This window comes from Phoenix dactylifera, chromosome 12, assembly GCF_009389715.1.
Source record: "Phoenix dactylifera cultivar Barhee BC4 chromosome 12, palm_55x_up_171113_PBpolish2nd_filt_p, whole genome shotgun sequence".
Lineage (NCBI taxonomy): Eukaryota > Viridiplantae > Streptophyta > Magnoliopsida > Arecales > Arecaceae > Phoenix > Phoenix dactylifera.
The window spans coordinates 13,986,033-14,058,121 of record NC_052403.1 but is presented as its reverse complement, the minus strand read 5'-3'; the positions used below and the strand labels follow the sequence as shown (position 1 = coordinate 14,058,121).

The window sequence follows — 72,089 nt, the reverse complement described above, 5'->3', positions numbered from 1 at the left end:
CCCGTCGGTTGGCCACCGGTGACGACGGCCGGCGGCGGCGTGGGCCACCGTGGCTGCCGTCGGGTGGGGGGGGGAAGCCGAGCCACCATCACGGTGGCCTTTCCGTGGAAGAAATGGAGGAAGGGGGAGGGGACAGTGTCGGTTTTGGGGGAAGAAGAAGAAGAAGGAGAAGAACTTTTCTTCTCTTCCTCTCTTGGTCGGCCACCATCGCCGGTGACAGTAACAGTAGCGGGCCCGGCGACGGTTCCGACCAGTGGTGGCTGAGGGTTGGGCAGTGGCCATTGTTGCCCTTGAATCAAAAAGATTTGAGGAAGGGAGATGTATTCCCAACCATGAAAAGAGAGGGATCATCCCTTTCTTTTGGTTTCTTCATCGGGACCGGCCATCATCGCCGGCGTGGGCAGCGGCCACGGCCGGCGACGACATAGGCCGGTGGTACAAGGGTGGGAGTCGGGCCACCCCGACTGCCCTAGATTTGGAGGGATTGAGATGTTTGGGGACCTGGTGATGGACCTCATAGTAGATATGAATTATGGTTTAGAATATTTAAATATTAAATGATTTAGTTTGTGATTTGTAATTGATGTTGTAGAGGAAGAGTCGGCGGAGCCAGGAGGTTTCGATCAGGGGACTCAGCACCCAGCGCGTAGGTTGTGATTCGGACCGTGTTTGAGTCAGTCTACAATTTCGGTAAGAATCCTTGTACGCCAATCCCTACATGATATACATATTTTTGCACTATATATGTTTGATATGCTATGATCCAGACAAAGCAAAAATAGTTTTATATTTAATTATATTTTGATCGTGTTGGCTTGTGGTTGGTAGTGTGATGGATGCTTTGTATGTGTATAACTTATACCTGCATAATTGAATTATGGATGTGGTGGTATTGACTAACCATGTTATAGTGATTGCCCTGTCACGGGCCGGAAACGTGATCATGGTTAGCTAGGCCGGAAATAAAGTAAATAAAAGGGACTGATGTGTGGATGTGAAATTTGATTAAATGAACATTGACTTTGGGCCGTCTCGTTATTATGAGTTTGCCCGTCACAGGCTCTAAGTGTGACACTATTGGTTTGCCCGTCACAGGCTCTAAGTGTGACAATGTTGGTTTGCCCGTCACAGGCTCTAAGTGTGACACTATTTGGTTGCCCGTCACAGGCTCTAAGTGTGACAATGTTGGTTTGCCCGTCACAGGCTCTAAGTGTTGACAATGTTGGTTTGCCCGTCACAGGCTCTAAGTGTGACACTATTGGTTGCCCTGTCACGGGCTGGAAACGTGACCGGGATTTGGCCCAAAGTCGGAAAGATAATTGATCCGGATCAAGTTAATATAGAATGGAAAGAAAAAGCTTTGAAAATATTAATGAAGATTAATGAGCTGTCGTATGCTATATCATTCTTGCGTGGTTGGACTTTCATTGATATTTGACGTGCATACTTATATTGATTATTTGAGCCTTTTGATAGTCAGTTTATGATTTCATGAAATGTGCATCGATTTATCGTGGCTTTCAAATTCATATTATTATTGTGTTGGTATGGATGTGTAGGGATTCTTACAAGGGCTGTAAAGCTCACCCCTCTCTTCTTCTTTTTCTTTACCAGAGTTGCAGGATGCATAGATTTGGATGGGATGGGCGCAGAGTGCGAGTACCAGAGTTATTAGTTAGTTAGTTTGTTTATCCTTCTTTGATGTCGATGAACATTTGAAGACTTTGTAATTGAACCAATTTGTTTATTTGGACATGTTGGATTTGTCTATTTGAATTATTAAATTAGTTGTGGATTTATTGGAATTTTTGTTAATCATAGGCCTTGCATGATCTTTAGGGCACTGCTCTAGGGCTCATGCGGCCGGTCGCGTACCGGACCCGGGTGCTGGGTTCGGGGCGTGACAATTAGTTACTTGTTTTGAAAGAGAAAAATCCATAAAAAGTTTGCAATCTATGTTAGAATTACATAGAACCATACGGCTGATGAAGAAATCAACTAAGTACTACCATGCTCAGCTCAACACATCATGAGGAGCTACAAGGCTGATTGCAAGTTTTGCATAAAGATACAAATTTAATTTTCCATCCTTATTAGCTACCAACTAATTTACATTATGTATTTTATGTAAGTAATTATGAAGCAACTCCCACTGGAAAAATGAATGCTTCAAGAACTACATTTGTCACACAGCTCGTGCACACTACTGACTTGAAGTTTAAAAACAACAGCCAATATATGTCTATTTTCATACAGAACTGTAATCCAATACAATAAATTACATGGGGCATGAATCAGTAACTGTTGTGGAAATGTACACAATTTTCCTGTTGTAGATTTTGAAACCCTATAGTCCCATCCTCTCAAATATCAAATACCAGGTACCCTCCAGCCATGACTATTGATCTCCAACAATGCTAGATGAACCAAATGATGAGCAAGTACTGTGGGATCAAGATGGACAAATAAGTCTGTGCTTTCGCCTATATTACAATGAGTTCCATTTTTTGAATACAAATTGATCACTTTGTGCTTATTTTTTCTTCTCTATACAGTGTAAATACATCAGAAAAACAAAGGATCTAGAGGCCTCTGGCATGGTTATACAGGGACTTGTTTAGACTGCAGGCAGAGCCCTCAAGAAGCTCAAGCTCTTCCTCGCATATCAGGATGGTATCCAGAGGGTGTCCATGTCTGATGAAGCCTTGCTTGCTTCCTGATAATCCTTCCAGTTCACGTATTCATAGAAAAATTCTGGCCATTGTCATCAAAGAGCCTCTTCTCAGCAACTGCAACAGCCTTTCAGGTCATTTCAGTCCTGCCCATTTTGATGCAATATAATGTCAACTGAATATCAAGCATGAGAGCAGTTAGCATAGCATGTTTGGAGAAGATAAAAAGTAGAAGAAAATACTACTATGAAACAAAGGATATCCGCCATGGTAGAGTAGGCCAAGATCCACCATTACGATATGACAAAGGCCTCAAAATTATGCTTTTTACTAGACAAAACATCTCAACCCCAGTGCTCCGAAACCTAATACCTGAAAATGCTGTTCACAGAATTTTATATCCATCTATGTATAAAATAAAACATTTTATGTATGTTTCCTAAAATATTGTCATTTGATGTTAATTTGCAATCTTTCAGTAGTTATATTGAGGACAGATGTTGACCCTGTTGGTAGCATCTTGGAAATATTCTTCAGTCTTGTAATGATATATTGTTAGTTCAGCATCCGTCTATTTAGCTTCTGTTCGAGGTGGTACATGCATGAATATTTTACGTTACACAGCATTTTTCTATGTGTGGATGTACTGTATTTATATCTTTGAAAATCTTGAGAACTCACAAATTTTGGTGATCTTTGATTCAGAAAATAGGTGTTCTTAGCCTGTCTTTTATCTTGTTTTCAAGTGTCTTCTAACTTCTATATGCAATTTGCACTTTCTGCTCTTTCTAGTAATTTCAATGCTCAAATTACTCATCATTTTAAATTCTCTCTCTCTCTCTCTCTCTCTTTCAATTTATATGATGGAAGAATGAGGTTCTCTAAATGTAGTAGTGTAAGAAAGATGCCAGAGGTGCAGTTCTGGCGGGGTTGAAAAGTCTCACATCCATCCTATTCATTTCTTGCTCAAATTGAAGTTCTCAAACGTCATGTAGTAAGAACTAGGTGGATAATATGGTGCTGCTTCTAGTGCATCTGCTTGCCTCCACTGAGGCTCTCAAATGTGCTTGCTGAATGATACATTTTTTTGAAAAAAAAAAAAAAGGGCATCCCAGTGGCTCCTGCTACTTCAAAGTTTGCAAAGGGTCGAATGTACGCAATCTTAACCTCACGAACAGAACGACTGTTTCCATATTTCAAACTTATGATACCCACATTAAAATGGAGCTACTTTACCACATTAAAATGGAGCTACTGTTGCGCCAAAACTTACCCTCTAAATGATACATAGTGAGAGGTACAATTATTTTCAGTATATATAACATCAAGCCTTTGAAAGGTTGGCAGTGCAAGCATCGTAAAAAGATGCTTCAAATTATTTTTCTATGTCTATCAACTTGTACAATCATAAAGGCCTTTGTAAATGGACAAGGTCATGGCAAGCAATATGATTTTTTTTTTCATAAATCTTTTAGCTTCTTGCGAGTTGCTTTCCAAGTGTCTCCTTAGAAAGCATATAAACTGGTTTTTGATGTACACAGGTTAATGTTGGAACAAAACTATAACTTCGTGTTTTCATTAAAAAATCAAGATTTACATATGCTCTGGAGGTTTTAGTAGAGATAGGAAAATGCTTGATGAATTCAAATATGGGACAAATTCAAAGGGCAGTTGATATATCATTAGCTATTTCACTAACATTTCCACCACAAGAAAAATAAAATATTTGGCTAAAATGACATCAATTAAGCTTGAAAGTTCTATATCATGATGATGAAAAAGAGTAAATTGCATCAGCTATTCCTTAGTATGTTTCTTTTTCAACTTCCGCAAGCATTGACCATAGCAATATGATTGACCACAGTTCTACATGTTCATTAATATATTTTTGATATGATACATGATTATAAATATATCTAAACATCCCTTTTCCTTAAAGAAAAGAAATAGAAATACACCTGTTAAACTGGAAGTGTGTATTTGCTCCAATAGGAGATCACAGCCCCTTATACCTCTTTCCCATGAACCGACAAATGTATTGCATGTACCATATTCTACTAATTTTATATCATTAAGATAGATCGATCTAAGTAGAGTGAAAAAAAGCCTGTTTTGAAATGGATTGCATCTAGATCTACCCCATGTACATGCTCTGTAGAGTTGGTATGGGCAGTACATGTACCCTTTCGAAGGAAGATTGAACCATGTGAGCTCCCAAGCTGAAAAGAAGGCATTATTTCTATCACACTTTGCTAGTACTAATAAAGCTGGATTAATTTGGCATATATACATGTCTAGCTTTAATTTGTGTGAAACCCACATGATTGTTTATTCAAAATTATTGGATCTAGCCAATCCACAGTTACCGAGATCTAGATTTTTAGATCAAATGAATCCATGCAATTTCCAAATTTGGGCTTTGCTCGAACTAAATCTAAATTGCAGTTAGAATAGATTGCACTGTTGAATATTAAACCTGGTGCGGACCCATGCAAAACCCGGATTATGAACCGGGTCCAGTTATGTTACTGTCAGGTTTAAACGGGTGCGGTCCGGGTCGAAACTAAGCTCAACCCTGTACATTAGCCATCTCCTGAATGAAATAATTGAATATCTGCATCCTTGGAAACTCTTCACATGAAAAGAATGAGGTCAGAGTAAGAGAAACAGAAACATAATTGAGACGGGAATCACGATGTGGATTGTGTCTATTAATAGCTAGCTTTCCCTAACACATTCTTTCCATATCATTAGAATTCAGTCTGTTCCTTCTCCACAGTCATAACTTAGAGCTTTGGTATGATAAATATGGTATTATTAGTTCTTTGTTATGTAGTTTACTGCTGAAGATTATTTCTTGGTTCCATTTCCATGGTGAAGTTTGATTTGAAGCTTTATTCCTTCTCTTTCTGGTTTTTTTACTTTTGATGTGTAGGAAAAATTAAGTCTAAAATATTTTTTTTTCATGGTCTATGAAATATGAATTTTGTTTAATGGATAAGGGTTGTGATATTGAGGCTTTCTCTAGGGAGAAAACATTTTGGAGCTCTTTTCCCAACCAAGTGCTTCACTGTGAGACTTCAAAAGAGGTCATCATCATGGTAAGTTTAGTTTTTCTTTGTTATCTGTCAAGAGTCAAGCCTTGAAAGCAGCATAATTTGTCCTTAGTTCATGAAAATCTTCTTCATAAAATATTTGAGTGCTGGTGTTGTCTTGGATGTTTTAACAAGGTTGCAACATGATTGATCTTTTTTAAGATCCGGCGCAAAACCAGATCTAAAAGTCACAACCTCTGATGCATGGTTTGATCTTGTTCGATTTCAATAATTTGAAGTCATCAAACAATTAGTTGAAATAAATATACAATGAAAAAAGTGCTCAGGATCTAAAAATTTAGATGCCAACAAGTCCTAAAAATGGTAAAATTCAGTATTTAAGCCGATCTCAAATAATTGCGATCAGGCTTTGTCATCATCATCACAGTTAGCTCAGGATTAAACACAAAGACGAACTTGTGAAATTTGAGATTAGGCATGAGAAGTATGTAAATTTAAATTTGAGAATTGAATGTGAAGTATGTAAATTTATTATGGTCTACTATTTCCTGGCAGGCAAGGATGGATACAAGAATGACATGGTGCTTTATGATCCTATTCATTTCATTGACAGATGTCGATGCAAGGCATAAGGTTGAGTCCATGACAGTGAATGAAGGTGAGTAAGGTTAAATCTAGTTCTCTTCCCCATGTCACCTTATATCCAGGAGTCTCGGTTCAAACTCTGACAAACGAATGTGAATTGTGTAGCTATACAATCTAGTACTTCCTGCATTCTAAAGCAAAGTAACTTACCAAAATCTTTAGTGGAAACCTAATTAACCCTAGTTAATTTGATATTGAGGATTTCTAAGTACAATATCTTTGAAGAGCACATTAGCATAAAATGAACAATAATACTTCCCATCAATTTTTGTTGGAAGAAAATTACATAATCATCTATGAATGCTAATCTTTTGTCTTGACAAGTCACAATGCTACACTGCTTATATATGTGAATGCACTGTTGGCTGATGATGATGGCTAACACTGTTAATTGTGTATCATGCTTAGAAACTTTAGGAAAAGCTGCGAAAATCTCAAGCACCATGAAATTGTTTGAAGAAATTGGCATACTTTCAAGTGAAGTATGTCACATTCTGCCTGATGATTTAGAAGCTAAGGTACAACAGCCTGCTCATATGCTTGATATGCTTGCAAGGACCTTTCCAATGTGGTTTCTTATTCTATAAACCTTTATGCTTGTATCTTTGAAGTGTCTAGAGACATCAAGGACTTTTCTTCATCAAACTAATTTGATGTTCCAAGGACCATTCCATGAAGAAAGCCACTGCAACAACTCAGAGTTGTGCATCGACGAAGACAGGTCTCTAATTGGAATTGATATTTTTACGGAGGAAAAGATCCTTATGAAGGTAAAATTTAAATTAAAAAGCCAAATTTCTACATAACCCATCATGCATTATTATATGATCTTAAGTTTTCTTGTTGCTAAAAATCTCATTCCTGGCTTTTCTTTTATTTTTTTTAAGAATAATGGTGTGAGTGCCACCATCTCAAGTCAAACTTGAGATCTCTAGCTTCCTGACACAATAATTACGGAGAGGAGTGCCAACCAACTTAGACAAGTTCATTGGGCAATTTTATCCATGATGTTTGATGTCATGAACATAATTTTATGCTTTTTCTATTAGCTAGGGAAATTAATTTGACAAAAGAACATTATGTTTATGCTTTCACATAGAAGGTTGTGAGAGTATGCTTAAATTAGAAGAGGTAAATGAATATTAGACCCGGAGGGGGGGGGTGTCAAACTTGAGATCTCTAGCTTCCTGACACAATAATTACGGAGAGGAGTGCCAACCAACTTAGACAAGTTCATTGGGCAATTTTATCCATGATGTTTGATGTCATGAACATAATTTTATGCTTTTTCTATTAGCTAGGGAAAATTAATTTGACAAAAGAACATTATGTTTATGCTTTCACATAGAAGGTTGTGAGAGTATGCTTAAATTAGAAGAGGTAAATGAATATTAGAACCGGGGGGGGGGGGGGGTTGTTGAGTTCAACTAGTAGGTTGTCTTGTGTCCACCATTGCTATTTTAAAGATATATATTGCCTTTGTCTTAATTTAGGTAAGCTACTTTTTATACCTTAGTTGCAAAGAATATTGTTTTTTTTTGGTACAATACAAAGAAATTGTTAATAGTTAATGGGTGACTTATGAAAAGACTGAAATAAGTGAAAAGTTAAATCAAATAAAATATTAAAATAAAATTTTCATTTCTTATCTACCTACTATATAAAAAAATAAATACTCATTTATGGGCTTACAAACTTTACAATCAATAATATCAAAATTTTGTTCAGTTCTGTATATAGATAATGTAATGTTTTATTATTTGTATAAAAAGTATAATGTTGATATGCATCTAAATCTATATTATATTAAAAAATTAAGGAGAATTGAAAATTTTAAGTTTTCTCTGAAAGATTCTGTATCAACTTTTGTCCTCAAAATGCCATTAGAATTTTTCTTTTTTCCAAAATTACCAGTCTCTCTCCAATTAAATTTTTACAATGTTGGAAATCCAACTACTACAAATAAATGTCCAGTTTAATTTCTAGGATAGCATATTACCTCTATGTTTCTTTTATTTATCGATCACTTGATCCATTCATTTATCTTACCAGAAATCAATTAAAATATGAAAGATCATTTAACATTTAAGATATTAAATTTTTAACTGTTAGGTTAATTAGTTTAGAATTTTCCATTACCATAGGTCATAGTTTCTTTTAAATCACTCTCGTAAAAATTAATTTAATATAATCTTTTGGCTTAAATAGTTTTATTTTTTATTTTAAATTTGCTTTTATTTTAATTTTTATATTTCTATTTTATTTTTTGTTAAATGCATGATGCAAACTCGATTGCTATATTTTGTGTGATAGTTAATACCAAGTTTTACTAATATCTTCTAATTAAAACTCTTAATTTGACATTGTGAAGAATCTGCCTTCTCACTTTAATCTTTTCTAAAGAAGTATATATAAAGAACATGGGTGGTATGACTTTCGATTACCTTAAATACCAACATGCCTAAACCGATATACTGATAAAGTGTCAGGGTGGATCATATGTATATAAAGTCACAACTATATCTACACAAAATAAATCCGAATAGAATAGATTAATAAGATTCTCTTATTATACATTGTAAGATGTACCTTTTTTTCATTATGTTCTCTATTATACTTCTTGCATTGATATATCTAGTTTGCAAATGTATTTTTGTAAAAATAATTGTTGGGTAAAAATGTTAGAATGTTTATAAATTACTCATATACTATATATCTAGAAAGGAGCAAATACAATAGAATCACATTTTATTTGATGCTCACTATACTTGCCTTTTTATTTGTTATTAGATGCTTGAAGAGAAAGGATGTGTTGCATGCCGTAGGTTTGTCAAGGAGCTAATGACAAAGTTAAAACAGCCTAAAGCAAGGGTAACTCATAAGTTGGCTGATCAGATATATATTTGTATTATTCCAATTATTCTTCTTGTTTCATCTTATCTAGAAAATTATTTTTCAGACGAGGATGGAGGAGGTTCTTATCGAGTATTGTGAAGAAGTAGAGGAAAATGAGCAATTAGTAAGTGCAAGCTCTCTCTAGACACCAAATAATTTATTAACTGAAGATTAGATCTTCTGCAAATTATTTAGAATAGCATAACATATTGAGTAATATTATTATGAAAATCTTATTAATTTGTTTGCAGTGCAAGGAAACAGTTTATAAATATGCCCCTCGAGTTCTATCTAAACTTGAGAAGACGAAGCCCTCTGACTTGTGCCGAAAGATGGGCATATGTAATGAGGAGATGACCATGTGAAGCCTATCTTACATCAAATTGAAATGTCATTCTAGCTATCATTTTGCCTTCATTCGAAATAATCAACAAGGAGATACTACTTCTTGGAACTTTTGAATAACATGTGTCATCGATACACATTAATTATCTTTGCTTCCATGTGTGTAATCGCAATTACGATATTGTTTACAAATGTATTACATGTGTTTCACTTATTTAAAAGACTCATCCTATCATTCTTTGAACATATGTTTTGTCTTTCTTTAAGTTTAGTTAAATTTGAAAAGGAGAATTAATTCCGAGATCAAGATATTTTTGTTACTAATCATTCCAAAAATCCAGAAATTGGAAAGCATACATGCATAAAATCCGATTGCTTATGAGAGCCAACCATGGAGGCTTTTGCTCAAAAATTAGTGCCAGTTACCATCTCCTTCAAGCATGCTTTCAAGACAGGGTTGGCTGCAATGGCTTTGGCTATTTAGCAAGAACATAATGCATGAGTCTTTTGGGAGAAGAAATCATCTGCTTTGCGGTAGTTTTCACAATGCTCGCTTCTTTGCTGCTTTTTGGGTAGGCATGGCCCCAACAAAGGAGTGAGCTAGATTACAAATTTCCAAATCTCTCTATTGGCCAATACGCTAGGATTCTAACCATCCCTTATCTAAAGTATAAAGTTCAAGAACTTGTGCTTGGTATCTATTCGTGGGCACTCATTGTATGCTTTTGTTTTTCTCTTCTCCTTAACTCTCTTGGGCTTTTGTGTTTGATTGGGGAGACAATGATATTATGACTATTAGAAAACAAGGCCACCCCCCAGCCACAAAAAAAAAAAAGAGGAAAAACATAAGGCTATAAAATGAATATAAAATGAATGAGGCAAAGATACGACCTATTACAATAGTTAAGCATGACAAGGCCCGGGACAAGTACTTTTGAAATTATTGTGCATTTAACGAGACTGACATAATTTTCTTATGGGAATATCATGTGGATGATGAAAATATAATTTATTTTCAGATAAAATATTATTATTAAATATGTGGATGAAACTATTGAAAGAAATACCCCAGTGCCTTTGGAAAAATTAACTCACCCAAGTAAATGCATCTATCTATCTAGTTGAACAAATTAAAATATTAATCAACATCCCAAATTGTGAACATTTCCCAACAATTTTAAGGAATAACTTTGTCCTTTAATTAAGTGGCTAGGAGCTCTTTTGCCCACCACCCATATACGTTAACTCTCACTTCGATTGTCTATAGAGAGAGGAGTGTGCCAGAAAAGCTTGCTAACAAGCAAAAAATAAACGAGCCCAATGGCTATGCTAGGTAGATGCACGAGTGTGCCACCAGCATTTGATTAGCCAGAAATAGATTAATCACGGGAAGAAAATGAGAGTAGCATGGGTCTAGCCTTCAAGAATTTTTGTTACCGCGACACCACTTATTGTGAAAGAAGATGGATAGGTCGGATAGGGTGTAGCCAGAGTTATAGCTGAAGAAATCTGTTGTTGCTGCTACTTCTAAAGTAGAATCCTGTTGATAATCTAAGAGCAAGATAAAGTAAAAGAAATTAAAGATAAATTGGATTATTGATGTATCCAAGAGTTTCTTTCTCAACATTTCTGATATTTATAAGTGGCTCCTCATAACGGGGTAAGATAGATACTATAACTCCTTTTAGACACTTATCCTTGCTATTATTTGCTAAATAGCCTATTACTATTGTATATGATAACTAGTGCTACCCCTCCTCTCACATCATGTGCAATAAGAAGATAGGTATAACTATCCCACTTCTCTCATATTATGAATAGTGAAAAGTGGTGTAACTACCCTCTTTAGATTTTGCTCTTGTAGAACCTCGTCATAGGCTGATAACCCTTACTCCTCTTAACTCTGTACTATAATCATTTGGCCTGCACTCTTGGTATTTCGGTCTGCACCTCTCTTGCTATGTCGGTCTTTAGATTACAATTGGTCTGAATATAGTGCAAGCACCTACACTCTATAACGTATTTTCTAAAATTTTATAAAATGCTTATTTTCCTAAAATTTTTCTAATAAATACTATTTTTTTATTTTCTACTTTTCCTGTTCTCCTTAATAAGCTATGGAGGTTCCCTAATGCTACTATAAATCCTTACTGAACAAAGCCACTCATTATCTAATAATTCTATACTTGCCCCTCTTGCACCATGATAACTGATAAGTCTCTTGCTTTAGACACAAATAACAATTATTTCTATCTATTCTTCCACCCAGTTAGTCACCAAATTTCACCCAATAATAGCCCTAAAATTGGACTAGGGAAAGCTACAAGCTTATCCTAACATGACCTGCTCAGATGACATTTCTCTTTATTTCTGACAACACTTCTTATAATCTTGTTAGCAATTTTTGAAGACTTGCTATAGAAACAAATATTGATTGCCTGGATTGTTCCTATCAAACTCTTTCTTCAAAATAAGATAGCTGATTACTATGAGATTTGCTCCTTGAGAGGAGTGCTATTTTGGAGAGACATAGGATACACAAATGAGATATTTCATTATGACCCTATCAAATTCACCCAACAGGAGAGGATATCTTGTTCGATAGCTTCTGATGAACCCAAGAATACACCATTAATTACCTTCAAATATCGGAGCACCTCTGACTATAAGACCTTATTCACAAGTGCTGAAAGAAGATGAACATAATTAAATATAAATATGAATTTCATAAGTCACTAAATGTTACATGGCTTAACCAGAGTCAAAGGAATAACTTAAGGAGGGTTAGAGGACTAACTCTAATTTTTATTAAGTAGAGTTAAATGTCTAACTCTAGTTTGGATCTTATCAAATGCCAAAGGACTAACCCTAGCATGAAATTGATTCAACTAGAGTCAGAGGACTAACTATAGATGCATCAAAAAAAGAGTTACTAATTGGGGCCGCGGGACCAGTAACCAACCATATCTTAGTTTCAAAGTATAAATTTAGCAGACTACGATTTGATACTTTAAATGATCCAAATTTAATATGGACTGGACTTGATTTGATCTAATCGAGGTTTACTTAAAATTTCATTGATCTTTTTGGGACCCCAATTGGATTTGGCCAATCTTGGGATTTGACCCTCTTTTAGGTCTAACCCATGCTTAATCAAGCGCATACAATCTTAGATTTTAAATTTGAATCTTTTCACCTTTGGGTTTCAGATATAAATTTCTCGACTGTGTTTGTACCCATTTTCATGGATGCAAGTTTAGGGTGATAAGTCTAGTTAGAATTTTGATTTTCATGTGTACATAGATCTAACTCTCTTTCGCTTAAATCGTATGCTTTGAAGATTAAGTTGGGAATATGCCCCTATTGATTAGTTTTAACCTTTACAATTTGGTTTAAGCTTTATAAAAATCTTTTTTCTATAAAAAGCTATTTTTTATTTTTTTAAAAAAAATTCAACGAAATATAAAATATTTTTTTTTATTGATCATATATTTCTCTCTCCTCTTTCTGATTATCCAATGAGCCCGTAGTGGTAGGTAAGTTCGATGGACTAGCTTCATTGTGACGTCCGGATATGTCATCCGACTTAATGGCAAACTAGTTTTTTTTTTTTTTTGGATTTATTGGCTTATAGGTAAAGCTGAGCCGAGTTTGAGCTCAAAAAATATTAAATTTTATATAAACTCTACTCGGAATCCAAATAGAGCTTAAGCCCGAAGTCCGGCCCAGATGAACTCCACTTATAGATATAATTACTAGCATTATGTTTGTGCAATGCGATTTTAAGCTATTGGCAGGACAAAACTGGATGCATTGGAAATTTGAGAAATATTCACACACCATCAAGACTCGCTTCGATTTTTTTTAAAAAAATAAGAAATCAAAAATTGGTGTCAGAATCTTGCGGTGGAGGGGAAATCCCAAGTGTTTCCATCATATAAAAAGAAAGATGTAATAACAGACAAAAACTTCACCATTTTACCCCACTATATATTTAACAATTATGAATGTTTTAATAGAGATAGAGATAAGGCCATAAGAAATTAACATCCTCTTAAGTATTGGATACAAAAGTAATCATGTGGGCCCGTTTAGTTGGGCCCAGCTGGATTTCTGGATTGGGATCCACGGGCATCTGACGTGGATTTCATTAATAATAGGTATCTGGTCACCATTCAGTGAACATAAGTGCACTACGGTCCAATCTATCATGTCCACTTGTCCAGAGAGATGACAAGCTATTAGGTTTTGTTTTTTTTTCATTTTTCTTCTGTTTTAGTGTCATGTTGCCTGGGAAAAAACAGGAAAAACAAAATCCCCCATTTGGATGAGATTCCCTGTTATTTGAGTCAAGTTCTAGTCCGATCCGCTTTGTACCCAAAAAAAAACAAAAAATCCGATCCTCTAGATCTTTTCTATATATATATATATATAACATAATATAGTAGAAAATTTATTTTAACGAGATTCATATTTTTGACTGGATTCAGATAAAAAATTAAAAAATATATATTTTTTTTGATTTAGAACTTCGAAGAGTCCAACCTCGGTAAAAAAAAAAACTCCAAATATAAAAATAAGACACAACCTTTTTACTCTCTCTTATTCTTTATCTTTTTTATTTTTCTTATTTCTGGATCTAATTTGCATCAAAGGTTCCCCATCTTGATCAGCATCAGTGATCTCTTGTACCCTTCTTTTAATGTACAAATTAGTTCTTTATCTTCTACTACATCAGATTAATCAGCATCATTCACGTCTCCAAATTATTAGATCGGATTTTGGTGGCAACACACACAAAAAAAATATATACTTAAATTGAGTAATTCCTCGGGGCATTAGATAGATTGAAAGTGCAAACTCAAGTGAATAATAAAATTGAAAAAAATAAAAACACTCATAGAGATCTCTAAGAAGGAGTTATTAGGGCATTAGATAGATTGAATGTCAGTTTATTATATATATTTTTTTAATGGTTGGGGTACCAACAATAATTTTAATAAATAATTAGGGGAACGCCCGAGTCAAAAAATTTAAAAGAAGAAAAATAAATCAGCACATTAAAAAAAAGAAAAATTAAAAAATTTTCTTATGTTTGGTTCAAAGAAAAAACTTTTAAGAAAGTAGCTAGGAGATGGAAGAAAATTTATGTATTTGTTAAAGAAAATTTTTTCTCCATTATATTTTTTTGTTCTCTCCTTACTTTTTACTTCCAAATAATGGAAAAAAGATTATTGCCTACCATAGTTTATTTCCTTTCACTTTCTCAATAACTAAATAAAATAGAAAAATATTCCTTATTAAATTTGAATCTAGCACTTTCTCCAAATAGAGGAATGTAACCAGAAGAGCTTTAGCTTAGTTTGAGCGAAGCAAGCTAGCTAGATTGTTCGTATGCTTAAAACCTTTACATTTCTATATTTCTATCTACAATGAAAGATATATATATATACAAGATCTAACATGAAAATATTAAAAAAAATAAAGTCTCACGGCAGTTACCAATAAGTGCTTTATTAGGAACTAATTTATCAATATAACACGAGGACCTCTTTTGTTGTGAAATAAAATCAGATGAGATTTTCTTTTTGGACTACAATATCAAATTGCAACATGAAAAGTCCAACTTGTTTTTGATCTGCATGAGAAGTGCAGCACAAATTGTATTTGATCTCACAGTCATATTTTGGGAGTTGACTACAACTCATTTAAAGGAGGAATTATTTTATGGATCAAATCTACAGTGGTTCCAAGATGAAATCATCCTCAAATAATTTCTCCACTCAAAGATTCATGACGTTGGCTTTTCTTGTTTTTTTTCCTCCCGTATTTGCCTCTTTCCAATAAAACCGGGCCCGTGGGGAGGTTGGTGGGCCCCATCCCGAAGATAGAAACCAGAACAGTTTTAGGATTTATCCTGACAACTTCTCGTCTCATTCTACATACATGGCAGAGGAGTTCTAACGTCTGCATCTGTCTCTTCTACTCCCCATTTGTCTCTCCGTTTCTTTCTCTTCTTCTCTTCCACTTCCACTTCTTCGCCCTCTTGATCTCTCTGACTGAGATAGAGAGATCTTTGGAGGACTCCGAGGCTCGGCAGAGATGATAGCCAGTAGTCTCCTTCGATCCAAGGCCTCCTCCAAGGTATTCAAGTCGCTTACTCGCTTGCTTTGTGATCTTTTTCCCGATCAACAAGCTGTATTTGTGGTGAATTTTTTATTTGATTTGGCCGATAATTGTGTCATTCTTGCTTTATGGATTGGATGGATGTGGTTCCTGGATGATAGTCGTAGTTTTGATTTGATGTGTTTCTCAAAAAAAAAGTTTTTTTTTTTTTTTTTTGTAAATGAATGCGTGGAATCTCGATGAGTGGTTCCAACTGGCTGGATGATTAGCCGCTTGGAATGATTCTCAACAAAAGTGATTCCATGGCATTCCTCTGATTCTTTTTTCCACTGCTTTTGGGTTTCTAATTGGTTCTTATTTTGGGTCTGATCTAGATGAGTGGTTTTAAATGGGTGTTAAACTATTCTCATGAACACTTCGTGTTCTGTATGTAAAGCGTTTTTTTTTTTTTTTTTTTTTTTTTTTTGTGAATGGGTCTAGATGCTTTCACTGCAGTTTTTTTATTTTTTGATTTTTTTTGTTCTGAGTTTTGTTTTGAACAAATTTAGACTCAATTTCAATAGCAATTGTCGAACTTGTATTGTTGTTATTTATGTGAGTTAATTATTGATGCTTTTGGCCACATATTCTAGTTTAAACAATTTTAAATTCTTGTTTATGTGAATTGGTGACTGATGTATTTATCATAATTCCTTTTTTATTCTGACTTTTTTAAATCCGTTATATATGAGTAATGCCCAATGCATTTAATTTGTACACGCAACTACATAGTTAATCATATAGCACTTGTTGCTATACGTGATTTGGGTGTTCATCTTTTTGGTTAGCATCCTTTTTTAGATTCCAGTCATCATTAGTAGTTGTAAATGGATTTGTGTTTCGAGGTCATGTAACTCTTTCTTATATGAACCATATATTGATGCTTCTGATGACCGTTTGATAAAGTTGCCTTGTTGTAACTAGTTCTAGATCTGATCTTGATGAGTTTTTCCAGATGCCTGTATGATTTCTTCTTGCTACTTTTTTTTTTCATGTCATTTGCTTACCTTGTCATATTAATACCCTGTTTTATCCTTCATAGGTTGGCATGCTCATCAGGCATGTTGCAACTGCTGAAAGGTTTCAGAGTCATGGACCTCCATACATTGCTTCATTTGCAAGGCTGATGTGTTCACAGGCATCTCTTCTGACTGATCCAACAGATGAAAAAGGGTATCAATGTTATGATCGATTAAATAAACTAATTTCTAGTTTTAGCGTTGAATATGCTATCACCGTTTCATGCCTTGTGGCCTCTTTTTTTTAGTTACTTGTATTCAACTTCCCACATTTGTGAACAAGACATGCATGTTGTGCATCTACTAAATGTGTTTTCTGGTGTCATATTTTGAATTTGTCAGGTTTAAGGGGCATGATATGTTAGCACCATTTACTGCTGGATGGCAAAGCACTGACTTGCACCCCCTAGTCATTGAGAAATCAGAGGTAATTACCTCAGAGAGTTATGTTGGTCTTTTTGTTTTGGTTTTCACTGATAATCATACTTACCTTGCAAGCTTCTAAAAGATGTGGATAACATAGATTATGACATTAACCATCAATACTTGTCCCAACAATTTAAACTTCAGGTTTACAAAATCGTAGCTCTAAAAGTTCAAGCCAGGAAAGATGAAAAAATAACAAGTCATGGAACTATTTGCAATTATTTGGTGTAATACAATGTCGAAGTGGTTTTAGAAACAACATTGCTTCTAATATTACATTGGTGAAAAATGTCATTTTACATTTAACTGAAAGCTGTTGGTAAATGCTGCAGGGTTCTTATGTTTATGACAACAATGGGAAGAAATATCTTGATACCCTTGCTGGATTATGGTGCACAGCTTTAGGTACCCAAAATCTGCTAATTATTAGACGTCATTTTCAGGATTACTTTCTTCTAAGCACCAGTACTTGTTGTCACTGATATACATGGTACGTAGTATTGATATAAACACACTTTACTAATCTTTATATTGCCTTATTGTCATCTTAACAAATAAGTGTGGCAACATTTAGTTTGAAAAGGTCTTCACAAATAGGCATTTGAAGAAAGTTAGTATTATCTGCCAAAAGCCACTATGCATCATTTTAAGAAAAGGTTCTGGACTTCTGTAAAGGTTCTGGACTTCTGTTCTTCTTATCCATGGAAACTTCAACTTATGTCTCCCTTCTTCTGAATCTTCTATCCAGCATTGTGTCAAATGATGGCCAGTATGATTATTGCTGTCAAGCTGGCTCTTGGTGCAAATTGTTTAGGAAATATTGGAAATGATGATGTTAGCAAGACCTTTGAATAGTGGATCATAATGCGCAAGGATCACTGTCATTATGTCATAGTAAAATTTGGTGTTTATTGATTACTAGTCAAACAGGCATGAAAATTTAGGACAGAGAATCGTACGGTTGAATGGGAGGGGAAGGACTAGAGAAAGCACACAAGCAACATATAGTTTCCCTGTTTGTCATGGATGCCAATTCTGCATGGACTTGCAGTGAGTGAAGTATCTGAAAGTTTTAAATTGCTTATAGCTAGTTTTCAGGTAGAAGAGCTAATATTTTGACTAAGCACCTGATGATTTTCCATAATGTAAATTCTTGGTTGAATTATTAGTTGCTTACAAGTTTCCATACGGCGATCTTATTTGAATAAATATGTTGGTCAATTTGTATATCTAAATGATTAGTTTTTTAGCCAATTGGGTTTTGCCCTAGTGGTCACACCCCTCTTCTTAGCAACCAAAGGTTCTAGGTTTGGCTTGGGTGGTGTGTGCAAGAGAATGCTCAGGATATGACATGCATTCTGGCATATCTGCACTGCGTTACTGACACATAATATTATATATGCATGTTGATGGGAATCTAAGTTGTTCTCAGAGAGGAGTGCTAACTAAAGCTCTAACCAGTTAACAATTGAAATATAATAGTTGAAGTCTTGAGTTTCATTCTTTATAGTTAGGTTTTTTGTGTCTAACATCCTATCTTCATTTTTCATCATGGTAGATTTGGTGTCATTTGAATGGTCTCTAAACTTGGATGGTCTATTGTGACATATAGGTCTCATTTTTCCATTTTTTTCTTGTGAAATAGAAGATTAGTAATCCAAGGTTCGCCGTCTCGGTATCGGACCCTATACTAGTATTATTCTATTAGAGTTTCAGTATGCGGTTCGGTATGGTACAGCTTAGCATACCGAGTGCTAGTATGGTATGGTACAATGTACTGGTACGGTATGGTACGTCTGGTATGGCAAAATCTTAATCTCTGTTCAGATATTGCAATACTTAACTGCCAACACTTAATCAATAGTCTGATGTAAATTTCATATTCTTGGTATATAGGAGAAAATATTTTCTTTTCTATTTAATGAAGTTATGATTCTTGCTGGTATTAAGCCTCAAACTGGGTAAAGCTTTTCTGAGACTGTTATTTGGAAGTAAAAGTTTTGAGAACTGCAATCTTTTCTACACATCAATCTATGCACCACTACCACTAGACTATTAATTGAATTTAATTTATTCTTTCATGAACTTGCCATTTCAATATCTTTCAGGTGGAAGTGAGCCTCGACTTGTTGAAGCTGCAACTGCACAATTAAAAAAACTGCCATTTTATCATTCCTTTTGGAATCGTACCACAAAGCCTTCATTGGTGCGTACAACTTCTTATATACTTCTAACTTCTTTCATTTGTTCAAAAATAATTTGATGCTACCATAGTATTTGTATAATTCAATTCTATTATACACCACTTTGCATTATTAACAATAACTTGCAACTAAAAAATTGAACCACAAATGCTGCACCTCTATGACTTGAATTTGTCTCAACTATGAATTGATTTCTGTTTTAATTAGATGAGGGCTTCATCCTACTCTCCTAGAATCATCTTATCGTTGTTGGTTCCAATTAATTCTAAGTATCATTTATGCATTAGCTGCTGTTTTATTTTCTTCATATTGGATCATTGATTAGTCTTCTGAAGGTACTCTTTAATGTTTATCCATGAAAATTGTTACTACTGTTCTTGCAGGATCTTGCAAAGGAACTTCTTGAGACTTTCACAGCAAGGAAAATGGGAAAGGTCTTCTTCACCAACAGTGGTTCAGAAGCTAATGATTCCCAGGTCTGTTGGTTTTCCTTGTATAGCTAGTGAAAATCACCAAGGATTCCTTATGACGTTTTCTCCCTAATATTTAATATTTTAGTTTACTTGGATGCTGTCAGACTCCCTACTTCATGGTAAGAGAACAAATTTGGCTGTCTGCAGATATGCCAGAAGCAATCCAGATACCTTTTTGTTTTTCATTGTAGTTAAGAGCTAGTTTCTGCATCTTTAGTTTTAGTGGTGAAGATTGAGTAGTTATGGTAGTACACAAGGAGTGTGGGAATTGGAGAGGCCACCACTCAAATGTAATACTGGAGAACATTTAAAATTTTAAACGCTTGTTTCCACATATATTGTGGTGATGGGCAGGGAATAAATATTGACATGGTGCATGATTTTTTTTTAGTGACTAATATTTTATTTGTTTCTGCAGACTTGATGCTGTCTTGACAAACCTGGATATTCTCATTGTCATCTTTATTTTACACCTGTTTCTTGCTCTCATTGTGATTTGTTGCTTTGGCATGCTTTATCAAGACTCTTCGGTTGTTTATGCTGATGTCAACTAGCCCAATCATGCTAAAATTTTCCATACTCTATCAGATTATATTCTTAGTTATAGATCTTGCAGTGGATGTACACCTAGTTATGATAAGGATGGCTTGTGGGGCTATGAAGCAATATAGTTGTCATGATGCTTCGGCAATTGTCTAAATCTTGTTGTTTCTGCAACCAGATGGATAGTCATGCTGGACATATTAAAATAGCAAAGATAGTAAAATAGGCTTTCTTGTATTACAATTTTTTTCAACGATTAAAGTATATCACAATATGAAACTTTATTGTTTAATCTAATATGGAACTGTTATTAAGGTTTTGATGGATGTCACAATTTGATACTTGGGATAGTTATTGTGTCTTAGAATGCTCAGATCAAGCTGAAGATGAACTGTCATTGTCAGCAGTTTATTTCTACTTTAGTAAGGTGCATATCTAGCTTTGAGCCTTGCACCTAGGCTACAAGAAACCTTGGTGCCTCTTTTGTGCCTTGATGTTTAATAACTTTGCTCTGATGTACAAATTAAAAGGAAAGAATCTGATTGAAATCAGACTCCCTGCTTGATGACAGAATGGTGACAAGCCATCTATAAAGCCACTTATTTTGTTTAAATATTCTGGATTTTATGATTATCATAGTTTTGAATCTTAGACACGAGATGCATTTGCTTGTGTTAACAATGCTTTGGAGGACCAAGAGAAATAAATTTTCAGCGTTCCAAAGGAATCTTAGCATTCACAGCATCAAGAACCTGCAGCAAAACTTCTTCAAATGGTGACTTTGACCGTTCTCAAAGCTTTTAAAGTTTTGGCAGCCCAAAACATTAAAGTTAAAACCTGGTGGTTTTCATGGATTTTTTCTCAGTTGCACTGCTTAATAGATGTAATATCCAGAGGAGTAGGTTTGGGCCATTAATGTGTTCCATCATCTATTGCCACAATCAAACACATGAATGAGTTCTTTTCACAAACTGTAATTTTTTAAGATAAATTTAGTTTGGATAGGTCGACCAAGAATTCTTGGTTAGAAAATAGGGATAGTGGATGAACTAGCCATAAATATGAGGTTATACAGATGAGATTTTTGGTCAGAAAATGAAGGCAAAAAATTGAACGGTTCTTTGAAATTATGGTGAATAGATTGTCTGGAAAACATGAGAGCCTTTACTAGAAATAAGTTAATAAAATGGTAATTAGTAGTCTTACTGAGAGGACAGTGTGATGAAAGGTACATGGACTGGTTGAAGTAAGTTTTTCAGAATGTAATCAGGTAGAAAATAAATAAGTATATTAAAACCTTCATTATTAGATTGGTCACTTTTTTGCAATGGATGTTTGCCACTGACACTGAGTTAAGGACCGAAAGAACTTTCGTTTTCATAGTAAAGTTTCTCCAAAATTATGTCATTCCATTTTGTTTTTTTCTTTCTTTTTTTCAAATGTAAGCCTTTACCTTCTAATGTGGTCCATTAATAGTTATGTTTCTGCACACATGAAAAGTTGGTTTTCCATCCTCTTTGGTAGTTTTACATTTCTAATGTAACTAATCTTTATCTAGACTACCTAAAAATTATTGCTAAATGAAGATTAATTTTATTAAACATTGTATTTTTTTTTTAATTCTTTAACTGGGAGTTACTTTCTATCAGGTGAAGCTTGTGTGGTATTATAACAATGCATTAGGAAGGCCAAATAAGAAGAAATTCATAGCGCGAGCAAAATCGTATGTCATCAATTTAATTACTCACATCATTTATTTGGTATTTAATGGGATATCTTCATAAACTAGCACCAAGGTGTTAGAATGCAATGCTCTTTTATTGCATATATTAGTCGAATCTTTTGCAAATAATCTTTTGCAACATTTGCATTTTTTGGCAGATATCATGGATCAACACTAATAGCAGCTAGTCTTTCTGGGTAAGTAGGAAAAGTTTATTTTCTTTTAAGTTAGATTATGAAGTGCATTTATGCTTACAAAAAACAAGTTGTCTTGATTTTATGGTTTGTCACAATCAAAAATGTATAATTATAGTGTGCAATGGCTTGTTTCTGATTCAGTTTCCTTTTGTTTATCTCCATTGGCTTTTCTTTCTCCAATTAAATCATCTATTTCATTAACAATTTGCTGCACCGACAGTCTTCCAGCTCTGCACCAAAAGTTTGATCTACCAGCACCATTTGTACGGCACACAGATTGTCCTCATTACTGGCGCTTCCATCTTCCTGGTACTCATTTAATTAATCTTTTAAGGTTGGTTAACTTTTAATATTCTGATGATTAATTGTGCTGGAATACCAGGTGAGACCGAGGAAGAATTCTCGACCAGACTGGCTAATAACTTGGAGAATCTTATTCTTAAAGAAGGACCTGATACAGTAAATGCTTCTCTTTTCTCACTTTATTGTGGATTCGTTAGTACAAGTAGAGGGTAATTAGTATTTGATTTGGTATGGATTTCAGATTGCCGCATTTATTGCTGAACCTGTTATGGGTGCTGGAGGTGTTATCCCTCCTCCAAAGACCTATTTTGACAAGGTAGGAATCTGAAGTCTTTACTTTCTACCCTCACTTTACACAATTGTCGGCAACTTCTATTTTATTTTGTTTATTGACAAGCTAAGGTTAAGTTAAAGAATATTATTGTATGAATATTTGAGTATATGAGCTTCAAGTTTGGGTGGGATAATGAAAATGCAATAGTTCTGTACCTTCTTAATTTCTAACTTTTTACATCGTTGAATTATTTTTTTTATGCAATTAATATAGAAAAACTCAAGTCTTCTTCAAGAATTATGTGGTAAAGTATTACTAGAACTTCACTTAGTACATGATATTGATCTCAGATATATTTTGTTTCTCTAAATTATGATAGTAGAAAGTTCATCATAATTGTAGAAACATTACCTTTTCCTTTATTTACTGAGACTGAGTGAAAGAATAATGTTGGAGAAATACTTGAGTGTATAAATGGGCTACTTAAAATGATGTATTTTAATGTAAACATGATTTTATGGTCTGCGAAATCTGGTAAGAGAATTCATCAGCATCTTATAAACATGCAACTAATTGCTACCCAATATTTTATTCTTACCTAATTGACTGCTCCCAACTGCCTATGTCATTTTAAAGATACCATTTGCTTGTCTGTCTTTAACATAACTATTGCAGTGTACACATGAATGTCAGCTATAAAAGGCAAGCATAGTATGCTCAGGATGGTTTCTTATGTCACTATCATGTTCTCAAGCTTTCATGTTTTCTTGAGGCTAGCTATCGAATTTAGTTTCATCGAATTCTCCACACAGAGGAGGTTGTGGCTTTCTAATGGAGCTTTTAAAGCTTACATGATTCAGTGACACCTCACTTTCTCGATCAAAGTACCATTTGATTTGAGATTGTGGTTATGGTTGTTGAGGAAAAAATTCTTGAGGTTTTCAATATTTTTACCACAGAAGAATCACATTCCCTTAGTCTTTGTAAGCCTTGTTTGTTAGACATTGGACTATTGGAGTATAAAAAATAAAGAAGCCTTGTTTACTAAATTTTGAAACAAAAATAGAAATAAGATTCATTTTTCTTTTAACAAAAAAAGAGGCAGAAGAGTCTAATGCATCATACTCTCTATTGGCTTCACTACACTGATAGTTCATTATTTTGTGAAAAAGAGCATGTGTTTTGAATTAGCTTAGCAAGGCTGGAACAATACCTGAATGAGTTATATGAGATGGTAATTTCCATATAAAAGAAATCAAATGAAAGTTCACATTTACTTGCTTTACTTCAAGATATCTGACATATGATCTTTTGCCAACCAAGGTTTAATTTGTTGGTACTGCAGCCCATACCGGTCGGTTGGTGGCATGGTTCGGTACGTCCCTGTGCTATTCCATGCCAGGCTCGTACCGACATAGCAGAGAGGATGGGGGAGAGGAAAAGAGAGTGAGGGGGAGGGAGGGAGAGGGAGAGGGAAAAATGGAGGGAGAGAAGGTGAAAGCTACCTGAGCGCGTCCCAACATGAGAGAGGGCGGTGAGAGGAAGAACGTGAGAGGGAAAAAGAGAGAGAGGGAGAGGGAGAAGGAGGAAAAGAGATGGAGGCCGTCGGAGGGCCAGCGAGTGGTGTGAAGGGGGCGGAGGAGGGGCTCCGCCCACCATACCCCTGTTTCATTTGAAACACAGGTCTGTCGGAGCCCTTTTTTATTTTGCATATTTTAACTGAAGTTGGCAACTCTCTTATCGACTTGACTTAAAATATGCAAAATTAAAAAGCGACCATGACGGGCCTCTGTTTTGAACAAAACAGGGGTTCGGAGGACGGAAACCCCCCTCCCTCTACCCTCCATGCCACTCCCCAGTGCTCCAAAGCCCTCTAGTTGCCTCCATCTCTCTTCCTCCCTCTCACTCACTCCCTCCCTGCCCATCTCTCTTTTTCTCTCTTTCCTTGTCCCTCTCCTCCTTCTTCACCAGTTTCTCATTTTGAATGCCAAAACTGCCTCGGTCCATCACCGAGATGGTTCGGTATGCCCAGAATTTAAAAGTTTGGGATGGTGTTGCGTTCCTTGCTACCAACATTATAAATTAATCATAATGATTTAAAACCACCAAACCTTCATAATATAGGTCCTTGTTAAAGTTGGATTCCTATTTGTTTATACTTAATGCTTTTCTAAAAAATCTCTTACACAATATATCGTTTTTTTGCAACTTAAAAAGGGTTGCCAACTTCACTTAAAATATGCAAAATAAAAAAAGGGCCCCGACGAACCCTTGTTTCGAACAAAACAGGGGTCCGGAGAGCAGAATCCCCCTTCTGCTCCTTCATGACACTCCCCAGCGCTCCGTGGCCCTTCGATAGCCTCCATCTCTCTTCCTCCCTCTCGCTCTCTCCCCATCCCCCCCCCCCCTCTCTCTCTTTTTCTCTCTTTCCTTCTCTCTCTCCCCCTCCTTCGCTAATTTCTCATTTTGAATGTCGGAACCGTGCCAATCCGCCACCAACACGGTTCAGTATGGCCCAAACCAGGTAGTTTGGGATTCCACATTCCTTGCTACCAACATAATAAATTAATCATAATAATTTAAAACCATCAAACCTTCATAATATAGGCCCCTATTAAAGTTAGATTTCTATTTGTTTATACTTAATGCTTTTCTAGAAAATTTCTTGCACAATATATTGTTTCTTTGCAACCTAAAAATATTGTGAGGGGTTTTATAGCGAGTTATTAGCTTGTGAATCCTTTGAAAACAGAAATGGGACATCTGCCTTGATGAATGAATTTCATAGATTTGTGTTTCACTTTGTGGATGGTTCACTATTTCCACTTTGTGGATGGTTCACTATTTCCACTTTGTGGATGTGATAGAGTTACCGCTAGAAGTCTCATAACCCCCATAGTTGGCCTAAGATTAGCCGTGAGCAACCTTCTTAAGCTTCCTGATGATTTAAAATTAGAGAGTTACTCTCAAGAGTCTTCTAAACACCATAATTTGGCTAAGATCAAACAAACACTACTTACATCATACAAAACATTCTGCTATCATGGTCACTGTCCTATAAAACATCATTATTTTTCATTTAAGTGCCCCCATTCAAATCTATATCATTCATTAGTTGTGCGGATTGAAAATTTAATCTATATAAGCTATTTCATTTCATCTAACTACTCCTCCGTATACTATGGTTTTCTTATATCTACTGATGCATTTACAGGAAAGATAGAAGCTAGAGTGGGTGTTTTCCAACAGAGTCGGGGGGAAAAAAAAACTCAAACAGTCACTAACAATATCATGGTGCTATACTCTGATACAGAGGCTACTTTGACATATGAATGATGCTTGCACATATCTGGACATTCTGAGTCATAAGGAAATGATTTTTTTTATTTTTTTTGTTGCTTTAGCTTTCATATTTAAGATGCTGGGCGTCCGCAAAATGTTACCACCAAATTTGGCAAATGAGTTACAGACACCACAAAATGCTGACTCTTACATGTAACAATCACATGCAATGGGTTGGTTATATAAATACATTGATATGTTCACCCTTCTTTTCTTCCTTACATTTTTCAACTCAAGTGCTTAATGTGAAACATGCATCTATTGTCAACCAAATCATAAAAACTCAATGCTTGATTGAAGCATCATAATGACACTTCTCATACGTGATGAGAATATTTGGAAGTCATCTGTTTTCTGACAATTTGTTTCATAGTGGGTCATCTATCTATTTTGTTTTTAGGTCTTCTCCTTCTAATTCAGATCCTTTCAGACACATTTCATGTCAATGGTCTTGTTGCAGTAAAGCATCTTAATGGTTTCCCACCACTTTATCCTCTATCATTGGAACACTTAAATATTCTATAATAAATCCTCTTTATTACTTTTCCTTTCCTAATTTTGCTGTGATTACTTACTAGCATTCTTATCTCTACCACACCCGGGTCATTGCAACCACATCCTCCTGATAGCCCAATGTTCATGTCATACAACTCTAATATACTATATGTAATTACTGAACTCATGCCTTCTTATTGCTTCACCAATTTCTCTTTTAGTTTCACTTCCAGGTGGTGATTGCAGAAAATTCCAGTATCATGCATCATGCCACATATCTCCCTGTTTTTTTTTTTCTCCAAATAGATAGGATGAGATTGCGATCAAGATGCATTTTGGCCACCGAGTTAGGCAAGTTCGTGTCTGTGTGTGCCCATCAAGATAAGAATCCACATGCTCTCTTTTGGCTCAATTTTGTTTTTACTCTGTAGATTCAACATTCATATTCACTATAGTAATTCTTGCATCACCAATTTCTGACATTAATGTCAGACATTTTCTGCACATATCTAGACTTGAGCATATGTCGGCCTGGGTCATGTTCGGTCTTGGGTCCCATATCAACAGAATTTTGCTAGGCACAAGCTTAGCCCGACACAGTTTTTGCAAGCCTGGGCTCGACCTGCCCGACCCAAACAAGTCAGGTCAAGCGGGCCTAAGTCGACTAGACCGTGCGGCCTCAACAGCCCACCCAGCCCAACCCAACCCTTTATGTTTTTCTTTTGAAATTTTAAAATAAAAATATAAGAATATAATATATAATATATATGATATATAATATATAATGTAAGATAAATGATATAATTCAAAAAAATGACTAATTATATATGTATGTATGTATGTATACATGTATGTAATTATGTATATATGTATTATGCATGCATGCGTGCATATATGTATATATGTATACAATTTCTGCTTGGCCGGGCTAGGCTGGGTTGTAACACACCAAGCCCGAGCCCAGCTGGAATTTTGTCCCGAAAAATTGAGGCTCGGGCCAACCCTAGAGGGCAAAAACCCCAGCCTGAGTCCGGCAAACACCGGGCTGGGCCGAGCCTAGTTTGCACAGGTCTACACTTGCCCATCGTGTCTGCGTTTTGAATGATAGTACGTTATCTATTGTCTGAAGATATTTTCTATCCTTTCAGAAGGTAAAATGTTTCATAAATGTGGGAAAATTCTATTTTTGTGATCAAGTGTAGGCTAATTTTATATCTTTCTGCACAACTCTGAAAGTGTAAAGTATTTTAATGCTGACCAGGATTATCAAATACTTTCTAGACAAATAGACCACACTCAGGTTGCAAGCATGTATGGACTTCTCTGCTAATTATACATTAATTTTGATTTTTTCCCCTTATTTGTCGTCGAAAGATCCACTGTAATTTGTGATTTTGCTGCCTAATTCACTTGGTGATACAACTAAAAAAATCTGGCAAGTTACTCTTTGACTGATCTAATCTTCTATTTGTAGTTTTTCACTTGTTTATTTGAAAGCCATGTATCAATGCAGTATTTGGACTTCCATTATTTGGCTTTGGTCATTTCATTGTTCTATTTTTATTTCTGCAGATTCAAGCTGTTGTAAAAAAATATGATGTTCTCTTCATCGCAGATGAGGTACTAATGCACAAAATGTTTTCATGTTTACCAAGAAAAAGAAAATAAAATATATTATTTTAGCTTCTTAGTTGGTTTAAGGTGCTATTTTATCCATGTTTGTAGGTCATCACTGCCTTTGGAAGGTTAGGGACAATGTTTGGATGTGACAAATACAATATTCAGCCTGATCTTGTCTCCATGGCAAAGGTGAGTTGTTTAAGCATTGTTTTTTAACATATTCAACATAGATAATGATTTCATATTTACTGGTTTTCTAGGCCCTGTCATCGGCATACATGCCCATTGGTGCGATTCTTGTTAGCCCAGAAATTTCAGAAGTTATACATTCTCAAAGCAACAAACTTGGTAAGCTTACACTATTCTGTCATTAGAGACTTCTATTTCTATCTCTTCGAAGGATGTGTACAAATTATCGCCACTTTAAACTTCCTATCTTTCAGGGTCATTTGCTCATGGATTTACATATTCTGGACATCCTGTGTCATGTGCTGTTGCATTGGAAGCAATTAAGATTTACAAGTAAATATCATTACTCTACACAGATTCCTCATTTTAAACTATAAATTAGTAACATAATAGTTTTGTGCTTCAAGAAGGGCAAGTACACATGAATATTTCATGCTGAGCATCTTTTAAGATTTCAAAATCCTGACCATGTTAAATAACGGTTACCAGGGAGAGAAATATTGTGGAGCAGGTCCAGGCTATATCTCCGAGGTTCCAGGAGGGCATTAAAAGCTTCTCAGAAAGTCCCATCATTGGCGAGGTATTCTTAGTGCATTAATCTCACATTGTCTTGTAATCTATTCTTCTTGCGTATAGACAACATTATGTACATATCTGACGAGAACCAGCCATTTACATGCAGATACGTGGAACTGGGTTGATACTTGGAACTGAGTTTACTGACAAGTCTCCTGACGCTCTCTTCCCTCCTGGGTGGGGTAAGTTTCCATTTTTGTGCTTCCTGATTATACCATTCTCACTGCAGTAGATGAGTGAAAGATAATTATACAGCTTTCAGTAGCTCTGATGGTGACATCCATTTAGATACAGAGAACTTTTAGCATACATGCGTGACTGTAACTCATAATGGCATCCCATGATTATTTCAGGGGTAGGTGCAATATTTGGATCGGAGTGTGAGAAGCGTGGAATGCTGGTCCGAGTTGCTGGGGATAATATAATGATGTCGCCACCCTTTATAATCTCCCCAAGCGAAGTTGATGAAGTAAGATGATGCTGCCTCTATTAGCTCCTGATGTATATCATTTACCATACTTCTCCTTGGCACTGCATGAGTTTTAATCTTCAGTTGTTATTCACCAGTTCTTCAGAGTCTTATATCCTAGATTTTCTACTGGGCTTCTGTCACAATATAATCAGTAGATGAGTTTTGCTTAAATACATAATTATAGGTTTTTCGAGTTGGGACTTGCTCCCGAATTGTAGCAATATTAGGCCATTGGCTATAACTCAGGCTATCATTTTTACTAATGGAGCTGAAGGTTACAGTCCCTTTTCTTTCCCATTAACTTAGTAGTTTGTGAGTGCTAATGCTTTTAATTCTGTTTTCTTTCAGTTAATAAGCATATATGGAGAAGCCCTCAAGAGTACAGAGCAGAGAGTAGCGGAGTTGAAATCACAGTGAAAACAATAGCCAAATAGACATCAAGTGCTCGAGGGTGCAATAAATGTGGTCTATTTATGATGGTGAAAAAATTGTTGTAAGAGGACATATCTTGCAATGCCATCTATATTTTCTGAAATGTTGCAAGCTTTAGTTTCAAGACTGGGCTCTTGTACAGTTGTAAAATCAATTCAAGCGTGAGTTACCGTATAGCTCATTAGGCTGTTGTAACCCCCGTCATGATGACACCTATTGATCCCTAATATCCCCTGACCCACCCAACTTGATTTGGCTGGATGACAAGGATGAGCCAATGTTTGCACATTGGACCTACCAAGTTGGTGGGTGGGCATGCATAAGGCATGGCTATGAGAGGAAAGGGCCCGGGGCTGCCTATGATAATTTGTCAACTTTACAATAGTGGTGCAAATGGGTTGGGTCGGACCAGGCATGAGTGATTTCGATCCGATTTGGTTTCTTGTTCAGGTCTTAATGTTAGTTCTAGATTCAACTCAATAGAAGATCTGATCGAGTTGGATTTATGGCTAAAATATTTGATCCAATGGGTTATTCGGGTTGGGTTTATGCATGGTCCGGTCTTAATCTAAAAAATTAAATTTGGGTCCAGATCGAGTTTAGATCTATCCATCTCAACGGAAATTTAGGTCATCCTAACTCGCATGGAAAAATGGGGAATTAGTTTTCTTTGGAGCTGCACCTACGTGTGAGGACCATATGACCAAGCGAGTTAATTCAAGTGTTAAGAAACAAATTTCCAAATTGCTGCTACTAGATTTTACAGAGTACCTATGTACCAATTTTAAATTGCTTATGGTGACTACAGCACATTTTCTACTATCAAGTACCAATGGCTTCCAAATCTATCTCCATGCAGAAGAAGGTTATCAGTAGAGAACCATAAAGTAAAGAGGCCTAGTAGCATCATCACTTTTGTTTGGAAATGATTAAATAAGCCTACCATTCTATGAGATCATGAAAGCAATAAATTCATCTAATGACAAATCCCTTAAGATGAAATAAACCAGTTTATAGATTAGTCCCACAGCATCACCAAATGCATCATTCTCTTCAATAGTTTGCTAAGATAGTATACTGATCCATAAAGCCATTATGGCATCATATTTGTTGCAGACTACTGGAGAAACTTAGTGCTTCTACGGGCTCCTCAAATTTATACAGTTACTGCACGCTGAGGACTTCAATCTCGAAAACTAGGACCGAGTTGGGTCAAATTCTCTATGCTGGAAAAACATTAGCTTCATAAGCATAATCTGGGGAGCACTGCAAATATATTATAGCATATCGGCAAAAATCTAAATACAAGGAAATGCATTAAATAGAAACAATCAGGTCAAGTCAAGTCGGGTCGGGTTGGGTAATAAATCAAAAGATTTAAATTAGACTCAGATAACAATCGGATTGGGTCAGTTCAGATCGGGTCAGTTCGGATCGAGTCAGAAGTCAATAAACCTAGATATGACCTGAATTGTGGAATAGGTCCAAATTTGGAACCCTATCCGGCCTTACAGTCCTTAAATTGGGTCCGGAACAAGCCTAAGTGGATAGGTTCATGTCGGGTTATGGGTCAACTCAGCCCATTTGCAGCCTTACTTCATACTAATCAACACTATACTACCCAGCAGAATAACATATATCTTTCTTCTTTCATACATACCACTATGCAAGACATCAATTATAACATTTTTGTAGAAAATACAGTATCTAAATTAGCATTAGCAATAACTCTAATTTGTACCTTGTTACCATCCTCAATTTCACTATTTTATTACCGCTATGGTTACTTTTAGTAACACTTGGGTAAGTCTGAAAAATCATTCTACTATGAGATCCATATCAACATTTTCCAAATTCATATGAAGAAACAATTTCATTGCAATCTTCTTACTGATACATCTGTTTTTTTTCAACCATATAAAATCCATTTGCTGCCTCATCACTGAGATTTATAGAACATGCTTGGACTTTGTCTGATGGCATCGTTTTTCGCTATTACTAAAAATTCAGCCTTTATCATCTTTAACCATGGAAATCAACCGCCTCATTCTATTATCAGCACTTAGTATATGATGATTCTTGTTACCCACTCCAAGGTTTTGTGGTTGTCCCATAATCCAAAAGAAACCGGCTCTGATGCCTAGAAAAATGTGTTTTGCTTGTTTGATTAACCATAAAAAGGTGGCATGTTGTATGGTGGTTTATATTTGGTTGAGCATCTACTTTTCTAAAAAAAGCTATGTAGAATATCCGTTAAACTTTTAATAAAGGAAAAATTCTTACCTCATTCTATCTAAATGTTTAAAGACACTTTTGGAAAACAAATTTATCCCGATTTCTGGTAGTTGAGAATTGGACTACTGAAAATTGGGTTTTCTCACGTCCCATATGGATTTTTGTTTTCATGAAATATGAAATTTTTATTTCCATATGAAAGCTATTTTTTTTTTTTATTAACCATACTTTTCTTTCTCCTCTTTCCACGAATCAAATGCATCGTTCGTAGTAATTTTAGATTTTGTGGCTCCCTCTCTTGCCCTGTATCGTTGGGGCAAACTAAATACAGATTTAAAGGATTCTGAAAAGGTTGAGGAGGAGAAAACAGCTTTGTTACACCTTTCTTTTTATCCTCTTCTTTGTTTTCCTAGTTATCTTTCATTTTCTCTGTTCAGTTGTGAGTAGAACAAAAAGTACTATACAATGACTTTAGAGGTAATAAATTATAAGATCATCTTTTTGTGAGCGTTGCATATGCTCATCATACTAGAGCTTGGAAGACGTGGTAACTTTTATATGTGTTTCAGACTTAAAAGAAAAATTGTGCTCATTTCTAAATTAAGCTTGGGGCTTTAGCTCCTAGGCCACTTCACTGAATAAATTGATGCAGTACACAAGCTCGCTTTGCAAGCCTGGGATCATAGCTTAAATAAACTAGAGCAGTACCCCTAGAGATCCATTCAAAATCCTTGAGATGACAGTGTCTTCTGCAAACTGTAAACATAAACCTAAGAATCCAACAAAGTTAAAGAACAGTAGAAACAAGATAAAAAATGTCCTTTTATTAGTATACCCATGAAGAAGATGAGGAAGATTGAAATTTATTTGATAAATGAAAACGGCACAAATAAGTCCTAGGAAATGACACCAGCTTCCCATTAAAAGAGCAGAGAAATGAGACCCAAGATTTGCTACCATATAAACTAGAACAGACGTACAATAATTAAGATGCCACCCCTATAGATCCATTCAAAATTCCAAAAGAATATAGGATGTATTTAAGATTGCAAATATAATCTCTTTAGCTTTAGCAAGGATGAGTGTCTTCCGCAAACTGTAAACACGAAACCAGAGAATCCATGCAAAGTTAAAAAAATAATAGTAAAACAAGCTCAAGAAAAGTCCTTTTATTAAGTGGAAAAATTTAAAAAAAGGATTAGTGTCGTCTGCAAACAGTAAACACAAAACAGGGAATCCAGCAAAGTTAAAAAATAATAATAAAAGAAGCTATGGAAAAGTTCTTTAATTAAGTGGGAAAAATAAAATATATTAATAATAAAACAAGCTAAGGAAATTTTTTTTTTAAAAAATAAAACAAGCTAAGGGAAAGTCCTTTTATTAAGTGGAAAAAATAAAAATAAGTAGAAAATTGGCCCATGCAGGTCTCGAACCTGCGACCTTCGCGTTATTAGCACGGCGCTCTAACCAGCTGAGCTAATAGGCCAACTTTTCTACATTGTAACGCCAAACATATTCGTATTATTGATAGCTTTCCTTCTTTTAATTCAAATGCAGATTTTTATCTGCTATATAAAATGATATACTCTCTTGCCGCAGATATAATCTATAGAATATATATTAAATAATTATTTTTCAATACAAACAAACATGACAAATCCAAGATTTCAACTAGTGATGGGGAGGAGGCAAGTGGCAATGACATAGCATGGATAGTGAGATTGATAGCTTTGTTGTCCTTAGCAATCTAAAGAAATTTAATTATGAATATTCCAAAGGATAGTGATAAAAATATGGTTGAGGAATAGTTGAGGAGTTGGTTTGAACGTTCCAAGCTTAATAAGAAAAGGATATGCATCGAGATGATGGGATTGAGAGTAAGGAGCCAGTGTCGGATGACAGTTGTGAACACAAAAGCCTAGACAATGAGAGTGAGCTTGACAATGGAATTCATGGCACAAGATACCTTGAATCCAATGAAATTTCTTATCTGAAAAAGCCTATAAAGCTTGATGTTTCCATAAAACTCGATTCCCGTATGATGTTCAGAAAAGTCTTCAGACTATACTCCATTCAAGAGGGTTTTGTCACGCCCCGTGCCCGAGGCGCGGCAGACGCCGCACGCCCACACGGCGGACCGCACAGGCGTGTAAGGTAGCAGATCATATCAAAGCAATCATACATATTCAAAGATGACATAATTATTTAAGTAGGTCAAAAGCAGTCTTATAGAGTTCCAAAATAATATTTGGTAACATAATTCAAAATACTCCAAAGTGAAAATCAAATGTCCAAACTAATTCAAATAACATATGCCAACATAATTCAAATGTCCAAACTAATCTAACTGAAATGCCAATAACTGAAAAATCATCGGAAAGTCTAACGCACTCCCCAATCCCGTGCGATCAAGCTTCTAGATCTGAAAAACAGAGAAAATAAAATAATGAGCTACACTAGCCCAGTAAGCAACAAAATACCCCAAAGTGAGGTCAGAGTATATCAGATCAAAACACAGGATAATGACTGAAATAAATCATAAATAACATCGTTTTACTATTTTCAAAACTTATTATCATTTTTCCAAAAACTCATATACCAGAATCTCAACATGATAGGCTACGGCCACGTAACCCAGTGGCATAGGTTGCACAGAGTGCCAGAAACCACTATTCTAATCACCGGTGGCGCGGTGTCGAAACCGGTTCCTCACAGATTACAAGTCGATAGGTCCAACGTATAATCCCCATTGGCGGGGCCAGAACAGAATAAAATTTAACATGCCTGACCCATTTTACAGAATACAAAACATTCATCAAAATTTAATCTATTTATCAAATAATTTGGAAATTACACTTGAAGTATTAAGTTACTTACCTCTTCTCGCTTAATCCCTACTTTCAGATAGGCAGATCAGATTCACCTATTTAAATTTAATTAATTTTTTGTTAATTTCAGAGCTAAGCAGAACTAAAAATAATAATACTATTGTACATGGCCCAACAGGGCCCAGAGTTGGCCCATAATGGGCATGGCCCGATAGGGCCCATATCGGACACGGCCCAATGGGCCCGCATAAACTCGGCCCAATAGGGCCCCCAAGGTTGGCTTCTAATTGGTTCATTCATTTTAGGAACCAATATTTAATTATATAGCACCATTCCGTAATAAAGCTTGAGTAAAGGGACTAAACAAATATAGTTGGAGATCATTATATAATAAATCTTTTCTACAGGATCAAATACAAATTACAGAAGACTCTTTTGTGAAATAATATACTGCGAAGGGCTTAATTGCAAAATTTCATTTATTGGCCTGGGTTCGAGTTTCGGGTTCGGGTTCCGGGCTCGGATCTGAACTGGGCCCAAGTTGGGCTCACAAGGGTACTGCCCAACTGGGCCCAACCGGACTGGGCCCAAGTTGGGCCTGCAGCGGACTAAGCCTAAGTTGGGCCTGCAGTGGACTGGGCCCAACGGCCCATCAAAGTGCTCACGGCCCACAATGGGCCTTCTTCCTTCCCGATCTCCCCATGGACAGGGGAGATGGGAAAACGAGGGAGGAAGGAGAGCAGTAGGGTGGCTGGCCTAGGTGGCCGGACGGTGGCCCGGCCGACGGCTTGCGGGGGACGCGGCTGTCGGTAGGGCGGTCGTGGCCGGCGGCAGGGTGCTGCGGCGGCTCGGCCGTGAAGGGAGAGTCCAAGGATGGCTTCGGTTTAGGGCCCAAACAGAAGAAAAATTATGAAATAAAGGGCCAAAAGAGGCTTACCGGCAGTGGCAGAGGCAGTGGGAGGAAGATCTCGGTCGCCGGTGGTCAAGCGGCGATGGCGGCGGTGCTTTCCGAAGAGGAAGGAGATCTCGAAACAGGGGATGGCCGTGAGGGGGATCCGGGCGGCGCTCGGTCGGGAAGGCACACCGGTCGGAGAGGAGGAGGAGGGAAGGAGGAAAGAGGAGGAGGAGAGGCTCGGGGTGGCCCTAGGGGAAGGAATAGATGGGGTTTTATCGTTCCATCGTAACGGTCCTCCGCCGCAAAAATCGCGGCGGTCGAGCGAGATCCACGGCCGTGAATCGGCCGCGGATGGACTGGAAGGGGTGTCGTGGGATTCCCGCGGCGCCCTTGCCCCGTTTGCCCCCCCCCCCCCCCGGAGGAGCCGGAGAGGATCGCCATCGCGATCCTCTGTTCTGGCTCCTTCCCTAATTGAATCGGGGCTGAAGTCGGTGAGGGTTGCCGACTTCAGCCTCGTGTCTCACATTCTCCCCCCCTAAAAAAAAATTTCGTCCTCGAAATTTAATATACCTTAGCTTGCAAAAAGATCCGGATATTTTTCCTTCATCTCGTCCTCCAGCTCCCACGTAGCCTCACGTTCTGAGTGATTGCTTCACTGAATCTTAACATAAAGAATCGTGCGCCTCCTCAACACTTGCTCTTTTCTATCAACCACACGTACAGGCTGCTCGGGATATGTCAAATCTTCTCTAAGCTGCAAGGGAGCCACTTCTACCACATGGCTCATATCTGGAATATACTTTCTTAGCATGGAAACATGAAAAACATTGTGAACTCCAGACAGTGAAGGTGGAAGTGCCAATTTGTATGCCACAGCTCCTACTCTTTCCAGAATCTCAAAGGGGCCCACATAGCGTGGACTGAGTTTTCCGCGTATTCCAAATCGCATCACCCCTTTAGTAGGAGACACTTCCAGAAACACATGATCTCCGACCTGAAATTCCAATTCCCTTCTTCTATTATCTGCATAACTTTTCTGTCTGCTCTGAGCTATCCGGAGGCGTTCCCTGATCAGCTGGATCTTCTCTACTATTTGTTGCACAATCTCGGGGCCCATAATTTTTCTTTCACCAACATCATCCCAACAAATAGGTGATCTACACTTTCTTCCATATAGAGCCTCATAAGGTGCCATTTGAATACTTGCCTAGTAACTGTTATTATATGCAAACTCAACCAAAGGCAAGTGACGGTCCCAAGAACCTTTCATATCCATTACACAAGCTCTTAGCATATCTTCCAAGGTCTAAATGGTTCTTTCTGATTGGCCATCAGTCTGAGGGTGGAAAGCTGTGCTGCAGCTCAGAGTGGTCCCCAAGGCTTTATGCAAACTACCCCAAAAGTGAGATACAAACCACGAGTCCCTATCGGAAACAACGGATACGGGTACTCCATGCAACCTCACTATTTGTTCAATGTAGAGCTCTGCAAACTTTTCCAAGGTCATTCCTACTTTGAATGCTAAAAAGTGTGCCGACATTGTCAATCTGTCCACAATCACCCATATAGCATCATAACCTTTAGGAGTGCGAGGCAACCCGGAGACGAAGTCCATAGTGATGTGTTCCCACTTCCATTCAGGAAGTGGTAGGGGCTGCAACAACCCTGCCGATCTTTGATGCTCTGCTTTAACTTGCTGACATGTCAAACACCGAGCCACAAATTGTGCAATTTCTCTCTTCGTATTATTCCACCAAAATGTACCTTTCAAATCCTTATACATCTTAGTACCCCCAGGATGCACTGTATATCCAGTATTATGAGCTTCCCTCATAATTTTATTCTTTAAATCAGAGTTATTTGGAATACAAATTCTGTTCCTGTATCTCAATGATCCATCCTCATGAAGTCTGAATTCTGATTGAGAACCTGATTCAATATCACTTCTAAGCTTTTGCAACTGAGGGTTATCTGCTTGAGCAATCCTGATCCTCTCTATCAAGGTAGGTTGGACACGTAGGTTTGCCAAAAGTGCATCAGGATCATGCCAACATACCTCGATTTCTGCTCTTCTTAGATCTTCCAAAATTTTCCTCTGAGAGGTGAGTAAGGCAGCAATACTACCAGTGGATTTTCTGCTCAGTGCATCTGCTACCACATTAGCTTTTTCCGGATGGTAATGAATAGACAAATCATAATCCTTCAGTAACTCTAACCATCTTCTCTGTCTCATGTTTAGTTCTTTCTGGGTAAAAAAATATTTCAAACTTTTGTGATCAGTGTACACCTTACAAGATTCACCATATAAATAATGTCTCCAAATTTTTAATGCAAACACAACAGCAGCAAGTTCAAGATCATGAATAGGGTAGTTCTCCTCATATGACTTTAATTGTCGGGAAGCATAGGCAATCACCTTATCATTCTGCATCAGCACACAACCCAATCCTTTCTTTGAGGCATCACTGTAGATTGTATAACCTTCACCACTAGAAGGAAGGGTAAGGATGGGAGCTGACACCAAACGTTGTTTAAGCTCCTGGAAGCTCTGTTCACATTTATCTGACCACTCGAACTTAACTTCTTTACGAGTTAGTCGAGTTAAAAGTGCAGCAATAGAGGAAAAACCCTCAACAAATCGTCTGTAATATCCTGCTAGGCCCAAAAAACTGCGAATCTCAGTAACACTATTGGGCCTGCTCCAGCTGCCCACTGCCTCGATCTTCTTTGGATCCACATAGATACCCTCTTTAGATATTACATGCCCTAGGAACATTACACTGTCTAGCCAAAATTCACTTTTCTTTAACTTACCATACAACTGCTCTTGCCTTAGGGTTTCCAGTACTAACCTCAAATGCTGCTCGTGCTCGGCCTGACTTCCAGAATAGATCAAGATGTCATCAATAAAGACCACTACAAATTTGTCCAGAAAGGGTCTAAACACCCTGTTCATCAGATCCATAAAAGCTGCAGGGGCATTTGTCAGTCCAAAAGGCATGACCAAAAATTCATAGTGCCCATACCGAGTACGAAAAGCAGTTTTTGGCACATCTTCAGCTCTTATCTTTAACTGATGGTACCCAGAACGAAGATCAATTTTGGAAAATACCTGAGCACCCTTTAACGGATCAAATAAGTCATCTATTCTTGGTAGAGGATACTTATTCTTTACCATTACCCTATTTATTTCTCGGTAATCAATACATAATCTTATGCTACCATCCTTCTTCTTTACAAATAAGACTGGAGCTCCCCAAGGAGAGACACTAGGTCTGATGAAACCCTTATCAAGAAGATCCTGCAACTGCTCCTTTAATTCTTTCATTTCAGCTGGAGCCATTCTATAGGGGGTCTTGGAGATTGGTGTGGTACTGGGAATCAAATCAATTGCAAATTCAATTTCTCTATCTGGTGACAAGCCAGGGAGGTCTTCCGGAAAGACATCGGGGGTATTCATTTACTACTGGAATATCTTCAAATCTTTGATCTGATAGTCTAGTGTCAACCACTGTGGCAATATATGCCAAACTCCCCTTTCTAAGTAGTCGCTCAATTTGCATAGCTGAGACAATTCGAGGGGAGGTATATGCACCACTGCCCATAAAGCTGAATTCAGTATCTCCTGGGTCTGAAAGTTTACCCGTTTTTCATGGTAGTTAATGGTGGCAAAATGTGATGCTAACTAGTCCATACCGAGGATTATGTCAAAGTCATGCATATTTATAACTATTAAGTCAGCAGTCAAGTCTCTACCTACTATCTGAACTGGACAAGTCTTGCAGACCTGATTACCAATCATCCCACTTCCGGCAGGAGTGCTAACATGCAGATCATACTCTAATTGCACACAAGGCAGGTCATGTTTTTGCACAAATGTAGATGACACAAAAGAATGCGTAGCACCAGAATCAAATAGTGTATGAGCATAAACAGAAGCAACTGGCAATGTACCTGACACCACCGTGTTGGATGCCTGAGCATCCTGCTGAGTCAGTGCATAAATACGACCCTGTGTGCGCAGTCTCCCCCCTTTCTGTTGCTTAGGAGAAGAAGGTTGAGCTGACTGAGCCGGAACAAGAGAAGCTTGCACTTGCTGGTTTCTTATAGTTTGAGACCTCTGAACTGATCGAAGGTCCTGTTGAGGACACTCAGCTACCTTATGACCCTGCTGGCCGCATCTGAAACAAGCACCAGATAATCGTCTACAGTGTTCAGTCTTATGCATACCACCACATGCATCACACTTATGCTTCTCTTGCTGAATAGTCTTTCCATAAGATCCTTGCTTCCCTGATTGCCAAGATTGGTTATGTGATTTTGCAGTCTTGCTAGAATTCTGTCCACTGCGAGCATCATAATCTCTGCTTCTCTTCTTTTGTTTCCTATCTTTGGCATCATATGTTTCTTTCCAGATATTTTCAGATTCTTAGCCCTGTCTACCAGATCATCATAGTTCGTCGAGTGTATTGCGGCCAAACTCCGACGTAAGTGAAGCTTCAATCCTTCTTCAAATCTCCTCTTTCGGGACTCTGCATCCATGACGAGGGTGGGAGCAAACCGAGATAGCCTGTCAAACTCTGCCTCATACTCATCCACAGTCATAGTTGCTTGATTCAGATTGAGAAATTTCCTCTCTAGCTCCCTCAGGTGACTGGAGGGAAAATACTTGGAGTAGAATGCTGTGCGGAATCTTTGCCAGGTAAGTGCCTCCTGCTCGGGTGCCAATGTGCGCTCCACAGACATCCACCAATGATGAGCTCGGTCCTGAAGCATATAGGTGGCAAATCTGACCTTCTCTTCATCGGTGCACTCCATTGCCCTGAAAGATTTCTCCATTTCATCTATCCAGGTTTCGGCCTCTTGAGGACTAGTAGTGCCTTTAAAAGTCGAAGGTGCCATTCTCTTGAATTCTGCTATACTTCTTCTTTGCTTAGGAGGAGCAACATCATGCTGGATTGGTTGTTGAGGTTGTTGCCTCTGTTGGCATACTAACCCGACGACCTCCTCGATCAGTTCGAGCATCCGAGTTTGATTTCCGGCGGCAGCTTCTGGAGTTGATTGACCCTGGGGCCCTAAGTTATGTGATGCCTCGCCTGCTTGGTTAGTGGGGGCTCTTCCCCGAGAGCGCCCAACCATCTGATTCAAGCTACGGACACGGCGAGGCGGCATTCTGATTCAGTGAAAATATATAAATTTTAAAAATTTATCCAAACAGAATAATACAAAATAGTTAACAAAACAAATGAACATTATCCCTTTGTTTAGTTACTACCCCATCTCTCAACTTTCCAACGAATCCTAAGGATCTTAAAACTTAGGCTCAAATATGACTGTTTCAAACATAATCCCTATGAATCTGAAACCTAAGCTCTGATACCACCAAATCTGTCACGCCCCGAGCCCGAGGCGCGGCAGACACCGCACGTCCACACGGCGGACCGCACAGGCGTGTAAGGCAGCAGATCATATCAAAGCAATCACACATATTTAAAGATGACATAATTATTTAAGTTGGTCAAAAGCAGTCTTATAGAGTTCCAAAATAATATTTGGTAACATAATTCAAAATACTCCAAAGTGAAAATCAAATGTCCAAACTAATTCAAATAACATATGCCAACATAATTCAAATGTCCAAACTAATCTAACTGAAATGCCAATAACTGAAAAATCATCGAAAAATCTAACAATCCCGTGCGATCAAGCTTCTGAATCTGAAAAATAGAGAAAATAAAATAATGAGCTACACTAGCCCAGTAAGCAACAAAATACTCCAAAGTGGGGTCAGAGCATATCAGATCAAAACACAGGATAATGACTGGAATAAATCATAAATAACATCGTTTTACTATTTTCAAAACTTATTATCATTTTTCCAAAAACTCAGATACCAGAATCTCAACATGATAGGCTACGGCCACGTAACCCAGTGGCATGGGTTGCACAGAGTGCCAGAAACCACTATTGTTAGTCACCGGTGGAAACGGTGTCCAGAAACCACTATTCTAATCACCGGTGGCGTGGTGTCGAAACCGGTTCCTCACAGATTACAAGTCGATAGGTCCAACGTATAATCCCCATTGGCGGGGCCAGAACAGAACAGAACAGATCATAGCCATGCTGAGAATACATATATATAAAGACAGATTTCATAAATTTCCCAATCATAGTTTACGGATTGCAGAGCATACAACATAATTTTCAAATAAAATTTAACATGCCTGACCCATTTTACAGAATACAAAACATTCATCAAAATTTAATCTATTTATCAAATAATTTGGAAATTACACTTGAAGTATTAAGTTACTTACCTCTTCTCGCTTAATCCCTACTTTCAGATAGGCAGATCAGATTCACCTGTTTAAATTTAATTAATTTTTTGTTAATTTCAGAGCTAAGCAGAACTAAAAATAATAATACTATTGTACATGGCCCAACAGGGCCCAGAGTTGGCCCATAATGGGCATGGCCCGATAGGGCCCATATCGGACACGGCCCAATGGGCCCGCATTAACTCGGCCCAATAGGGCCCCCAAGGTTGGCTTCTAATTGGTTCATTCATTTTAGGAACCAATATTTAATTATATAGCACCATTCCGTAATAAAGCTTGAGTAAAGGGACTAAACAAATATAGTTGGGGACCATTATATAATAAATCTTTTCTACAGGGATCAAATACAAATTACAGAAGACTCTTTTATGAAATAATATACTGCGAAGGGCTTAACTGCAAAATTTCATTTATTGGCCAAATGGGTTCGGGTTTCGGGTTCGGGTTCCGGGCTCGGATCTGAACTGGGCCCAAGTTGGGCCCACAAGGGTACTGCCCAACTGGGCCCAACCGGACTGGGCCCAAGTTGGGCCTGCAGCGGACTGAGCCCAAGTTGGGCCTGCAGTGGACTGGGCCCAACGGCCCATCAAAGTGCTCACGGCCCACAATGGGCCTTCTTCCTTCCCGATCTCCCCATGGACAGGGGAGATGGGAAAACGAGGGAGGAAGGAGAGCAGTAGGGTGGCTGGCCTAGGTGGCCGGACGGTGGCCCGGCCGACGGCTTGCGGGGGACGCGGCTGTCGGTAGGGCGGTCGTGGCCGGCGGCAGGGTGCTGCGGCGGCTCGGCCGTGAAGGGAGGGTCCAAGGATGACTTCGGTTTAGGGCCCAAACAGAAGAAAAATTATGAAATAAAGGGCCAAAAGAGGCTTACCGGCAGTGGCAGAGGTAGTGGGAGGAAGATCTCGGTCGCCGGTGCTTGATCCGGTGGTCAAGCGGCGGTGGCGGCGGTGCTTTCCGAAGAGGAAGGAGATCTCGAAACAGGGGATGGCCGTGAGGGAGATCCGGGCGGCGCTCGGTCGGGAAGGCACACCGGTCGGAGAGGAGGAGGAGGGAAGGAGGAAAGAGGAGGAGGAGAGGCTCGGGGTGGCCCTAGGGGAAGGAATAGATGGGGTTTTATCGCCCCATCGTAACGGTCCTCCGCCGCAAAAATCGCGGCGGTCGAGCGAGATCCACGGCCGTGAATCGGCCGCGGATGGACTGGAAGGGGTGCCGCGGGATTCCCGCGGCGCCCTTGCCCCGTTTGCACCCCCGGAGGAGCCAGAGAGGATCGCCATCGCGATCCTCTGTTCTGGCTCCTTCCCTAATTGAATCGGGGCTGAAGTCGGTGAGGGCTGCCGACTTCAGCCTTGTGTCTCACAGGTTTTGATTTCAAATATATGAAGAATGAAAGTAGCAGAGTGATAGCAGTTTGTAAGGACTGTGGGTAGATAATTCATGCTCTCCAATGTAAAGGGAGGATACAATTTAGATTAAAACCTTCCTTAAAACAAACAAGTGTGGAGGGCAATTCCATAACCATAATGTCACATCTAAATATCTAGTTGAGAGATATATAGAGGACATTAGATCTAATAACAAATGGAGTTTAAAAGGTTCTAGGGGAAGGTCAAGAGGGTCAAAACAAAAGTACTTTAAATGATATAAGGGAACTGATGCGGCACAAGATGTAGCCAACAGGTATTATGATTAATTGGGCCATACCAAGCATGAAAGGAGCCAGGTTGAATACCCTACTAGGCTATTTGTATCAAATTTTAGTCATATTTTCATATTTATAATAGATATTTCTAGCATATTTTCTTATTATTGAGTATGATTCAGAATCAGGTTTAATGCCCGAATTAGGGTTAGGATATCATGTCCTATAAATATGTATGCAATACATTGTAAGAAACAATTTTTGAGATATTAGTAAATTTTTTTTAAGAGAATTTCTTTCACCAGGTGAAAAATTCTTCAATCTAGTTTTTCTATTTTTGTATTAATATTCAAAGTATAACCTCGCCAATCAAATCGCCACTTCGTTCTTTTTCTATTGTGTCAAGAACCATTAGGAGTAATATATCTATCTCTAGGAGTATTATGATATTATTAGGAGAAGAAACCCTAAAAGCACAACATTGATGGATATAAGGAGCCCAGCTAAGAGTAGCCAACTTATTTTCACAAGACCCTATGCTTGTCTTAATGCCTGTAGATAGGATTTCCCATAATTATCCTGGATGGATGCTATTTTAGAGGATCCTTTGGGGGTCAATTGTTAGCTACAATAGATGAGAATGATAACATGTACCCCATAGCTTGGTTAATAGTTGAGGCAAAGAACAATGCTAATTGGGCCTATGAAGACCATGGATGGGCATTCATATCTGATAGGCAAAAAGTAAGCATTATTAGTTAAATTCTACTAGTTTTGATTCGACTCTATATGGTATATAACATTTTTATTGTAGTTATACCTTTTGCAATGTCTAGTGGTGATATTTTAATCCATCCTTCCAACTGCTGATCATAGATTTTGTGTAAGGCATATGCATGCAAATGTCAAGAGTACATAGTACAAGGAAAATATTTTGAGAGTGCGCCAGGGCACTCTTCTCATGACTTTGAAGCCTAAGAAAAAAGATTATTAGTGATAAAAATTTTGATGAAAAAAATTGTCAGCAAAAGTATAATTTTGGTGGGGAAAATTAGCTTTCATCATGCAACTAATGTTAGTTTTTTTAGTGATGAAAATATTTTTTGTAGAAAAATTCATCACCAAAAATACAACACCAATTCCCACCATAGTTAAGCATTTTTTTCTAACGATCTTTAATATGTTGTGACAAAAATTGTCATCACTAATAATTCATAAGTTTTGTGACAAAATATCTTACGTTACTAAATATTTATGTTTTGGATGATGTAAATTTCTTGTCACCTATTCTTGTTTCAATTCAAAAAATTAGATATCCTCTATAATTGGTGTTGGTGACAAAACCAATTGTGTTCCAAATGATTGCAATTTTATGAAGAGAACAAGGTTTCATCATCAAATTGTTGTTATGATTTTTTAACGATGAAAATTATTTTTGTACAAAAATTTAGCCACCAAAAATATGGTGGCAAATTTTGATGCCCTTTGAGGGGAAACTTTTTTGTGATGAAAATAAGGTTTTGTTACCAAATTATTGCTAGTAATTTTTTCAATGATGAAAATTTTAGTAAAAAAAAAAATCATCATCAAAAAATAGGTGCCAAATTTTTTGCTTCTACTATATTAAGGGGAATTTGTGATGATCATTACTATATTATAACAAAATTTTATCAACACTAACAATTTACAAAATCTGCTGGTGCTATCTATTGCATACTACATATATTTTGGTGGTCATAATTTCACCTTGCTTATTCCTATTTTATTTCAAAAAAAAAACCTGCAAATGTTGTTTACCAAAAATTGCATCACAGACTATTATAATTTTGGTGAAGAAAATAAGGTTTCATCTCTAAACTAATGTCTGCAAATTTTTAGTGATCAAAATTATTTTGTCAAAATATTTTATCACCAAAAATATGGCACCAAATTTTGCTGCTCCAAATATTTTGGATTTTTTGTTATGAGTTCATATATGCCACCAAATATTAATCTTTCGTGACAAAAGATGTTATAGTGTGATAAACTTTCCTATTTCTTGTAACAAAAAATATTGTCACCACAGATTTCTTCTTTCATAACGAATATATTTTCGTTGTTGTAGGTACATATTTGATGACAAAGCGAAAGTTCTTGAAGGTCAAGACATTTAAACCTATATTACCATCACTATCTCCTTCTTTTATCTCCTTTCTAGCTATCCGATGCTAGTGGTATGCCTGTGCAATTACTAAACCTAACCACAAGCTTGTTGCCCACAAACAACAACTTAAATAGCCAGAACAAGACTCTAAAATAGTGATTTCTTAGGTATCAAAATGGATAAATCGGTTTGATAATATACATCCATTGCTTTTGGACATTTGGAGGATCACCTCTTCCCTCACTAGATTAGTCTAAAATGATGCCTCTAAACTCATCGGCATTGCAAATCAAGCGGTACATGACTCTATAAGCTTCTAGCAATTGTAAAATCTTTGATAAGTATGGCAACATACAAAAAATAAAATAGAAAAATTGATATAAAAAAATAAGCAATGGACTGACAAAATAATAAAATTGCAAGAAGAAATTGTATGTCCATCTAGAAATCATCTAATTAAATTGGATCTGGTCTAGCTGCAATAAAAGTAAATTTATAAAATATCATCAACATCATCAAATTTTATTCATATCAGAAAGAATTACATGACCTCTACATACAAAAATCCATATAAAAATGCCCATGATTGTAGGCCATTTTGAATTACCTCATACAAATTATAATAATAAGTGTGTGACATAGTTGGCCTTGAATTTGAACTTAAAAGAATTCAACAAAAAAGATTTTTGAAAAAAGACTCTACAATTAAAGCATTCAATGCCAATTCACATTAAAATAAACTAAACAAGTTCTATTTAAGAACAATCAAGTGTTGAGAATGATCGTATACACATTTAAAATCATTCACCTAAAGTGGATCCACGACAAGTTCTATTTAAAAATTGCTAAGAGTCATTTAAGTTTTGGTGGTTGAAAAAAAGTAGAATAAATTACTCTATTAGAAAAATAATTATAAGCAAGCAAGATATTATCACATAGCACATCAATGGATATAGAAAATTAGTTTTCTAGCACAAATACAAGTAGCGATAGCTTAACAAAGATTTGAGGGTTTGGCATGTCCCAATTTTGAGGATAGCAATTATGCTTCTCAAACAATTCACATGCTAACTAAGAAGATAAATCTAATGGGGCATGAGAGTCTTGGGGGATCTTAAATCTATATTCATCATCTCTTCTTTTATATATAAAAATATTAAAAGTTTATTTTCATCTTCTACCTATTTTATCATCTTGTGAAGCAAAATTTAGAGAGCATGACATTGGTAAATTTTCATCTACCTAATTTGAAACAAAATCCAAATATATGGTGACTTTTTTTTTGAATCATTTCATGTCCTATCTTGAACAAAAATATTCACATATAGTATGAACATGAAGAAAACTATTCCATGGTTTTGGTAGAGAATGAAGAAAGGAAACAAACTAACCGAAGTTTGGATCTAAAGCAAATATAAGCTTAATCAACTTCATTGTTTCATGTCTCCTCTTTCTTAATGAGCATTCAAATGAAGTCCATATATATATATAATAGGAAAAATTTTCTAAAACATCAAAATCACATGTGCTATCATGCATTAGTGCCATAGGTAAACAAAAAAAATTCTCATATTAACTAATATTTTACTAATAGGTGGCATGGACACTATTATCAAAACGTCATTGCCTATTAAAATATCTAATGGACTAAATCTTGTTTGAGATGACCAGCCATGCTTATTAAAAAAAATTAACCAAGTATTACGAAAGATAATTGGTTGATTAATAAAATAAAAAATAATGACAATTATTTTGAATTAGTTTGGTAGTTGCGTGCGTGCTAAATTTTATATATATAAAAAAGCAATAATTAGTGGATTTAAATTTAATTGTAGTTTTTTTAATTTAAATTAGTGATCTAATCAAGCATTATGTTAGATCGATTTATCATTAAACAAAATGTAACACCATGCAAATTAGACGTACTAAGCCTCCAAATATATCGATTTATATGAAAAAAATAAGAACTTTTTTCTTTTTTAAAAAAATCATATCGGTTTGATGGGCTGTGGACCCGGCCAGGCTTGGAATGCTTCCCCCCACCAATTTTCTTTCGGTGCTCCGGTGAAAGCCATGGCCGCGACGCTAACGACTGCCTTCCCCCCACCAATTTTCTTTCGGTACTCTTTCTCTCTCATCTCTCTCTCCCCCCGCCCCCTCTTCCCCACTTTTAAGTGGTTTCTTGCTCTATGAGACCAGGTTTTCTCGGGTTCTTCGGGCTTATGCGATTCCAAAACCCTTCTCCAAGCTCTCGATTGATGTTCTCCGAGCTCCCTCATATTCGTTGCGGCCGGAGAGGTTTGAATTACATTGATGCCCCAATTCTTTTTCCTCCATTTTGTGATTAAATTCTGTATTTGAGTCTGGACTTTGGTTGGAGATATCTTCGACCAAAATGAGCAAACCCTACATCTATGGGTCTATCTAAATTCCTTGTTGAGCAAACAGGGCTTGGATTAGGTTAATTGTTAAACTGATGGCTTGCTTGCTATGGTTGCAGTTTATTTAGGACCAGGAAAGTAAAGGGGACAGAGATGGGTCTAAATTTTGAGTAAAAATTGGATTTTTTTTCTTTGTGGAAAGGAAATTCCGTTCCCTCCTTGCTTTGCTCTTTGTTTCATAATAGAAATCAGTATCTAGGAGGCATTGCTTTTTAGGGAAGGGTGGTATCTATCCTCTTCGCCTCTGACAAAATTGGAGCATGCGCCAGAACTTATTTCTTTTTGTTTGGAATCATGTTTGCATGTTAACAATTTTAAGTGAAACCTGACAAGTGCATGCATGTTATTACGAATCTTCGTGACAAGGTTCATGATGTGCTCAAAAACTAGATTTAAGAAAGTGTTAGAAATGTGTCAAAATGAAAATTAATCTTGAGGTGCTTCATTCATTTTTGGAAGTTGCATTGCTTGCTCATTCATTAGATAGTTGGCCTTCATTTTCGAGGGCAGATGCTGTCTTTATTATATGTTTTGTTCTTCTAGGTTTGAGTCTTCTATGAAAGTACAATTGCTGAGGGAAGGATATCAAACCAAACTGATCTTGCATTCAAGTGATGTAAAAGATAAGAGGATCAAGCATAATAGGCCATTATAGGGTATTATAATCAATGCCAGCACGGAAGAACAAAAGGTGCTCAGTGCAAGCATATGATGCTTGCATAATCTGTCATCCAATAACAACTCTGATCGAACCCCAATAAGGATGTTGATAGCTGACACTTGTTTGGCATTCAGATGTGAAAAAGATGCTCAAACTATAAAACAAATCCTAGTTCAATTATGAACATGGCATCATTCTCAAGTAAATGATTAAGGATGTTTGTTATTGGTTTCAAGAGATATGTTAGTCTCTTGTTATAAAATGTTATTAAGAGTGTTAGCTTGTTCCATTCTTTATGGTAGAGAGTCACCGTCAACTATAACTCTATAGGGATTAAATTGATACATTTGCCCTCCTATGTTTTGCTTTTCACTTGAAGTTGTTTTTCTCTACATGATCTCCAGGTGATAAAAAGTAGTCTTAATGAATAATGTGGTCGACCTCTGTTTTCCTTTCTTGATTGAGTTTGTTTTGAAATTAACAATGAGGATTGGTGGATAAGGAAATAAGAGGAGATACAAGTTTTAGCATCTGGTTTTCTTTTTAGCCAGAAAATTAGTAGTAAGTTTTGTTTAGGAGAAGGTGCAAAACTTTTTGCTCCTCTCAAAGTCCAAGGTTTTCCTGAATGGAATTTTTTGGCTTAACTTTGCTCTTCGCATAATGATTTGTGCCATAGAAATGGGTGCAGTCTTTCATATTAAACCTTGCATTTCTTTTTTCCTTTTTTTTTGGCATGCAGGGGGGCTGTAGGATATTCTATCCTAATCTAGAAAATTCTTGCTACGTTGCTTCCTAGTTGAATGAACTTACCTCTCTGGCAGCTAATCTTGCAGGTCTCATGACTTGTTCCTCTCTCCAGTAGTTTCCAATGAGGAATATGGCATCATTCATAGACCTAAGTGCAATACAGAACCTGTCACTGAAAGTCTCAAGTTTAATTTATAAATGGTTTATGTCAGGAACCTACAGAAACATTAGGGAATGTACATCAATGTGGTTACCTTCTGCTCTTTTTATGTGCATGAGAATAAAATGCTTTATATTTTTTGAATAAGCTTTTTTTAGAGATTGTGGTTGAAACTACAAGCATGAGATTAGAATGGTTAAATATTTTAGAAGGCAAAACATAAGAATCTTCAAAGAATCTGAAAACATGGAAGGCTGAATTCAGAAACAGTTTTACATTTAGACATTCTTTCCTCCACGTGTTGGTATATGGTTGTTTATGGTGCTCATTAGGGATTCTCTTCCTGCTCCTCCCACCAGACCCCCCCGCCCCCCTCTTTTTCTCCCAGATATGCCTTGCATCAGTGATTGGTGATACAATTTATCATTTCGATCCAAGAATGGCAATAATGAAGTAGCATTACTGAATTGCTTCCCTCATAATTCTTGTTCCTAAATTGTCTGCATTGAGTTTATGTTCCTTATGTTGTTTGCTGCAATATTCCTTTGTACATTTGAATCATTTCGAAGTCCTGAAGTAGCAAATTTCAATTGATTTGTGTTGTTTAATATTGCTGATAGATACTACTGTGATGCATTCTAGCCCGTTTTTATTAATTTTTTCCTTTAACTAGAGAATCGCTTCTATAAATATTTTTTAAATTGTGCTCTAGAATTTCATAAACATCTCAGTTACTATTGTTCTATAAGTCAGACGCGTATGCCATATTACTGCCTCAGTCAATGAAGAAGCTTCTGCCAAAGCAGCTGCAGCCAGTGTAGATAACGGAGGTCCCACCATGTAAGGCTTTGACCTATGTACTTATTCGATTCTTCAATAAAAGTTTTTAATACGTTGCAGTTTGCACCATATGAGACCAGTCATGCATAATGTTACTTTTATGCTTCCTCCATTCATTTTCCTCTTCTTTTTCTTCCAGATTTGACAAGATTATAGCAAGGGAAATTCCTTCGACTATCATCTATGAGGATGATAAAGTTTTGGCTTTTCGAGATATTAACCCACAAGCTCCTGTACATGTTTTACTCATCCCAAAGTTTAGGGATGGGTTGACCCAGCTAGGGAAGGTATGTGAGGCAGTTCTCTTTGCTTTAATTTATACCCTTTATATGTTGATGTGCACAAGCTTATAAAGAAAATGAATTAATGATATTCATCGAAAAAGAAAAGAAAAGAAAACTTGAACTTGACTCTAGAGGATCTCTTTTCTTTGCATGTCTTGATTAAATGGGAAACAAATATGACATCCCTTGCATCTCCAATTGTCAAACTTGAGAAAAATTTAACATGGGCATTCTTAGATAAATTAAATCCAATGTTCATAATATGACTTGCTTCTAATAATGGTATCGAAAAAATCTTGCTTTCATTTTTTTTAACAAGAAAAAAGTTTGTACTCGAATCAACCTGTACAACCAGAAAAATGTCAAGGCCTTCGTAGGAGGAAACTTCTATCTATGGTAATATACCCACTTCAGAATCCCTCTAGAAACTTGAATGTGCACCCACTTCCTAACTGCTTCCTTAATTCAAGTGTTTTTAAAATACCCACTACCCCATATACCCACACCTACACCTGCTCTTGTACCCACTCAATTAAGTCTTGTTATAGACTGCATTGTCTATATTAACTCATGATAAATAGTTGAGATTTGGTTTGCCAATTTGGGTATTCCTTTATTCCCCCCAAATTGCTTATGACAAAACTCCTAGTTCTTGGGTATGTTCATTGTCATAGCAGAGTGTGCCTACTGAGTTATTGCTTTCTTTGACTAGAAAATATGAAGGGTGGACCATATATTTGTTCATTGTTCTACAATTAGGAAACATTTTTTGTTCAACATTTGGTGTTCAGTAGTTACTCCAATTGCTAGATAAAAAGGAGATATCAGAGGAACTCTTTCTTATAAAGGTAAAAAAAAAAGGACAAATTTTCACTAACTAAAGAACTCTTCCCGTCTCCTGTAAGAAACCCTTATACATAGAAAGTTTTTCTTCATCTCTATTGGTGCACCTATTTAACTAGACAATAAATGCACCTCATGTCTAAAAGGGATGAATGCACAAGAAGTAACATTAAAAAGTACTAAAGACTACATGATACACTAAAAGATTTCAAAAGAAACAAAAAAGACTTAGTCAAATATATAGCTACCTGCATATAATGACCATTGGTATCTGTAAAATCTCTTGATAAATACAATTTCCAGCCTATACTCTTTTGGGGAGGGGTCGGGCCTTGGTGAAATTTGGGCTTGGGTCAGTGTTGTTGGGTCTGGACCTCATTTTATATGGACAGTTTTGATGTCATTAATAATATCATATTTCAGCAATCTTTTGACATTTTAGTTGGTAAGCATTTTCCTTATTGTAGGGAGTACTTGTACTCTTTGGCTACTCACCCTTCCAGTCATTATTCTAAACTATATGAGAAGATACAATTTTGAACTTGACTAACTATTATCACAACATATATTTGGTTCCATCACTAGATCAAATGCTCTTGTCAATGGGTCTAAAAGAATCTTTTTAGAATGATTTTTTATGATATTTTGATGTCGGAGGAATGTCGGAGGAACATGCACTGTGAGTGGTGAGGATGGGTTGTATATCATGGGTACAACCATCACAGAGTTCATGAAACCTTATTTTTCTAGTTTTTTTGTTAGGGGTAGGGTGGTGGTTGATGTTGACCACTATATCTTCAATCTTTAGTAGAAATTAGTGAAAAATGCTTTGCTTATTGTTCACTAACAGGTAAGGGATCAGACTTTGAACTTTTTCTCTTTCTAGTTTCTTTTGGTATTATAGAAACAATACAAGTTTAGTATTCTAGAGTATATACAACTAGTTGCGTCCGCATGTGCAATATCCAAAAGAGGTTGTGGCAACATTATATTCCCAAAAGTGATTGCCTTGGTGAGTGACTACGTAATTGGCCAACCAATCAACGGGTTCGTTGGCTTCCCTGTATATGTGGTGCACAGGAAAGTACTAAAGCTGAGAAAGAAAAGAACAGACACCCTACATGCATGCATGAGCTAGGGGGAGAGAAAGGGAGTTTGGTCCCTGATGGACCCAGCGTACAACTATCATCAAATCACCTTCTGAGTAGAGTTTGGTTGGGTTAAAACTTTGAAGAACCATACGAAGAAACTCCCATGTCATGCGAAGTTCTGCCAGTCCTTGTAGATTGAGGGACCTACAGAGAAGCAGCAGCCAACACTCTGCCGCTACGATCACAGATAATGTTTTCTATGCAAAAAGGCATCAAAGTTCACTTTCAGCAAACGGATAAGAGAGGGCGGGCAGCCAGGTGAAATAGGGTCGAGGAAGGCCTGAAGGCTGGGCTATCTTACTACATCAAGTGCTACCTAGTGAATTGAGCACCATAGCTTGAATATATTGTAGTATGGCTTGCACTACTATGCATGCAAGGCATTAAGGTGGAGCAAGGTTGCTGTTCAAGAGTATATCATTCCGTGACCTCCAAAATGCCTTCACGTAAGCTATGACAGTAGCCTTCCATGATAGGGATCGTCAGCTTGAGCCAATAGTTATAAGCTGGATTAGTGTAACAATGGTCTCCCATTGAGTGATGCATCTTGTGATGAAGGCAAGGCTTCCCCCGCCATGCATGAATGAAAGTACTGCATACTCAACTGACTCTTCTAGGTAGTGGCACGATGGAGATGAAGCTGAGGCAACAGTTGTCTCTGATGGAGCATCTCTGCCGTCGGCAATCTCTCCTGAGCTGCCTTCCGCCAAAAGAAAGCCACACGAGGTTGAAGCTTTAGCTTCCGAATTGCAACTAATGTTGCACAAAGGGTGTTCTGTAGGAGCAGTTGCATGCACAATATCAGCCAACAAGGAAGTCAGGCTACCAGTTGGTGCCCAACAAAGTATATCATTGGCATTAACCTGTGGGATAGGGAACAGAGACACCAGAGCTGCTAGATCCAAAGAAAGAAGCCAGTGCTGTTTAGCCAGTGCTGTTTACTGAGGTCCCACTCCTTATCCATGGTCCACAAGTCACAAGCCCTGAAGTCAGGGTCAAAAGCCTGATCGTGCCAAAAGGATAGAACCAAAGTGGCACTATTGTTAGCCATGCATCATCAAAAATAGAGACAGTTTGTCCATGTCACAAAAGCCATCAAAGTTGAGGAAGTGTGAGATCTTGGTCATGAGTAATGGGCTTTCCAAATCCAAGAGTCAACAGTCTCCTTTCCTAGGGAGACGCAGTGTATTTGGTACACTATAGGAACCAGTTAAGACCATAAGTTCTGAGGGTGCAAGTCAGCCAATTGAGCTAGAGCAGCTTAGCATCTGGCTGTAATGCTGGTAATCCCAAGCCTGCCTAGTGCCTTGGGGGTGCATACCTGATCCTGAGCCACCAGGTGTAGCTTGCAAGAAGATGGACCACTAGCCCACAAGAAGGATCTCTTATCAGCCTCAATGCGATCAAGGAGAGACCCCTGAACCCAAGTATGTGCAAGAAGGTATGTTGGAATGGCATGTGAGCATCAATTGAATGAGAGTCACCCTCCCAGCCATTGTCGTAGCCCTCCATGCCCAGCCAAAGTACTTGTTCCTGAGCTTAGTCACTAAAGCATCAGAGTCAGAACTTGCAATTTCTTACCAGAGATGGATATCGCTAGATATGTCCAAGAGTCCTTGTTAGCTTGAATATCGAGCAATTATTGCATTTGCAGCTGCCATCATGGATGGACACATTGGCTGAAACATATCATAGATTTGTTGGTGTTGACATTTTTCCTTGAAGCCATATAATATTGGTGAACCTTTGAATTGCTGGCAATTGGTTGGTTCCATACTTCAGAAGGCTTGTTGTATTTCCTTATTAGTACTTGAGTAAAAGGTGGTTGCTAGCCTTGAACATGTGTTGCTTTCTTCTTCTTATAACATAGACTTCAGTGTAAAGGTCCAGTTGAATCTGATGCACAAGCAAAGTTCATCGAATTAACATACAGAAATATATTGAAAGTGATTCCACTAGAGACTTGGGTAAAGAAGCAAGGAACACAGTACAGTCAATATTTTCTTTTTCACAGTTTAAATTGGTTAACACTTGTACCCTTCATGTATGGACACCCTAGAGATGCATCTTGTATATTGAGTATTTAACTTGTCACCAAGATGATGCATAAAACTAACAAACAAAGATTTTTGGGAGAAGGAAGAACAAGTGAAGCTCACAAAACAAGACATTTTGCGAAACAAACATCAGAAGTAATGAAGCTTTGGTTAGGAAATGCAGGTGCAGGAGCAGATCCTAGTATGGGTATAGGGAATTGATGTCTTAAAAAATATGGATTAAGGAAATAATTAGGAAGCATGTGCATTGAAGAGTTTCTGGAGAGATTCCAATTTGGAAGCAGGTACACTACCTAAATTGAAGTTTCCTGCTACTTAGTCTGCTTTTGGAAGCGGGATAGAGGGAGTAAAAGATGTTTAACCCAATTATTCCACTCTTTTTCAGCTAAAGGCTTGTTTTGGAACATTTGGGTTAAACCACTTTTCTGAAATAACAATCGTTTGCCTTCCAGACCTATTTACTGCAGTTAACCCCAGAATAAATTACTCCATGTAGGATGTAGTAATTTATTCCGGAGTAAGAGGAGCATGAGTAAGTTAACCCATTTACTCGTTAATTTATTTCGCTTCCAATGCAGCCTTAAGGTTACTTTTGGAAATGGGATAAAAATCAGAATAGTTGGGTTAAATGGAATACGTTGGAGGGGAAAAGGGAGTGTTAAGTCGTTCATCCATTTACTGGAGTAAATTATTCCTTGATTAAGTGGGGTAAACGGGTTAGAAGGTGAAAAAGTAAAGCATTTATGGTGTACCAATTATTTTTTAGATACCCATTCTGCGCTTCTGAAAAGGTGGTTTATGCCATGTGCTTAAATGATCATTTGGCTGCATAGAGATGAAATAAGTGGGTTATGAGGCTTTTATTTGCTGAAATTGCACTTCCGAACACAGCCTAAGGGTTCACTAGACAACATATAGTAAGTATTGCAGCAATAGAACTCAGAAGCCAAAACATTTATGTGAAAGTAAGGAGAAAGATAGTAAGCAATGTGGTGATGTTTGTTATTCTCTCCATCAACCCCCCCCCCCCCCCCCCCCCCCCCCCCCCAACACACACAAAACATTCATTGCCAGTTGTAATGCAGTTTTTTTTAAAATCCTTATATCGCTTTATATGTTGCAGATTTCTTATTTTAATTTGTTGGCCAGTTTATGGAACTGAAAAGATATTGCATTTTATTGCAGAGACAATTGCAACAAATTGCTCCTCTTTATCAAGTCACATTGTTGAACCATTTTATGGCAAATAAATCGATCTTATTTATTGCCAACCCTGAATACTTGTGGCAAAGTTAAATGATTATGATTAAGAATCTGCTTATTATTGCACTAGTCATTTTATCTGCTCCTCCAAGTTCCATTTGCTGTTGTCTCTGATTTTGGAAATCTGGTCCATGTGATATAACAAAAAATTGGAATGTAAAATCCATGCTTCAACCTTCAAATGTTGAAACATTTATCCAAACAGTAAATTAATTAGTAGTACTCAAATAAAACATGAGGTAACCCATGATGTTTTTTTATGAATAATAAAAAACATCAGCATTTCTTAAGGTTCTTGCCAGTTCTAATGCAGTTTTCTCATCCTTATATTGCCGCATATATTGTGCATTTCTTATTTAAATTTGTTGGCCAGTTTACAAAACTGACTAGATCTTTAATTTTATGGAAGAGATAGTTGCAACAAATTGCTCTCTTTATCGAGTTATATTGTTGAACCATTTTATGGCAAAATAAATCTCATTTATTGCCACTCCTCATTCTGCTGTTATACAAGCGCCAATAGTAACAGTAGTTCATTTGTTGATGCCTACCTGTTTAGGCTGAATCAAGGCATGCTGAGATCTTGGGTCATCTGCTTTATGCTGCAAAAGTAGTGGCCGAGAAGGAAGGCATAGTGGATGGGTTTCGAGTTGTTATCAACAATGGTCCTGAAGCATGTAAGTTTATATCCAGTTTTCCTCTATTAATGGCTAATATCTATTATATGTCATGCCATTAGGATCATGTCTTTCTTGTGTCAGGTCAATCGGTGTACCATCTACATTTACACATACTGGGAGGAAGGCAAATGAAATGGCCTCCTGGTTAAATTGGATGTTTCTTTGTTCTTTTCAAATTTGTGGAGGGTTCTTCATTTGTTTCTAGTTCCCCTTGTAATTTATGTAATCGCAGTTCATGGAATCGATCAAGATACTCATAGATAAGCTGTTGTTGGAACCTTTCAGATTCTTTTCCAATTGTTTGCCAACCTAGAATCAACCTTTCATCTTTCTCATTTGGGCCTGAGATTGGCATTCAAGAATGAAGTGATTGGTGGACAAAATTGAAGGTAGCTAGCTCTTAACAGAGATTATTAACAAACAAGGATTTATAACATTGACCTAAGGTTCGACAATTACAGGTATCGATGCGGCTACCAACATGACCAACCTTGGCATCTGTTTTTGATCCAAAAGCGTTCATGTTGGGTCATGGATATGGAAAAATATTGTCTTAGTAAACCTACTTTCGCTTTGCAAATGAACCATGATGACAGGGTTTTCAAAGGTTGGTAGCTCCATCTCTAACTAGAGCCAGTAACCCTGGGATGCAACTTATGTGTGATAGTCATAGTATGCTTATGAAATAGCATTGTTGAAGTGAATGAGACTCAGTTGGTAGAGGAATATTTTGTTTCTCAAAAAGGTTTCATTGCCCAATTAAAATTAGGGAGTAGGCTACCACTAAATGAGTCCATTTGGCTCTGGTTGGTTACCGAGAAAGTTTTTTTTAAAAATATATAGTGAAAAAGAAAAGAATATTAAGAATTTTCTATCATTTGATTATATTACAAAAAATAAATAGAAAATTGTTGTATAAAAATAGATTTTTGTTGTTTGGTGGGATACCTCATAACTAAATTGCTATAAGAGGATTCTCTGGATTTTCTTTCTTAAGATTAGGGTTGACCATGGGTTTGTTTCAGATCAGGTCAAAGTTTGATAACAATATACTAAATCTTGACATCCACTTGACTTGGCATTTGGTCAAGATCGTTTGACCCATGCCGACCAATGAGTCAGCTCCCAAGACCCAACTTGACTCATTTGACTCAAACTAATTTAATTTGTAAGGCTTAATTGCTGACCGACCCAATATAATTATCTAAATCAATTTTTTTAATACTTTTAATGAATCAGTTTCAAGTTGAATTATACTGTTAGTATTAAAAATGGCCAATCATTCATAAGATTTTTATTCAAAGTCACGGTTCAACTGGATTTATGCTATCCTAACGCAAATGGAACTCTACCCTCATGACTTGAGTACACCAATACAATGGCCTGGAAAAAAAAAAGGAAAACCCTGATTTACCAGCTCCATGGATTCTCAAGTCAAAGTCAATTTTTGCCACCTTTGCTTAAAATTGTTCTCTCTTGAGAAGGAATTTTTTTAAGATCATTAGCAACCTTTTTTTAAAAATTTTGGACACCAAACAAACTCTTAATGAAACACACTCATGTAGCTGGGAAGCTCAAATTGAATCAACTAATAAGAATCTAGCCCACGACAACATGGTTAAAAGCCATACTCTTTACCAGCTGAGCTAAGATGGCAATACAATCTTATTCTGTATTTTATTAAATCCAATAGTCCAAGTCATGCATTTGGATTAACCACTAACCCAGCTGAGAACATATGCTCGCCACCTTTCCTCTTATTTTTAACTTCCATTTCTCCATTTCTTATTTTTTTTCTTCCTTTAGATGTTCCTAAACTCAAAAGAGTATCCATTGCCGAGAAGGCATTCTCTGCTGCTAGAGTTCCTTGTTATTACAGCTTCTCTATTCCTTTTTTTTCTCTATAAAGTTGCTTCCTTTGGATTTCCAGTGATTGAGCTTTAGAGATGGCGAAAATAGTTTCTTGTTTCTTTTGGTTTCAATTTATGCAAAATCTTTGAGTTTCTCTAATTCAGCTAGGAATGTGATATTCTTAAATGACGTGTCAACTTCAGACTTATCAACCTACGTTTGCTAAAGACAGTCTTCAACATAAATTACTCTTAGTTTTTTTTCCCCCTCAATACTAACAACTCCATATCTTACTTTTATTCTCAATATTAACAACTTCCAACCTACCACTTATATTTTGATTGAAATAAATATTAAGCACTCCTAAAGACTGAAAAGAAAATGATTGTGATATACCCATCAGTTAGGGGTCGGCACGGAGAAATTTTAGAAAATTTTGACAAACAAAATAGTATATTTAACTGAAATTAATTAACAAAAAAAACAAATGTCATGCATTACAGTAACCCTATATAAAAGTCTCTCGCTAACTAGATTTCTGCCTAAGAGATTTTTTAAAAAAAATGCATTTGTCTAAGCAATTATGCCCACAAATTATTACTGTATCGGAACTCCTTGAACATTTTGGATCTGTCCCAAAAAAATAAAAACTTTGTTCCACAATATCTTGAAATCTTATGGTAATCCTTTAAAACATTATTTGAATTCTTTAATTCTATATAAGAACCAAAACCTCTCACTTCAAATCTTTCTTCCAACCTTAGTAGATTACTCCAAAGATCCGAACGATGTACTCAAAAGAACTGCTCAGATTATTTTTTTTTCCACATATTGGCTGAGTGGTTGTTCTAGTTACTGCCTGGGGCATAAATAGGTTTTGAAGAGTGAATGGTCCCATTTTACTTGTGTCTATATAAAGTTCGACCTACATCTGGCCAACATTTAAATAAATAAATAAATGAAAAGTTCAGGGACTACCCATTAATCTAGTGTCGCATGTGAGGATGCAATGAAACCTTAGTAGTTCTTGAAATTTCAACAGGCTAGCCCATAAGGATATCAGGAAACCAAGCACATAAATATATCTTAGTACATCATTTGCTAAGCAATTTGCCCCTTGGCAGTCTTACATGATCATAACTTAGGATAATATCTATTTGCTGGATTAACTCGAAACAAACCCACCCAACTGAAAATGTATTAGATAAACCTAGCATCCAACCTAGCCCTGACCCAAGTCACCAACCAGATTAATTAATTAGCTTGGATTAGACTCCTTTAGAAGTTCCATCCCAACTTAACCTAAACCCGCCCAATTATGGTCAGATCTGATATCCCTTGGAACGGACTAAATTGCCACCCCTATATTCCAAGCCAGTCACATGAACTGCTATCATCATATCCCCATTATAATAGATAATTTCCAAAAAAATAAAAAAATAAATAAATAAGTAGAACCTCATGAACCGTAACCACAGAATTAATCCTAACTAAATCCTTAGTTATGTTATCTCAATCATTTCCTCTAATTGCACTTTACTGTTCAAATAATCACACTGATGCTCTTCATTTCTTCAAGCAATAATTTTGAAAAATTACAAGGCCATCATCATTTCATGGCATCCAAAGTGAATTAATCAGAAATTAATAATTTTTAGTGTTCTTTTTATTAACATTTTTTCATTATCTTATCAGGGCAGGACACCAAGCCGGGACGCTAACCCACTAGTACCCAATATTCATGATTCCAGCCAAAGGGTATGCTACAAAATATTATTCAAAACCAAAATTATGGTGTAATGTGCCATAACGAAGTCTCTTGAAAGCTGGAGTCTTTGGTCACAAGCACTTCATGAAAGGATATTTATTAAATCATCAGCAGAACTTTTAATGTAGCCTCAAGAACAAGCAATACCACCTCTCTCTAACAAAACCTGGGCCAAGAAGCGATCGGCGGCGAGACAAAAATAGTCCAAGGCTCAGGCATCATCAAGAGCAAGAACGCCTGGAAGAGACTTGCCTTCCAACAGCTCCAAGCTTGCACCACCGCCGGTTGAAATGTGGCTCATCTTGTCAGCGAGCCCGACTTTCTCCACGGCTGCAACAGAGTCACCACCTCCGATGATTGTTGTGGCCCCTTTCCCACTCAGATCAGCCAACTTCTTTGCAATTGCCTATCCAATCAAAGAGTGTTAATGTATGTGTTATACTATTGTCTCACAATAAGATGAAGCTTGAGATGTTCTTTATCATTTACCTCGGTTCCCACTGCAAACTTGTCAAACTCGAACACTCCCATTGGTCCATTCCAAATGATTGTCTTGGTGCTATCTAGAGTTTCACTGAAAATCTTGATGGAGTCAGGTCCAATGTCAAGACCCATCCAACCATCTGGGATACCAGATGCAGGTACAACCTACAGAACAAAGAAAATGAGTATCGTTAGCATCAAATTTATAACCTCCGACGATGCAGGCTGTCGAATTGCCAAATCAGAACTTCCACTAGCAAACTTAGTTCATCTCTGGGATTCCAACTGTTCCTTCAATGAAGACACATCATGTACGAGCACGCTTGGATGGAGGGCAAAAAAACAAACCCCACCTACCAGCCAAAACAATACTTCAATTCTATCACCATTTCAACTCATGCACAGCTTATGCCCCTCCTTTTATTGTTCTCTTCGACAGGTTCAGTACCTACTTACATGTATATGAAAGAAAGAATGTGCATAGCAAATCAATGACAACTAAACCAAACTTCATGTTCACAAATTCTTACAGAAGTTGCAACAAAAAAAGCTTAGAGAGGCCTTCGGGATTTTGAATTGTTTAAAGTTTTTTTTATATATCTCTCTCTCTTGAATAAGTTAATATCCGTAGGGGATAAGCAAGAGGACAAACCTTGGTGTCTGCATCTGCAGCAAACTTGTTAGCTACAACAACATCAGTCGGCAACAAGAGAGACACGCCTTTAGACTTTGCCTTCTCAATAAGTGCTGTAGCAAGATCAAGCTTGTCTTCCTCCACAAGTGAAGACCCAACAGAGAGCCCTTGCGCCTTGTAGAAGGTAAACATCATTCCTCCACCAAGGAGAAGGATATCGACGTTCTCAAAAAGTGACTCAATCACACCAATCTTGGATGACACCTTTGAGCCACCAACAATGGCAGCAAATGGCCTTTTGGGCTTTGCTACTGCTCCAACAAGATAATCAAGTTCCTAAGGGAAACAGTGAAAGCTTTCGTGAGAATGCAAATTGCAGGATTCTACCAACATAATTGAAGTAGTAACATCTAATGTAGTTTTTTTAACAATACCAAAACTTGGATTGGAATATATTTGCATACCCGTCGGACAAAAATGTATGGCCATTGTCAAAGATAGGGCCAGTATAAGATATTTGACACATATTAGATACCATACGAACAAGCAGGATAATGAATTCCAACAGTACAATTTTTAAATGGGGCAAGCTATGATTGATTCTCTTCTTTGATGATTTATTAAAAAAATGATGAGAACTCTATCATACCTTCTGCATAAGGAAGCCTGCAACAGATGGCTTCAAGAATTTGGCAACTCCCTCTGTTGAAGCATGTGCCCTATGAGCAGTGCCGAAGGCATCATTTACATAGAGATCAGCAAGGGATGCTAGCTTCTTTGCAAACTCTGGATCATTTTTCTCTTCTTCCTTATAGAATCTCACGTTTTCAAGAAGCAGGACGCCACCATCTTTTGAACTCCCTCACCAATACAGTCATCAGCCATCTCAACCTATTTGAATGAACTAAGGAATCAGAAATGAAAAAAAGAATCCAGCTTTAATGTTTGACAACGCAAAAGAGGCATCAGTTACAGGGGCAATTTTTCACACACATTAACTCCAAGAAGTTCAGATAGCCTAGGCACAAGTGGCTTCAAGCTGTACTTTGGAGTGACACCCTTTGGACGTCCCTGAAAATTCAAAACCAATCCACAAGTTCCATATATCAATAGCCAGGAAATGAAAAGGAGGTAGCAAGTTCAGATGATGAATAAGCATTGATAAAAACTAAGAACGAAGATCCCCTATCAAGAAATATATTACAGTTGAAATATGAGAAACACTGCATCTATAAAACACAAGTGTGAATGTAATGAACTGCTGAGCATAGGTTATATAACATGCATATCATCTAAGGCAAAAAAAAGGAGGAGGGGAGGGGGGTGTGGGTGGGAGGGATGCATAAAAAAACTGCAAGGAACAAAAAATGTAGTAATAGAGTTTTATAAAACAGAAAGAAACAGATATGACTCTTGAATAACATCTGGCTCCAGGTAACAAAGGCTAAAGTTATTAGTACAAACTCAAATTATGGGAAAAAGATAAACCATGCCACAAAAGGCTATAGATTGTGAAAATAAAATATAATATCAAAAGGGTACTACCCTGGCCCTGCATCATGACCTCCCTCATTCCTCCTAGCCTGTCCTTCCTCCATATTTCACCTAAGACAATTTTAAAGGTTTCATATTTTTATCAAATGGGACTGGGTTGTATCTTTCAGGCAAAAGAATGATTAACTTTCCGTCGCACAAAATCACCACTGGATCACCCACCACAAAAGTACTCAAAAGTCCGTCATTCATCCATTCGTACAAATCTCAAAGCAGTCGGCTGATGATCCAACAGTCACCTCATGCGAAAGAAGGTTCATCATTCTTTAGCACAAAAGATACACCGTTGTCCCTTATCAAATATGCAGATATAAAATTATCACGTACATATGGTAGCCAGGCAGCCTATTACATGATAATCACAAAATTGCAATGTAATGGATGATTTTCATTTAGATTTACCAATACCAATATCAATAATAACGATAACAATAACAATAATAATAGTAGTAGTAGTAGTAATGGTGGTGGTGAAAGCGAGAAAAAGTTTAAATGGAATTATACAGAGTAGCCAAACATCCATGCAGCCTTTTACATGTTAACCTTCGAATTACAAAGCAATGGATGGTGGTCATTTATATCAACCAAAAGAAAAATGGAATTAAAAGCAAGTGGGCAATATACTAAGCAATATAAAACACCAGGATGTAAATATCAGGTCAAATAAATGTCGTATAATTGTAATATGCCTAACCTAAAGTTAACCTCAATTTCTTTTATTACTCATGCAAAGTCGCGATATCTTATTCTATTTCCAGTTCTTCCAATTGCATTGTCTACAAACATGGACTTTTCAAAAAGTTAAAAAAACATTATGAAAATAAGGTCTCCTACATAGGATCCACCACATGCAAAGATATGTTTTCCACGGTCAGTCCATCTCCATTTCCCAAACTCATAAAAGCTAAGAGCTACATGTGCGCATTTATAAATCGCACCATCACTGAAGAGATATATCAGATTATTAAATAGAAAGGTTGAACTTTTAAACCATTTTTTATGCGGACAGGTCCGAGGCCCTTTTTTAATAAAAAGGTCTGGCAGAACGGAACCAGAAACAGCAAATTTGAGGAGTTGCTAGATAGATCGAAACCACCAAGCTGAAGGCTTTTATAAACTAATTGCATAAAACGAAAACTTTATAAACTAACAATAATATACCTCGCTCTTCTCAGCAAAAGTTCCACATTTCAAAAACCTAAAAGAAAACTATATGCGTGGACGTTCAGGTATCACATTGTTACCATATCACATTGTTACCAGCTAGAAATCACCAACAAAAATGGAACAAGATAGGAGATTTAAAATGTGTGGATCATACTATGAAACAAACAGATCTGTGACCTAAAAAAGCAAAACGAAAGGACCACATGGAGAAACAAAACGAAGGCGAAATTTTTTTAAAAAAAAAACCCAAGATTGTTAGTTGATAGATAAATTAAAACCTCCAAGCTGACACTTTCATAAACTAATAACAAATTTACCTCCCTCGTCTCGTCACCCAAAAAAAATGTTGTCCATAAAAACCAGACGAAAATCCAAAAATGGGCAAAGGTGAGACCTTTTAAAACCTTGATTGTACTATAGAAAGGAATGCTCTAAATCCCTACAGAAATAAGAATCTCTACAAAACAATAAATAACAAATTACCTCTTAATAAAATTTAAAAAATAGAACAAAATAACAAAAAATAGAAGATATCAAAAGAAGCTACTTTGATTAAAACTAAGAAACAATCTAGGAGAAACAAAACGAGGAGGAGATGGATTGCAGAGATAGAGCGAGAGGCTCACCAAATGGCTGGAGAGGATGACCTTGGCGCCGTGCTGCATCAAGTACTTGATGGTGGGGACGGCGGCCCTCACTCGGGTGTCGTCCGTGATCTTGAGGTTGTCATCCAACGGCACGTTCAGATCCACCCTCACGAACACCTTCTTCCCCTTGAGATCGGCTCCAGTGAGAGTACTCACGCTCCTCTTCGTCGCCATTACCACACCAAATCAATCACCGAACAGACCCACAGACACCACACGACGAGAAGAAACTCGATCGCGATCCAATCCAATCGCAAACAGAGGAAAATCTATAAAATCGACCGGAGAAAGAGAAGCGGAGGAGGTAGAAAGGAAGCGATCAAGCGAGAGAGAGAGGATGAGAGGGGACTTTCTTATATAGGGAGGGGCGAGCGTAGGTTAAGATAGGTTGCTAACATGCGCTGGGTCGAGCATATTCTTGATTGATCCGCTTAGGGTGCAGCATTCGGTGAGCCGCCGTGGGTTTTGTCCGCTTTACGGTGGGCCTGGAAATGGACGGCTGGCGAACAGAAAGGGCAGTGGATCAGACGGTCAGAGATGTACACGGTGATTAATGCAGCCTTCGATTCTCTCCCCTTGGCGAGACCCGACTCAGAAACTAGCTTTGTAAACTATACATGCATGGTGGCTCAGATCAAACACTCATGGTGTCTCAAATTGGATACAGATAACTAGATGGTCTAACCTAATTGAAATTAATGGACTAGACTCTTTCTTTGAATTTGTTAAATTAGCTTATTTTCACTGGTAACTCTCTTAAATACTTAATCCCATCCAAAACACTATTTTTTTTTTTTTTGTTAAAATGGATGTATCATATATTACAGATACAGATAAAGTCAAAAAAAATCGAAAAATAACAGGTTTTGAAGTGCACCGGATAACTCTCTCTCCTCTACCCAAAGAGTACCCTAAAATGGTTGGCAACACATGAGGCTATCCAATCCACGGCTCCATTGGCCTCTCTATTAGGGGTGCAAATGGGTCGGGTCCTAGGTGACCCCGATCCGACCCGGTTTTTTGTTCGGGTCCCAATTTTGGACCCGGACCCGACCCGGTTGAAGATCGGGTTGGGTCGGGTCGGGTCCGAGTCGGGTTCGGGTCGGGTCCGGGTCCAATTCGGGTCGGGTTCGGGTCCGATCGGGTCCAATTTTTTTGTGCTTTTGGGAAAAAATTTGGGCAAATTTAATTTGGTCATATCATAATTATGAGGTGCTGGGTGACCCATGACTTGAAAGACTTTGCAATTGAGCTCCAGAACAGATGACCCATGACTTACTAACTAAGTCGGTCTACAAGCCAAATTTCATATCACACTATTTTTTATCTATATGACTGATTGGACGGAACTCGGTGTCTCCCAGCTCCCCTCTCACGAGGACCAAAAAAATCCCAAACCTTCTTCCAAAATCCAATTCCATTACAGAAAACTGGCACATGACCCATATTCAGTTGCAGTGTTCCCTCACTTTCTCCCTTCAAAAGTTAAAAGAAACAAAAACCAAAAAACAGAAGGAAAAAAAAAAAAAAAAGGCAGCTACCGAGACACCAGAGGTCTCAACAGTGTAATAGATCCAGAGAGAATCCTGACGGGCCGACGTTCCTTTGGATTCTGTGAACCTATGCTTGTTGCTATCCTCCCACACTGACCAACAGTACCACAACCCACGCCAAAAAAAAAAGAAAAAGAAAAAGAAAAAGAAAAGACTTTCTTTTGCTTTTCCTCTCTCTCTCTTCGGGTCCATTCGGGTCGGGTCGGGTCCGTTTGGTAAACCCAGACCCGACCCAGAAAATGATTCGGGTCCAATTTTAGGACCCGACCCGGACCCGCGGGTCCTAAAATTCGGGTCGGGTCGGGTCGGGCCGGGTCACGGGTCGACCCGACCCATTTGCAGCCTTACTCTCTATACATATGCTTTACCTATAAGGTCATTCCACCACAGACTATAGTTCAGATGTTCATAAGTAGCAGATGGTAGTCGCCCACATCCTAAGCATTGTATTAAGGTTCAAATATTTCCCTACGATCCAACTCTTGTGATACTCTTAACTAGATTTCTCCGTGTAGCTACTATGAACATCATCCTAATTCATATCTCCTTCACCACACTCGGACTTTGATCTTAAAAATCTCAATAAGCTTTTCTGCTTGGCAACCAATGCTCTTCACTCCTAATATCCAATTTTTGCAAAAACTAAAAGTTATTTTAAAATCTAGGATATATTTCATATGTTAGAAGACATGTATTATAACTCATACAATGAAAAGGTGTTTCCTATGACCATCCCTAAATTTTATGAAAATTGTAGAGCAATCCTCACATTTCACATAATTGCAAGATGATCTCTGTAAGTTTTAGATAGCATGCAAATAGATGTCTGGGTTAAACATAGTACTAGAATTAACAAAACATTTTATTAAATTCTTTGTGGAAGTTCAAATTACTCTCACCTCATCCAATTAGTTTATGCATAAAATTGGCTGTCTATATAGAACCATATAGTTTAACAGCCATTCATCTCGTTTGCCCTTTCTCTCTGACTATAAAAAGATTCAGCAATTGAACCCCTCTTCGGGCGTAAGGAGGAAATAGAAAGGAAAGTTTCATCAATGCATTCTTTGTGGGATTTTTGCTCATTATGTAGGATTATGTCATTTACAATGCATTCTTGATGGGTTTTTTTTTTGTTTTTTGCTCATTCAATATAAACTAAAATGTGATTAAGATAAAAGGAGAGCTGTGGAAGCTAAGCCCCCATGTAAAAGAGCTCGGTCTCCCTTTTTTTTGTTTCTATTTTGCAACTAGGTTACCACAAAAAAAGACCAATTATGAAGCGCTAGTTAAGCATAATAAATAGTAGAAAGGCATTATCACATACTATTGTATTATTTGATTAAATCTCATCCTTTGTTTTTGTATTTGTAGAGAATAGGGGTTTAGGAATGCCTTAAACTCCAATAGCACTATTTCAATTTTCTGTTTTCTATTGGTGTCATATATTATTTTGCAAGAGAGAAGAAGCAAGTGAGGTGTCTTGCATCAAAATGAGTTGGTTAGAAAATCATTTATCTAGATTGGTTTTTCATCCCTGCTACCAAAACTACCTAAATAAAAAGGTTGTAATCAAGGTTTGCCCCACACCTGGCATAGCATTTCGTACCAGTATTTATAATTGGTATTGGAGCATACTAATTGGTGGTACATCGAACCGTCCCCCATATCGATTTGTACTTATACAGTATTGATATAGAATCCACAGATTGCATACCTTGGTTTTAATTCTTCTCATATATATTTTGAAAATTGAAGTCCATTGTATTCTAAGAATTACATCCTTAGCATCATATATTCATTATGCAAAAGAAAAATATAACTTTTTAATATCCTTTTTATTTTCTTTGGCAATTTGGTTATATCTAAAAAATATTTTACTAGTTGTTGCAAACATATTTTTGATATATTTCAAAAATTATTTCTTATTTTATATTAAGCTAATCGTCTAGTAATTATTATTCTATATGATGATTTTGCTTATATTCAAAGTTATTAGTACTCTAGTGCACTCAAAGAGGGCTAACAAAAAGCTTTGTATGCACCATAAAATAAAGAAAACTACAAGGCAATTTTGTGGTTTTCTATGGGCCAAAAGTAGTGCCGGATTTTTATAAGGCAAGGAGCTAAATTTGAAGCAAACAACAAAAATCCCTTGTTTAAGAACAAAAATAATAATTTCAATATTTTGTTTGCAATTTATCCTTATAATAATTTATCCCATCTTCTTCAAAAAAGTGCAAGAATAATTTCCTTTTGGGATGTAGTTTAGGGTTCCCTTAGTGATCCAATGCCTCATATCTATCCTTTCTTATTTACATTTGTTTATTTGAAAATCAAATTTAAAAAAAAATTACTCTCTTAATTTTTGTTAGCAATCCTTATAGATTTTATTTATTTGCACTCATTTTGTAATTGAAATAAAAAATTGATCTTTTGTTAACATTATATTTATGCATTTTTTCTCATTTTTCCTCTTAATTTTGTTAATCTTATCCCATTTTTTATTACCATGATATGCTAAAATGTTCATAATAATCATGCAAATTCAATTTAAAGTTCTGATTATACTTCACACGCCTTTTCAACTAGGATAGGGATGTCTGCCAAGGGATACAAGTCCCATTGGTACTAGCCGAGGGTGTTGGTTTAAAATCTATCATTGTGTGTTGGTTAAAATCTATCATTGTGTGTTGGTTAAAATCTATCATTGTGTGTTGGTTTAAAATCTATTATTATTTAGCAAGTATCAGACCACAAACTATATGAAATATGACCCATGTAGTGAATCCTTTAAAACTAAATATTAGTCATGACCATCCACTCTATGGGTCACTCAACCTTCATGTGCAAGTAGATTGAACCTTTACTCCATTGGTTATTTGATTTTTGCTCAAAATCAAAGTTGCGTCCATGGATAGTTCAAAAATCATTCACCACCAAAAAGACTTCAATTTCTAAACTTCTAAGAGTGGTCATGAGGCAAAACACTTCAAAGGATCTAGAAGCTACGTCAACTCTACTCAAATATACACCCCCTCCTCTTTGATATTGGGCATATGACACAGCAACTAGCAAACTCCAAAGCCTCTTATATATTTAGAGAAGGGAACAAGCTTGCTGATGGGTGGTGTTAGGGGAAAATAAACAGCCCCAAGGCCCGTAAACCGGCTGCCGGCGCCCGACCTGAGAACGTCCGACCTCTAAGTGTCCGACCTGAGGGCGGCCGAACTGAAGGCGCCCGACTTGACACACAACTTCGGTCTAAGCACCCTATCTCGGACGCCCGGCCTGATGTCCGACCAGGCGCACGACCTCGGAGTTCGCTAACCTCAGAAGCCCAACCTCGCCGCCCACACACCACGGTCACATCCTTCTGAAGCTTGACCAGAGGCCATACCCTGTCACCGCCGCTAACAATTAACGCGCATGACCTCTGCAGACTTCTGGCTTACTCAATCATTAATGAGCATGGTCCCTGCAGACCCTCGGCTCACTCAATAATTAATGCACATGGTCTCTGCAGATCCTCAACTCACTCAACAATTAATGCACGCGACTCCTGTTATCTACGGACCTCAAGCTCTTCACAGCAGCTCAGCTCGGCTACGTCCGATCCGTCATGACAACTCCCTGGCTCCGACCTGATCTCACATGGCAAGCTATTAATACATACGATCGTGCATTAATTCCGACGACATGCTCAACCATATGGTAATTTCGTCCCGTCATATCACAGGTAATCCTATATCTCCCTATAAAAAGGGGGATTGGACTCTGAAGTCCGGGGGATATTTTTTCTTCCCTCCCACTTTTGAATACACTTGCCCCCTCTGACTTAGCCATCGGAGGGCCGGCGCCGGAAACCCCGGCCACCGGCTTTCTACAGGCCACTTGCAGAGGACGCCGCTCATTGACGGATCGCCGCCCGCCAGTTCTCGCCGGAGCTCCTCCTTCCCAGCGGACCGGTCGCCCCCGGGTCCAGTTTCCAGCAACAGGTGGCATCATATATGGCTCACCACTCCATCGACTACCTCTAGATGATATTTAATAATTATTTTTTGGATCTTAGAGAAAGATTGTACTTAGATACCACTGGATGTTCATCATGTATGAATTGTAAGTCTATCTATTTTACCAAAAAAAAAAAAGCTTCAAAGGATATGTACTCTAAGAGAGAAGGCGATTGGCACCTAGTTGTAGTGTTGATAGTGTCAAGTATGTTGGAGAAAGAGCATTAAAGTCCTTTTTATGCTGTTGTGATGGAAAGAAATGGTAGTTATTACTAAAAATAACTTTTCCTAGATAGTTTTTCTTAAAAACTACTTTTTGTTGGTTAAGTTTGGAAGGAAAAAAAAACCACCTCCATATGGTCTTGGTCGATGTGCATCAATTGATGAACAATAATTCATTCTAGATTTCAAACAAAGTTCATGAATAATTTGACCGAGCTATGATTGATTCATGATTATTGATCTATACTTGGTTGATCTACTTAATTTTTTGCCGTAAACACATGACCTCTATGCTCAACGAAAATGGATATATTTGTTAAGCTAGAAAAGCACAATTCAACAACCAATCAACCAAATAAAAGAAATGCTTGATAATAAGCTATTGATCGATCAATTAGATATTTGACTATTAAATTTCATCATAAAATGTAACCCATCAACCATGTCTATTAACTATAATATAGACCATAATTTTAAATTCAACCAAACATGCTATTGACCTTGACATGGGCTATCATCTTGAATGGATTAATCATGATTATTGATCACAATAATGCCATGATGTTAAAAAAAGGTCAATCATACTTATCGACCATGATAATGGACATAATCTTGAATAGGTTGATCATACTTATCGATTATGATAGTGGCCATAGTTTTGAATAAGTCGATTATGCTTATCAACCATGATAACAATGATAATGGTCCTTACGAAAAAAAACAAAAAGGACTATAATAATAGTCATAGTTTTGAATTGGTTGATCATACTTATTGACCATGGTAATGACTGTAATTTTGAGTAGGTCAATCATGCATATCGACTATGATCATTCTTATCGACCATATTTATTGATCATATTATTGGTAAATTTAAAAATTTTCATATTTTATAATCAATGATGGCTTTTCTAACCAATTCAAGTAA

The 72,089-nt window shown here is 37.2% G+C and overlaps 3 protein-coding genes, 1 non-coding gene and 1 pseudogene across 4 annotated transcripts; 3 read left to right on the top strand and 2 right to left on the bottom strand.

The window, feature by feature from the left end:
• Positions 1-5,423: 5,423 nt before the first annotated feature.
• On the top strand, positions 5,424-9,834 carry LOC103713171. Its single transcript, XM_008799998.4, has 8 exons — positions 5,424-5,469; positions 5,701-5,773; positions 6,284-6,386; positions 6,782-6,891; positions 6,985-7,143; positions 9,164-9,244; positions 9,333-9,392; positions 9,520-9,834. Exons 2-8 carry the CDS (start codon positions 5,771-5,773, stop codon positions 9,631-9,633), a joined length of 630 nt encoding a protein of 209 aa, XP_008798220.2. The 5' UTR covers positions 5,424-5,469; positions 5,701-5,770; the 3' UTR covers positions 9,634-9,834.
• Positions 9,835-15,488: 5,654 nt separating this feature from the next.
• On the top strand, positions 15,489-30,240 carry LOC103713189 (gamma-aminobutyrate transaminase 1, mitochondrial). Its single transcript, XM_008800019.3, has 19 exons — positions 15,489-15,757; positions 16,821-16,951; positions 17,140-17,224; positions 17,556-17,628; positions 19,332-19,429; positions 19,811-19,903; positions 22,093-22,166; positions 22,325-22,363; positions 22,584-22,672; positions 22,746-22,822; positions 22,908-22,982; positions 28,350-28,397; positions 28,503-28,586; positions 28,658-28,745; positions 28,841-28,919; positions 29,076-29,166; positions 29,269-29,344; positions 29,516-29,631; positions 29,983-30,240. Exons 1-19 carry the CDS (start codon positions 15,716-15,718, stop codon positions 30,049-30,051), a joined length of 1,527 nt encoding a protein of 508 aa, XP_008798241.3. The 5' UTR covers positions 15,489-15,715; the 3' UTR covers positions 30,052-30,240.
• A 3,473-nt stretch (positions 30,241-33,713) lies between these two features.
• TRNAI-AAU lies at positions 33,714-33,787 on the bottom strand. The gene has a single exon. It is a non-coding gene; the product is annotated as a tRNA-Ile (tRNA).
• A 14,430-nt stretch (positions 33,788-48,217) lies between these two features.
• LOC120112695 (14 kDa zinc-binding protein-like) lies at positions 48,218-57,605 on the top strand. The gene is made up of 6 exons (XM_039132192.1): positions 48,218-48,264; positions 48,344-48,442; positions 50,907-50,993; positions 51,133-51,280; positions 57,151-57,268; positions 57,353-57,605. Exons 1-6 carry the CDS (start codon positions 48,218-48,220, stop codon positions 57,418-57,420), a joined length of 567 nt encoding a protein of 188 aa, XP_038988120.1. The 3' UTR covers positions 57,421-57,605.
• A 3,262-nt stretch (positions 57,606-60,867) lies between these two features.
• Positions 60,868-65,709, bottom strand: LOC120112772 (annotated as a pseudogene).
• Between the last annotated feature and the right edge of the window lie 6,380 nt (positions 65,710-72,089).

What these genes read in the sequence shown, in the direction of transcription:
- LOC103713189 (XM_008800019.3), top strand. Translation starts at nt 15,716, where the DNA reads ATGATAGCCAGTAGTCTCCTTCGATCCAAGGCCTCCTCCAAG. An exon ending in TTAAAGAAGGACCTGATACA is followed by an intron (nt 22,823 to 22,907) that starts GTAAATGCTTCT and finishes TATGGATTTCAG; the next exon opens with ATTGCCGCATTTATTGCTGA. An exon ending in TCTCTTCCCTCCTGGGTGGG is followed by an intron (nt 29,345 to 29,515) that starts GTAAGTTTCCAT and finishes TGATTATTTCAG; the next exon opens with GGGTAGGTGCAATATTTGGA.
- LOC103713171 (XM_008799998.4), top strand. An exon ending in TAAAACAGCCTAAAGCAAGG is followed by an intron (nt 9,245 to 9,332) that starts GTAACTCATAAG and finishes ATTATTTTTCAG; the next exon opens with ACGAGGATGGAGGAGGTTCT. An exon ending in TAGAGGAAAATGAGCAATTA is followed by an intron (nt 9,393 to 9,519) that starts GTAAGTGCAAGC and finishes ATTTGTTTGCAG; the next exon opens with TGCAAGGAAACAGTTTATAA.
- LOC120112695 (XM_039132192.1), top strand. Translation starts at nt 48,218, where the DNA reads ATGGCCGCGACGCTAACGACTGCCTTCCCCCCACCAATTTTCTTTCG. An exon ending in GATAACGGAGGTCCCACCAT is followed by an intron (nt 50,994 to 51,132) that starts GTAAGGCTTTGA and finishes TTTTTCTTCCAG; the next exon opens with ATTTGACAAGATTATAGCAA. An exon ending in CAACAATGGTCCTGAAGCAT is followed by an intron (nt 57,269 to 57,352) that starts GTAAGTTTATAT and finishes TTCTTGTGTCAG; the next exon opens with GTCAATCGGTGTACCATCTA.